Source organism: Emys orbicularis, chromosome 3 (assembly GCF_028017835.1).
Source record: "Emys orbicularis isolate rEmyOrb1 chromosome 3, rEmyOrb1.hap1, whole genome shotgun sequence".
Lineage (NCBI taxonomy): Eukaryota > Metazoa > Chordata > Testudines > Emydidae > Emys > Emys orbicularis.
The window spans coordinates 166,517,535-166,589,623 of record NC_088685.1 but is presented as its reverse complement, the minus strand read 5'-3'; the positions used below and the strand labels follow the sequence as shown (position 1 = coordinate 166,589,623).

The 72,089-nt window shown below is 41.3% G+C and overlaps 1 protein-coding gene across 1 annotated transcript; it reads left to right on the top strand.

The window, feature by feature from the left end:
- The first annotated feature begins 21,300 nt into the window (after positions 1-21,300).
- Positions 21,301-62,899, top strand: LYPLAL1 (lysophospholipase like 1). Its single transcript, XM_065401336.1, has 5 exons — positions 21,301-21,385; positions 26,389-26,488; positions 44,964-45,133; positions 60,730-60,845; positions 61,435-62,899. Exons 1-5 carry the CDS (start codon positions 21,301-21,303, stop codon positions 61,672-61,674), a joined length of 711 nt encoding a protein of 236 aa, XP_065257408.1. The 3' UTR covers positions 61,675-62,899.
- The last annotated feature ends 9,190 nt before the right edge of the window (positions 62,900-72,089 follow it).

The window sequence follows — 72,089 nt, the reverse complement described above, 5'->3', positions numbered from 1 at the left end:
GCCACCTTTTCAAATTTTCCCAACTTCAGTCTCTCAAGTCTGGTGCAACTTAGAGCAGCCTCAAAGTTGATGTAAATTGTAATTGGTTTCAATGATCCTGAAGGGACTGGCAGCCAGGAATCACTGAGGTGCAGCTGTTCTCTGGCCACATGCCCCATGTGGCCCCACGATGCGGGCTGAGAGTGAGGGTGGTATTAAGCCATTATGACAGCTCTATACCACTTGGGGATTCCCATTACAGTAGTGGAATCCCAAGGTAGCCCACTGGTAGTGACATCAGCTTCCTAGCGGGTTCGCTTACCTTATGCATTATGCCAATAAATGGAAAAGAGAATTACAAAAGAAATATAGAATAATATGTTATATTGCTAAGTTAAAGTATTGTTGTCTACTGATCAAGAAATGGATTTGTTAATTATAATATTATTGATAACACTTTATTTGGTTTGTGATAGTGTGCACAATACACTAGACTCTTTCTGAACATATTATAAGATCCAGGCGCTGTCCTAAAGAGCTCAGACACCAGGAGGACAAGCAACATACAAATGGATGCAGTAGTGTAGAGAAAACACAATGGGAGAGCACAAAGTATATGCACATATGGAAGACCAACATTCTTTGGGGGGATCCATTGTGCTAATCTTTGAAAATCTGGGCCTAAAAGTCCATGCTTTCAGAATATATGTTAATCTTATTTTCAATGGAGATGAGAAAATGTTAAGATGACTGAACAGACAGCTTCAAAATAACAAAGAAGCTGATAATAAAGCACAAGATAAACCATCCTCTAAGCTGTGAGGCTCAACAACCATGAAACATAGGCCAACAATTATAAACGTAAGAATAAACAGAGAATCCAGTAACAACTTTTTTCTCTAAAAGCAGTCAACACATAGGATACGTTGCCAAATTAGGCCATACAAGCACATTTGCATGAATGATTTAAGCAGTTTTATGGAGAAGGTCAAGAAACATAAAAAAACTAGAAGATGGAAGTGAGATAAATGTAATGGGGGCAAAAGGAGGCTACTTGATCAACATGCAGGCTGCACGTGGACTACAAAGATTACTATAAACAGACAATGAAATTAACTATTATTATTTGTTTTATTACTTAGTATTTATTTGTTTGAATAGAGCCAAATGAGTGCTAGATGCTTACAATGGAATTATCAGTAAGGGTTTGTTTACAAGGTCTACAAGAATGAGCCCAATTTCCTTTTTTAACCATTACGATAAAGGCCTTATTATTAGAAATATTAGACCTGATCAATGGAAGCGAAGGGTGCTTATCACCTTCCAGGAGTAGGTCCATTATTATTAACTTTAGCTTTTAATTAGCAGAACCTTCTTGTTTCTATAGAACCATTTAGCTCTATTTAAAGTTAAGCCTGAACCCAAATCTAAACCCCAAATTTTGGAGCAGTTCGGATCTGTCCCTGAACTTAGTTGCTCAGCTCTGCTTCCTGGACCAGTCCCCAGTTGGTGTAAATCAGTGTAACTTCATTGACTTCGGTGGCACTATACCAGTTTACACCAGCTGAGGATCTAGCTCTATATTTTTAATTCCAAAAATTTAAGGTGGAGAAGGCATGTGGAGCCAAAAGGCCTTTTCTGGATGGAGTAATCTTTTGATCCAACTGTGTCTCTACACTAGTCCTTTAAAACAGTGTTAGACAATTATCTAAAAGTCATGCTCAAAAAGTAAATGGCAGTGGAATATGATTACTGCTATTACTTAACATGACATTTGTCATTCCGTTTCCTCACAACAGCACCACTAGCCTCCTCCTTCTCAATCAGTTTTGCCCTAAGGCATGATGTTAATACTTCAGCATTTTTGTTTCCAGTAAATTTAATGCACATGAACGTTGCTGAATTGACAGCACTGGAGACTCTAGTCCCACACTGTTGATACATACAACAGGTATCAGTGCAAGCTTCTTCTTTGCTACCCTGACAACAAAGCTCAGTGTTGTTCTTGAGAGCCTGCCTCTAGGCATGAGAAGGACCCATCTCTGCTCTCTAGCCTGTCCTTTGCCTCTTTGCTGAGGGTACTAATTATTGACCATCGTGACTGTGCGTTTTTTGCAACACGATCATTTGTCCATTGAAATTGGACTGAAGCCACCAACTAATTTCTTATAGTTAAACAGCCACACGACGGTGAAGAGTATTAATCACTACTACCATCGGCTGGTTTGAAGGCAGTCACCTACAAGCTGTATCCCATTACCAATCGCTCTCTAGTGTCGAATCATGTTAGCACAGAAAATGACTAGTTCAGTGGATTTGGCATGGGAGGAAAGAAACGTAGCAAAATTGCATTATTCCAGTGAAAACACCTGGATGCCCTTAGGAAATAAATATAATAACTCTATTATTGTATTGAGAAAAATAATCACTTAAGAATTTTTAAAGGGAGAAATAATTTGAAGTCATCTTATTGCTTTTATGTGTCAGAAACAGCTTGGTAAAACAGCTCCTTCTTTACTATTATCAAATGTTCTGACACATGGGTGGCATGAGCAAAGTGCAGGTTTCCTGTCCAGCTAAAATATCAGGATACAACATTGTTCATTGTGCTGACTGGTTCTGCTTTAAAATTAAAAGGCTTGATAAATGTTTCTTCCTATGCTGTGACAAAAAAAAAAAAAAAAAAAAAAAAAAAAAAAAAAAAATCCCACTTACAGAAGTTATGGATGTTCCTTTATGCTTCCTAAAAATGCTACTGAATTAGGACCTAAATCTGCAACTCTTCCACAAAACAAAGTAGCACATACTGACATGAATAACAACTGCTGCTTGATATAAATAAGAGTTGAAGAATTTGGCCCTAAAATTGGAGGAACTTTCACTCAGCTTTCTTGCTTCTCCCTTAATGAAGTGTGACAATTTTGGATGGTTTAGTATGTGAATTGATAGGAGAAGAAGACACTTAGCACTCACAGGACCAGGCCTATAGACCTTTTACCAAGACTCTAATGCTAGAACTCTCCAGCATACAGAAAAGCCTCCCATCTGATCTTATAGGGCATGTTGCCTGGACTGTCCATTCTTGGAGGCCTTCTTAAACTGCAGTTCAGAATTAAAAGTGAATTTCATCACTGTGCACAAGGCCCATGAATCACTTAAGTCCCACTTAAGACTTCAAAATAGGGTTTAAGTGGGATTTAGCAGTACATAGGCCTTGTCCTAGACCTCTGCACAGGGACGAATTTCACCCCCCCAAAGCTCTATACAAATGGATGAAATGTGTCATTTTTATTAAATAGAAATCTACTCTGCATTTCTAAGTCTTGGACTCTGAGACAAAGGATCTTCCTGTGAATGGGGTGCCTTTAAGACTCCAACTACATATCACTCAGGCCAAGTCTACACTTAAAAGGCTGCAGCAGCACAGCTGTGCCTCTGTAGTGCTTCAGTGTAGACATGACCAACACTGATGGGCAGGCTTCTCCCGTCACTGTATGTACTCTACCTCCCCGAGAGGCAGTAGCTGTGTCAATGGGAGAAGTCCTTCTGTTGACAGTGTTGTCCACACTGGGGTTTAGGTCAGTATATAACTGCATCACTCAGGGGTGTGAATTTTTTACACCCCGGAGCGACATAGTTATAGCGACCTAATTTCCTAGTGTGGACCTTGCCTCGGGTACATCTGGGGAGGATACAATGTACATGCACTGACCAGAATTAATTGAAACCCTACATTTATTTTAAAATATGTATTAGAGAAACTCCATGATCCATTCTGTTCAGAAAAATGTGAATTTCTTTTCAACGCTGAAGTTTCTGTGGGCAGTTAATGGAGCTAAGCTCACATCCCATACCCTGGAACAAGAGAGAGGCAATGTCATAGGTCTCCATGCAAAGTTATCTTAAACTTACTTTTTTCCTGCTATGAAACTCCATATTTTCCTTTTTTTCCTTTCCAATAACTGTGATTTACACAAACGAATAGCACATCCTCCATATTGCCATGGATAGCAAAATCCCTCCCCCACTAGCCATTCTTTATTTGGCTTCCTGCACTATACGAAATTATTGTTCAATTCAGGGACAAGACAAGAGGGAGTATCTAACAACTCAGAGAGTCATTCTGCTGCAACCCTTAAGAGAATATTCCCAGTGATTTCAACTGGGGCTACTCATGTGGGTAAGGGCTACAGGATCTGTCTTTTTCCCTTCAATATAGCACCTATTTTTTGGCATCTTAAATTTCTTCTCTCTCCAATTACCATGATTTTTGTTTTAATTTACGTATCTCCAAACTCCTTTTACTGCACTTCGTCTCAAAGATTCTAAGGCTCTTTTTAAACAAAGAGAGGGAAATTGACATTAACCACACAGTAGTACATAATATGTCAGTGAAGGGCAAATTCTCAAAACCTGAGACCTCACTTCTCTTCACAAAAATGTGGGAGCAATTGTGTATCTACACCGATAGATACAATTACCATAACTGAGTATGCAAATTCAATATTTGTATACACAAATGGCTAGTTAAGATTCTGACTAACCGTTTATACCAAATTAGCCTACACCAATCATGGCAACTATACACAAACATGTAATATGCAAATACATGCACAACATTATGCTTGGACCTCAGGTCTCTTTTTGAAAAAGAACCCTTATATTTCTTTCCCTGTATCTCAAAAGCATATCATCCAATTCTGATGCCAAAATATGCTTAATCTGAGGAGTCCAATCCTCATACCTAGATACTGAAATTGGCATCTGCATATCTAAATGATGTGGTTTCCTAAATTCTGATTTCACAGACCAAACTGGAGCCTTTAATATAAAACAGGTTTCAGAGTGGTAGCCGTGTTAGTCTGTATCAGCAAAAACAACGAGGAGTCCTTGTGGCACCTTAGAGACTAACAAATTTATTTGGGCATAAGCTTTTGTGGGCTAGAATCCACTTCCTCTGATGAAGTGGGTTCTAGCCCACGAAAGCTTATGCCCAAATAAATTTGTTAGTCTCTAAGGTGCCACAAGGACTCCTCGTTGTTTTTGCTAATATAAAACAGTTGAACATTGGGGAACACCTGATAAAAGGAAAACTGGAACCCTGTTTTTTCAAGACCAAATCCTAGTTTTGTCCATTTTAGAGATGGTTCACAACAGAAATCTATTATCAGAACCACCTTGAACTTTGGTTCAAATTAAACAGAACTTGCATATTAGCCACCTCTAGTTTCAGCTCATCTCTACTTAATAAATAAGCTGATGTGAAAAAACTCCACCCAGAAAGAACCCTTCTTTCGTCTCTTAAAACAAAACAAAACACATTTTTCATCTCTTCCTCTGTGCTAGCAAAGACAGATTATGTGTAGCTTGTCTGACTAGATTTATCAAGCTAATTGGGGGATAATTTTCTCAGCAATTCCCGTCATCATTTTTAAAGGCAGGGATGATTATGTTCCTCTGTCACCCATCTGGAAAAATACAGTGTGCTCATGTAATTTGAACATTTCAGCAAGAATGTGAGCCCATCGGTTTGGACTCTGGCTAATCACTCTGCCATTAGGCCATCCTCTTAATAATTGTTAACAGTATCTTTCTTTCAGAAATGACCAGCCACACCTTCAGTTTCTCTCCTCTCTCCTTGCCACATCTCCAATCACTTTCAAATCCAAATTTCCTTGCGGCTTATGATTATAAATGATTAAAAATTAATTGATGTCTCATGAAAAACATTGGAGACAATTCTATGTTTGTAATACATATTCTATATTTCTTTTATATTACTAGGAATATTTGCATGAAAACAGGATCTTATTTCCTTAATCTACACCAAAATTAAGCTCCATGTCCCTTCCTACAAGGCTCCATATAACTTTGTCTTTGAGTGCAGGTGGATTCTCTTCTCATTTACACCAGTTTTCTATCCATGTAACTTCATTGTTTTAAATGGAATTACTCTTGATTTGCACCTGGTGTGAGCAGAGAATCAGACCCAGTTACTCTACTTTGTCCACTTTTCGCACCTCCCCAGATCTCATTTTCTCTACCGAATTTTGATAACTCTGGTATCTATTACCATAATAAGCCTCCTTATTTTGAAATAGAATCACTCAGCTGCAATGCTATGTGTCTTCAAGACCCATCATGTTGACCACCTATGTTGATGAGGTCATTGGTATTTTGATCTACTTTAACTACGGGGAATGGGTTTATATCCAGAAATTTGAATCTACTACTGTTGGTCATTTGAAAGGATTTATATTTGAGGTCTCAGTTTTTGACTATCTTTAGTATTAATGTAAAACAAGAAAAATTGGACATATTAATAATATAGTAATTTGTCCCATTAGTAGTTTGAATCCTGATTTCTATATCTCTCCTTGGTTGACAAGGATAAAACATGTCCATTAAACATCAAATTAGCAGTTTCCAAACATGGATTTGCAACAAAAGCTTATGCAAGGGTTTCAGGAACAAAGAAGTCCTCACTAGACCTTCTTTGCAATGTATATACAATATTGTTCATGCACCTTATATGCTACATCCAGACATTTTATAAGTGGAACCCAGTATAGCTGCTTGCGCTGCCCTTTGCTCATGTCCTGTGCTGTTTTAAATTTCAACAAACTTCATCTCTCCTGGCCCCTACTAACAAAATAAACCTTCCCAGGTAAGCTGATTAAAAAAAAAAATCACCGTGAGTAAAATTAAAATCTAAGTCAACAATCAGAAACTTTGAAAAACAGGACCATAATGTTGACTTCTAGTTAGCTAAGCAAGAATTTTGTAGGAGGGTTAAGAAGATCTTTTAAAATGAAATGTAAATTATTCACTATCTGGAACATTCAAAGTACTTCAGCATTCTACCCATGAGTTTGTCTGACCTGATTGGCAGCAAAATAAATATGATGGGTGGTCTGTTTAAGGCACCTGTCCAAGTCCAATCACATTACATTTTCATAGTATCAACATTTGAAAACACTATAACTGTTGCATCAACAAAAGTGCACGGGAATATCTCCAAAGCAGATGGCAACTAGCACATCACAAAAACATGCAGATCCCTGAGCCAATTTCTATAGTTAAACAGCATCTACCATAGAGCAAAGGAAAGAGTAATTAGCATATTCAGACTTTCAGAACTTCCCAACATCAGATGCACACTGGGGACAGTAAAAGAGTAATTGCTCTCATGTACTATTTGCTTTCATTAGCACCACGTGCAGTTTGTGCCAAGTGATGCCCTTTGAATCTGAGACACTATGCAAGTCGTTTTGAAAATATAGGCTAACTGTAATGTGATAAAAAGCATAAAAATCCAAGCAAAGATCTTCATATCACAAACATGTGAGTGCTTGGAGCAGTCAATTCTTCACAGGGATATTGATCTTCACATATTCATTTTTATTATAATATCTGTACATATCTAATAAAGTCCACATTTCCAGACATTGGTGCACCTAAAAATACTCACATATTTCATGCAGAATTTGTTCACACAACACGTGACATATGCACACACTGTTTGTAAATATTTCTTAGACACCAAAGGGCCTAATTATGCTCTCAATTGCACCAGCGCAAACCTAGGCTTCAGTGGACTCAGTATGAATTTGCACTGATTTAACCAGGGCCTGATGAAATGCATCCTAGAATACTCAAGGAGCTAATAGAGGAGGTATCTGAGCCTCTAGCTATTATCTTTGGAAAATCATGGGAGACGGGAGAGATTCCAGAAGACTGGAAAAGGGCAAATATAGTGCCCATCTATAAAAAGGGAAATAAAAACAACCCAGGAAACTACAGACCAGTTAGTTTAACTTCTGTGCCAGGGAAGATAATGGAGCAAGTAATTAAAGAAATCATCTGCAAACACTTGGAAGGTGGTAAGGTGTTAGGGAACAGCCAGCATGGGTTTGTAAAGAACAAATCATGTCAAACCAATCTGATAGCTTTCTTCGATAGGATAACGAGTCTTGTGGATAAGGGAGAAGCTGTGGATGTGGTATACCTAGACTTTAGTAAGGCATTTGATATGGTCTCGCATGATATTCTTATCGATAAACTAGGCAAATACAATTTAGATGGGGCTACTATAAGGTGGGTGCATAACTGGCTGGATAACCGTACTCAGAGAGTTGTTATTAATGGTTCCCAATCCTGCTGGAAAGGCATAACGAGTGGGGTTTCGCAGGGGTCTGTTTTGGGACCGGCTCTGTTCAATATCTTCATTAACGACTTAGATATTGGCATAAAAAGTACGCTTATGAAGTTTGCGGATGATACCAAACTGGGAGGGATTGCAACTGCTTTGGAGGACAGGGTCATAATTCAAAATGATCTGGACAAATTGGAGAAATGGTCTGAGTTAAACAGGATGAAGTTTAACAAAGACAAATGCAAAGTGCTCCACTTAGGAAGAAAAAATCAGTTTCACACATACAGAATGGGAACAGACTGTCTAGGAAGGAGTACGGCAGAAAGGGATCTAGGGGTTATAGTGGACCACAAGCTAAATATGAGTCAACAGTGTGATGCTGTTGCAAAAAAAGCAAACATGATTCTGGGATGTATTAACAGGTGTGTTGTGAGCAAGACACGAGAAGTCATTCTTCCGCTCTACTCTGCTCTGGTTAGGCCTCAGCTGGAGTATTGTGTCCAGTTCTGGGCACCGCATTTCAAGAAAGATGTGGAGAAATTGGAAAGGGTCCAGAGAAGAGCAACAAGAATGATTAAAGGTCTTGAGAACATGACCTATGAAGGAAGGCTGAAAGAATTGGGTTTGTTTAGTTTGGAAAAGAGAAGACTGAGAGGGGACATGATAGCAGTTTTCAGGTATCTAAAAAGGTGTCATAAGGAGGAGGGAGAAAACTTGTTCACCTTAGCCTCTAAGGATAGAACAAGAAGCAATGGGCTTAAACTGCAGCAAGGGAGGTCTAGGTTGGACATTAGGAAAAAGTTCCTAACTGTCAGGGTGGTTAAACACTGGAATAAATTGCCTAGGGAGGTTGTGGAATCTCCATCTCTGGAGATATTTAAGAGTAGGTTAGATAAATGTCTATCAGGGATGGTCTAGACAGTATTTGGTCCTGCCATGAGGGCAGGGGACTGGACTCGATGACCTCTCGAGGTCCCTTCCAGTCCTAGAATCTATGAATCTATGAACTGAGATTTTGCACATTGTCTGAAAACCTAGCTCTATATGTTCAGTAGTGCTGGGTGAGTTATCCTGATTCATTGTTGCCCAATTGTTTTTTTTTTAGAATACTTTAAAGTGAACTAGGTTCTAGTGAAAAGTGCCAGACTGACACGGAATGATGTGCATCCCTTACTCACATGGTTGAGTGCTTACGTGAGTACAGGAATAATGGTGGCACATCTAGGTTCAGAAAAGTTACAACGTTAACAGTGGGCAATCTAGCTTCCCTACACTGACCTGCTAATGTTCCTCAGTTTTCTTTAGCTTCTCTGCTGAGGATGACAAGAAGAGTTTTTGTTATTGCTAACTGTGGTAGTAGTTTGTATGATGTGAATAAATGTCCAGTAGTAACAGAGCTAAGGACACTGGTTTGTTTCACATTCCCATCACAAAGCAATGAGACAATAATTATAAGTCACTAGCTATCTGAAGCGGGTTTGAATCAGTCCTCTGAGACATCCAGCCCTCAGATTTCTCAAGAAACTAATAGCTCAAATGCTAATGCTATGGCCATGACTTGAAGTCCAACAACAGAAGGTTAAAAGTAGAAACATAAAGTCCAAGTAAATAAAATCATTAGAGAACAACTATCTTACTAAGCTTTATTACATTTGGCATTTATTACTGCTTGTACCTTGCACAGTACATCCAGACCTTATCTTATTATAAGATATCAAACCTGCAGTTTTGGGATACAGTATAAGCTATTGAGAAAAATGATAAAAGATGGCTTAATGAGTTTATATATTATGCTAACTCTCAACATTAAATGAAAATATTATTTTTATTTAAAAATGCATTAGGCACCTCTTTTGTGTATTACGTTTTACATGAAAAAGATAAGCCACAGTGTAGTTTCCTTATCTTGAATGTTTAGACTGCAATCAGCCAACACAGTGCAATGTTTCACAACCAGAAATATATACAAACACTTTCTCTGATGAAGCAATGTGCTACTCTTTGTGTTACAAGAAACACATAATATTTAAGTGGATAGTTCATATTCTTTTCTAATAACTATGTGTTTCTTTTTGCCTACTGCACTCTGTATCAATTTTCTTATAATGCCCTGTATTTTTCAGTATTAAAAAGGTTATGAGTCGATCTTGTCAAATAATCACAAAATTGCACTGGAAATGTGAACAAGATACTCATTTTCCCAAATGAAATGCTATAAATTTCGGCCAATATAAACTTGTCAGAATTATGCCTCTAAGTTTCACACCAGGGTGTGGTGCTGCACAGCTGGGGAGCTGAGCTAATAAGTGTTGAAAAATGAAAAATGCTGTTTTATGGCATCACATAAATTGGCAAAAATATACTTACACCTACGCCCCATTTTCGAAAAATAAATGTCAAAATGTGGAAGCCATAAGAATCAGGTCCCAGTAGTATAAAAGTGGGAGGAGGGCAATAAGAAGGGTCTATCAGGGAGTTCTTTATTTAACATATGTTTCTTAAACTGATACAAATTTGCAGAACATTTTACCTGTTGGATCCCAGAATGGACAAATTTAACAAAATACTGTTAAAAATAGGGTTGCCAATTTTCTAATCACACAAAACCAAACATCCCTGCCCTGACCCTTCTCCAAGGCCCTGCCCCCGCTCATTCCATCCTCTTCCCTCCATTGCTTGCTCTCCCCGACCCTCACTCACTTTCACCAGGCTGGGGCAGGGGGTTGGGGTGTGGGAGGGGGATGAAGGCTCCGGCTGGGGGTGCAGGCTCTGGGGTGGGGCTGGGGATGAGGGGTTTGGGGTGTGGGACAGGGGTTTGGGGTGCAGGTGAGTGTGGGCTGTGGGTGCGGGCTCTGGGTGAGGCCAGAAATGAGGGGTTCAGGAGAGGGCTCCAGGCTGGGGCAGGAGATTAGAGTGTGGGGGGAGGGAGGGGGAGGACTCCGGCTGGGGGTGCAGCCTCTGGGGTGGTGCTGGGGATGAGGAGTTTGGGGTGCAGGAGGGGGCTCCAGGCTGGGACCGAGGGGTTTGGAGTGTGGGAGGGGGTTCAGGCTCCAGCTCGGGGTCTGGACTTTGGGGTGGGGCTGGGGATGAGGGGTTTGGGGTGCAGGACGGGGCTGGGGCAGGGTGTTGGGGTGTTGGGAGGGTGCAGGCTCCAGGAGGGAGTTTGGGTGTAGGAGTGGACTCTGGGCTGGGGCAGGGGGTTGGGGTGTGGGAGAGGGTTTGGAGTGCAGGGTCCTGGCAGCGCTTACCCTGGGAAGCGGGAAGCTCCCGGGAAGCGGCTGCCAGGTCCCTGCAGCCCCTAGAAGCATGGGCGGCCAGGGAGGCTCTGCGCGCTGCCCTTGCCCTGAGGGCCGGCTCCGCAGCTCCCACTGACTGGGAATCACGATCAATGGGAGCTGAGGGGGTGGCCAGAGAGGCGCCACGTATTGCCCTCATGCCTGCAGACACCGACCCCGCAGCTCCCATTGGTCGCGGTTCCCGGCCAATGGGAGCTGTGGAGCCAGTCCTTGGGGCAGGGGCAATGCACGGAGCCTCCCTGGCCGCCCATGCGTCTAGGGGCTGTGCAGGGACCTGGCGGCTGCTTCCAGGAGCTGCACGGAGCTAGGGCAGTCAGGGAGCCTGCCTTAGCCCCAGGTCCCCGCTGAGCCGCCAACTGGACTTTTAACCACCCAGTTGGCGGTGCCGACAGGAGCCGCCAGAGTCCCTTTTTGACTGGGTGTTCTGGTCGAAAACCGGACGCCTGGCAAACCCAGATAAAAAACAATTTTAAACGTGGGCATTACTATAACAGTTTCACCCTATGTAATAAAAATGTGCTTTCTGTAGGTACAGTGCCATGGATATTGTAATGATATTAGAGAGCACTGAATCAAGAAGACATGCACCAGATTACCATCTCTGTTATAATCTGACATCTCTGTTGTCAGCCTGAGTTATTCCACATTGACAGTGGGGTAAGTGAGATCAGAATCTAGTACTAACACAGAAAAGCAAACTTAGTAATAATTTAAGAACTGCTGCATCACATAGTACTATGGTCTCTTTGGATCAGTACTAGGGTGACCAGACAGCAAGTGTGAAAAATATGGACAGGGGGTGGGGGATAATAGGCACCTATATAAGATAAAACCCCAAATATTGGGACTGTCCCTATAAAAGCAGGACATCTGGTCACCCTAATCAGTACTGTCAACCCTCAGCATTCAAATACGAGTCAGGCCTCAAAAAATTATGAGATTGACACAGAAACAATGAGCTTTTAAAAAGAAAAAAAATCTGAACTCTTTTTATTTGCTTTCTGGGTTTAGAGCCTTTATGGTTCATATTTTCAAACTTTTCTCTGCAACCAAGAGTGCTAGAAATTTCCTTTCTTTTAAAACCAAAGACAAAAGTCCTCATCTAATAATGTGATTCTGGACCAGGGTCTTTAAGAAAAATACAACATATTGTGAGAGTCACAATAAAATCACAAGAGTTGGCAACACTGAGTCCAAGATCAAGAATCCTTGTGCCCAAAAGCATGACTTATGACTAAATGGATAGATTTAAATAATCAATATTGTGGGCCCTATGCTGAAATGCTTGCTCAGGCAAACCTCTCAGTGAAGTAAAACTCTCAAATGGAGTTTTACAAAGTAAGGACTTTAATTTTAGGCCCACTGAGTTTGCTTTGTACTGCACTTAAAATTGGCCTGAGATGGTGAGTTAAATAAGATATCCTGACCCTGAACTATCCCCCTCAGAGATCCTGGTATAGGGGATGTCAGAGGGAAGGGAGCATGACCAGTGTGCTGCTGCATTCCAGTGATCTCCAGATGCTGCAATGCAATTCCCTCTTATGCATGGCTGCAGCACTAGGATTGGGGAAGCACAAATCACCTCAGCCCCAATTGTACTATGTTACTAGATTAAGTTGCACCAGTATAAAACCTGCTTTGAATTGGAGAAGAGTCCCTGCATTAGGCATTTGCACCACTATACAACTACCTTTATCTAGTGACGCCAGTTTGAATTTCTTTAATGTAGACAAGAGTAGAGAAAAAGAGAGTGAGAGAACTTGCCTGTGTTCAATAATGTTAGAGAGACAAGGTGAGTCTTTTATTGGACCAACTTCTGTTGGTGAGAGAGACAAGTTTTTGAGCTTACACAGAGCTCTTCTTCAGATCTGGGAAAGGAACTCCCAGCACCACAGCAAAGTGCAAGGTGGAACAGATGGTTTATCACAACTAGTTAGCACATATAAGGGACCATTCAAGGTACAGTGTGGCAGTGGACCATTAAATCAAAAGCTTGTCTCTCTCACCAATAGAAGCTGGTCCAATAAAATATATCACCTCATCCACCTTGTCTCTCATATATCCTGGGACGGACATGGCTACAACTATACTTCAATAATGTTGGCATTTAAATGGTACCAATTAGGTGTTGATGTTCACACCTCATTGAGGGGAAAGGGGCAAAGGAGAGGTGAGTTCCCTCATTTGCTGCTGTTTCTTTAGCTGAAGTTAGTTTTCCGCTAGGCTGAGCTAACAAGGAGAAGAACATTGATTTACACCATGACAGCTGTTAAATTTGCAATGGGAAAAAAATAGAAGCTTAATTTTTTCATAATAAAAGATCAGAATTTGCAGAGTATTTCAGAGTGCAGCCAAAAAATGGGGAAAGAAATTAAAATCACCAATCTCTGATTTTTGTGCATCAGTGATTTTTTCCTATCCCTGATATTAAGGCAGTTTTAAGGGATTTTGCTATGTGTGCTTCAGTGAGAAATTTACAATCTCACTCATTCAAATTATCCCCCCAAGTGTCTGACAGCAGTAGCCTCTTGGCCAGTCAGTCTGGGAAGAGAAAATGTACAATAATGTCACAAGGGAAAGGAGGAGCTTTCATTGAGCTCTGCTAAAATTTCAGGTCACATCCATCGAGCATTCTCAGAAGTGATTTTTCAATTACTTATACTTTTTGCCTTCCTGACACAAAACTTAGGGAAGCACACGCGTCCTTGAGGACATTTCCAAGGTTCGTGCTTCAGCCATTTTTGTTTAACCCTGTACAAAATAAGCATGGTTAGAATTATTTTACTGTGGGTAAAGTATTTTTTTCCCCACTTTCCCATAACTCAACAATTGCTGAAGGAATTCTATCCAAACATTAAAAAATAAATCACCTTCTGGAAGAAAGAAATCATAGAACATTTCAACCCTAAAGGAGAATGTTTCAGCAAACCCAGGGGGCTTTATTAATAAATTCTTACTGGTGTATTAATTTGTACTGCAGTAGTGCCTAGGAGCTCTAGTCAGGACCAGAACCCCATTGTGCCAGGAACTGTACAAACAGAACAAAAAGAGATTCCCTGCCCCAAAGAGCTTATAGAAACTGCTAGTGCTGGCAAGTGATGTAGTAATAGAGGGCTGGAGAGAAAGAAGGTTGACTGATGATTAGAAAGGGCTTGGGTAATGGGATTTTTTCTGCATTTACCTGTATAAACCCTTTGATAAGCCTGTGAGTGATACCAACTACTCTGTTTGAACTACAACTCCAATGAGGTACTGTGGTGCATTTCAGAATTGAAATATTTTGGTTTTTTACTGAAAAGTCAAACTTTTCCATGGAAAACTTTGAGGAAAACTATTTTTTATTTTTCTTTTAGCTGGAACAATGAGTGCTCAGAAGTGCAGACTGTAATAGAGTGCTACTGAAGCCAGTGTAGAAATATGACATACCAAAGAAGGTATTCTTGACCATAGACTATCAGGGCAAGGTCTACACTGAAGAATTTTAGTAGACAATTGCTACCAGAAGTGCAGCAGCTCTGGTGGGAATTGTTTGCTAAAACTCCCTCTTGCAGGTAAGGCCATGATACTTACTGAAAAGAGAAGACTAATAAAGAAGACACCCCATGTGAATTGTGGTTCAAAGCAATGCCACAGCTTTCCTTTTCTTTGAATCTGTTTTGGGAATGCAAAGTTCAGGAGGCAGTTTATTTGTGTCTAATCATTGTAACCAGCATGGTGGCCTTCACAAGAAGAATGAACAGGCAAAAATTGAGGCAAGGATGTGAGAAGAAAGGAAGGATAGGAAAGAATCAGAGAGATTTGGCATTCATTTCTGATGCCTTCTGTTCTGGAAAAAAGCAATAAAATGATATCTACTATTACTCAACTTACCTGGATAAACACCAAATGCTAAACGTGGGACCTATAAGTGGTGGTAGTGGCAGGGACAACGTCCCAACATATACTTCGTGCTTAATTTCCATACCAGAATCCCTGCTTATATCAACTCCATCTGCATGCAAACATAAACCCGTTAGAAATAAAAATCTATATAGCACCTGTGGGCCAACTGACTCATAAAAAAGAAAATGTTGAATGAATACAAGCTGACCACAAACTGTATTTTTCAATAAATAGAGCCTTTAGATTTTCATTTAGATTTCTATAGGTGGGAGCAAAGAGGAGAGAGAGAGAGAGACTCAGATTCCTGTATGTAATTATAGCAGGCTAGATGTTACATACCCCGGACATAAAAAGTACTCTGCAGCATATTGTTTTCAGCTAAAATTAACTTTGAAGTGCAAAACCACTTTAAATGAGAAAAAAAAACATCAAAAAAGCTACAGATGGGTCAAACTCTTGTGGATTCCTCTGACTAGGTTGAAGATTAGTACATATATATCAGAGAGCACGATGGGTGGCATTCGATACTGAGAAGCAGAATAATGAAAGTGAATATTAATTTTGAGCTATGATCAAAGCCAAATATGCCCCTATGTTTTCATTTAAATGTTTATTTAGAGTTTGTTTTAAGACAAAAATGTAATACCTGTACTGTGTATATTCAGTGAAAGGAAAAAATAGGCGTGATCTCAACAGAAAATGTGTTGGGTTTTTAGTGGTGTAGGGAGGAATTATTTTTGTTAATATTGTGGAATACAATAAACCCTTTGAAGACATATTACACATCTGTATGAGTGACTTAATTTTTTTTTTTACATCAGAACATGCAATATAAATTGCTCAGTCCTACACAATTTGCAAACTACTACCACAGTGGCTATATTTGTTGAGGATTATTATTATATTGTTAAAATAATCTGTTCAAATTTAACCTTCTCATGATTAGTAAAGCTGTATGCTTGCAATGGCCATAATTGCCATGATAAAACCATGGGCTAGAATTCTTCCATCGACCTTGTGCTGTCAATGCTAGGTCACCTTAGGTCTGCTTGCATGCAGTTGAGTGGTGGGGGTGGAGGAGAGAGGGAAAGTTAATGACAGCCTTTAATTGGTTTTTAATAAAAATAAACAATTAAATCATGTGCCAAGACTGTGCCTCCCCCTCTCTAACTTTAAAAAAAAATAATTTAAAACATGCCAAATCAATATATTGCCAAACAAACCCAAGATTATTTTTTTCCAGTTTGGCTCTTGCATCTAGTCTTACTCATTGACATAGAGTAACTCTCTACCTTTAAAGATAACTGGACTTGCCTCTATTATTTGAAATTCAGACAAAACCAAAACAAGAGGCAGAGACATAGACAATTTTTTTTCTACATAGCTAAGTCAGAGAGCAATATCCTACCTTTGCCCAGGGTAACCGCTCACTTTTATAAGCACTAGAATTTACCCACGAACAGAATCATGAAATGTGAAGTAAAGTTATTAATAAATAAGGATAATTTAAAAATATGAATATGTCTTATGATAATGATTGAAGTTTCCTGGTTAACCCATTTAAAAAGTCAACATTAATCAACAATATCGGAGATATCACAGTTATTTCTCTGTTCTTTGAATAGAAAATAATTAGTATCTCAGATAATAACTGTTGGCAAATGTTCACTTTTTATGCTGATCACTGCATTTGCCTCTTTTCTTGGTGACCACTACTTTACTAGAATTTTGAATTCTTGTGTTGTGCAACTGTCATCTTATAAAGTTTGACAAATGGCTGAATTCGGTCCTCTGCCCATTAAAGTAAATTCATTCAATTTCCATTAAATTCAGAAAGGTTTTTTTTTTTTCTATTTACTTATTGAACTGGGGAAACATGTGACCAGAGCTAAGCCTGATTTTCTTGAAGCATAAAATTAAGAGGAACAATACCTCTTAGAACAGCATAATCCTTCTGGATACACAGTGAAGATATTTGCATATATTTTAGATATGCAGCATGCCATATACATGTGCCACTGCAAGTGACAGTGATGCCCACAGATTTGATGGCCTAGGTATGCTAGGAAATGGTACTCCAGGGTGGTAAAAGAAAGAGTAATTCAAACAGAAATATGAGCACAACATGTTCTTCATATTACACATACACTGATGTTTCACCTACATAACCCACAGCCATTGTTAAGGTAATAACACACTACCTCAAGGGGTTAAGGTTTCATTACATTTTTAAGGACTAACAGGTGTGCCCCTATGGCTTGCCAAATACTTCATGATGAACTGCAAAACTAAACTGTAAACTCATTATTCACCCCCTGGATCATACTGCACCTGGCCAGTGAAATGGCAGTATTGGGATTTGTTTGGTTGTCCTTACTTGAATGCTATGGACCTCAAATCACCATGGTGGTGGCTAATCTACACAGCACCAAAATATTCTTGTGGCCTCAATGAAAGCATACATGCTATATAAAAGTGGGCAAGGGACACGGTGTAATACATGAGAATTCCTGTGCTTTCTCACAAGGTATTCAGACCCACAGAACAGTAAGAGCTATCACAAGCATCAAAGTAGTTCTGTACAGGGATGGCTTTTTAAGGATGGGCAAAATTGTCAGTGTCTATTGGGTCTTTCACAATGTTGGGTCTATCTAGGTCCCTCACTTTGTGATATGCCTTGAAGAATCAGTAAGCAAAGTCTCTACCACCTGGTCTCCCTCAGTTCATTTGCCAACTGGGCCTTTATCTGTAAAACTACACCTGGTCACACTGAAACTTAATTACATTTCCAGACACGTATAGCGACATGAAAGGAACAAACCTCCTTTACTGTTTGCTCCATAGTTTGCCTACCATATGGCATTTCTAAATATAGAAACCACAAACCTAAAATGTATTCTATAACTAGATTAAAACAGAGGAAAGGGAACAACAATGAAAACTTCTGAGCCAATCTCAAATAGAAGGAAGTGACAAGGGTTTGATTTGTTCTGGTAGCAAGGGTGGGTTCATATCAACTGTCATGGTTTGGCACTAGCTGCATCTTTGACCCCCTCTGGTCTCTCTAAGTGCACCCTCTCAGGTGACAGCCCTCTCACCTTCACCTTTCTCAGGAGTGGAATCCTGGCATTCTCCCACTCGCAGACCAGGTCTCGGGCTTAGCCCCCTGTGTACCAACCACAATTGCTCAGCTAGCCAGACTGGGTTTGGCACCTCCAATTCTTCCCATTGGAACTGTGACCAGTAGTGAATACAGTAACCCAAAACAGGCTTCTTAAAACCAAGTATTGTTTAATTGTAACAACAGGAACACAGCATAATGGGAGAAGAGAATTTTAAAACAACAAAATGTTTATTTTACTTAAAATCTGACCATCCTGAAATGAAGATCTAGGCAGGTGAAGCTTCCTCAAGGCATCCCAGGGCCATCTACCCCCATCAATAGAGTGCAGTATTTTTAAATCCCCCTCTGTCTTTTGATCTCCCCTCCTTCATGGAAGTGTATGTGTGTGACTGAGTTCTAGGAAAGCCAGTCTGGCAAGCCCTCCAACGGGCAGAAATAGAACATTACAGTTAATAATCCTGGGTGTTGCTGCAGAGCTCCTATGTGGGGTATTGTCCATCTTCTTGGGCCCATTTCCTGACCACCCAGATATTGAATTAACCCAATATATGCATGCAATAAACATCTTGACAATACTCAGACCAACATATCAAGCACATAGTTGTGAAGGAAGTGGGTGATGCCTGAATTATTTTATATTGTATGTCCTTCTGTTAGATTGTTATTGTGTGGTTTCCTGTACAACTACAAGGGATTAATCCCAACAGGAGTGGACAGCATGTAAGCTAGAAAGCAGACAATACTTGCACGTAGACCCATTTGCTGATATCTAGAAGATTAATGCAGAACATCAATTGCTTTGAAGTATACACCTGCTCCTCCCCCTGAACCCCTGTGGACCACATAAAACAGTGTAACCAGGTTCAAGAGACACAGGGCATCGACAAAGACTTTAGGAGTAGATAAAAGGGCAACCCCTGAAGAAAAGGGAGAGAGACAGAGTTTGCATGGATGCTGACTGTCCTCTCCAGACCAAAGAGGTGGGGCACCTGGGATAAACCAGCCTTACCTAAAACATTAGGTAAGACAGATATGGGTTTAAACTGTTTATTGTGTTAAAAAATCTTTTTGTGTTATGCTTTGTTCCTGTTTAGATTAAGCAATACAGAGGCTGTTGTTTGGGTCACTGTATTCACCAGCTCCTGAAGGGAAGAATTGCAGGGACTGAACCCAGTCAGGCCTACTGAGTAGTCCTGGTTGGTCCATAGGAGGCTGTAGTCCAAGAACCAGTATGAGGCCAGGTCTATACTAAAAAGTTAGGTGGTCCCAGCTATGTTGTACACGGGTGTGAAAAATCCACCCCTCTCAGCGACACTGTTAAACTGACCCAGCGCTAGGTCAATGGAAGAATTCTTCCATCAATCTGCCTACCACCTCTGAGGGAGATGGATTAACTACAGCAATGGGAGAAACCCTCCCATCATTGTAGAGTGTCTACACTGAAGCAAATGTCTATGCTGAAGTGCTACAGCAGCACTGCTGCAGCGTTCCTAGTGAAGACATAGCCTATGAGTGGGAGAATCATGGGATTCCACCCCAGAGGGAAGTGAAGACACAAGGCCTGTCACTTGAGGGGGTGCACTTAGAGAGAACAGAGAGAGGGGTCAAATATGCCCTGAACTGTGACAATAGTGTTGATAGATTATTAAAGGCAACCCTGAATCCATCATATAAAATTCTGAATGTAACACACAATGCGGCTTCAGGGGTTAATAATAATAATAGTTAGCACTTTAAGCATCCCAGTTTGGAGCATTTTCCTGCTCATCCCTGTTCTAACTATATAGTGGTGTCTGTGCTGATCTTTGGGACCTGTTTTGCAACATGAAACTTTATTTCGTAGGGGGCTTGGGAAATATCCAAAATATCCAAAGTGAAGGTAGCAAAGTTCAGTGTGGTTCTGTTTTCCTGTTTTGTTTGTGTTTGTTTTTTCAAAGTAGAGAGAAAAAAAAAATTCACTGGTCAGCCAGGGACTCAGGATCAGTTCTCTCTTTCTGTGCCTGTTAGCGAGAAAATGAGAATCTTTAGCTTTTAATCTTCTAGGACTTGTGGTGATAGCACTGCTACTTCTCACAGTCCCTTTGCCATTTCTTCACCTCCTACCACTTGTACTTTTCCCCACAACCCCATTTTTTAAAATCATACAGTGGCAGCTACACATGATTGGGGAAAAAATGACATTTCCATGAAAAATCTGTCCCTTTTCTTGCAATTCCCCCCCAGTTTGGAATTTTCCAACCAACTCCAGCAGCTCACTGCAGCGGATGCCTGCCCTGATCTCTGCTCCCTTGGGAAATTCGGTTAATAACAAAACCCATTATTGCAAGTGAGTCACAAGGGCATGCAGGGATCCAAAGGATCGGATTATATGCCCACCCTAGGCTAGGATTGCCACTTTATTGGAAGTAGCTATCCTGGCTGGGATAGCAGTAAGGATGCTCAGTACCCACTGTCAGCTCTCCAGTTTTATGGGTTAGGCTCATCCCAGATGGCCGGTGGTTTTTTCTGTACCACGGAGATGGTTCCCCTGGAGGGTCCCACGGGCACTGGTGCCTATGCAGCTGTAACTCAGATCAAAGCTGGCACAGCCCTGCCTGGGCCACACTCGCCTTGGGGGGAGGGCTCTTTAGGGGAGCTCCTGGGATGCGCTATGAAGGGCAGAGCGGGCTCAGGCCTTCCACAACTCACCCCCCTCCTGGCTCGCGCCTCACGTACCACCGGCAGCCTGGCGCGCGGCCGCCCCACCTCCACGCTAAGCCTCCAGCGAGCGACCTAAGCCAGCGGGGCGGAGACAGACAGCGAGCGAGCCGCGCCGGCGCGGGAAGCGGTGCCCGCCCTGCGCTTGGCGCAGGGGAGCTGCGGCCATGGCGGCCCGTGCCGCGCTGCAGCGGAGCGTTGTGTCCCCGGCTGGCGGGCACCGCGCCTCGGTGATCCTGCTGCACGGCTCAGGTGCAGGCCTCCAGGCTTCGTGTCCCCAGGCACTTGCAGGGGGCCGCTAGGCTGGGGCCAGCCCGGGGACCCTGCCCCACTCTGCAGGGATGGGGGCCGCTGGGCTGGGGCGAGCCACGGGGGCCCTGCCCCACTTTGCAGGGAGGTGGCTGAGCTCGGGCCTTAGGGGTGTGTTGTCCAGTAGTGGTTAGTGCACAGGTATGGACCATCCTGAATTTAGGCTGGAGGCTCAGGGCTTTACAAGGCTGCCCAGAGGATTCAGGGGGCCTGGGGCAAAGGAATTTCGGGGGCCCCTTCCATAAAAAAAAGTTGCAATACTATAGAATACTATATTCTCGTGGGGGCCCCTGCGGGGCTGGGGCAAATTGCCCCACTTGCCCCCCCACCCCCCGCAGCCCTGAGGCTTTACTCATGTGAGTGGCACCCCTACCTTTAATGAGATGACTCCTGTGAGTAAGGGCGCAAAATCACACCCTTGACCTCACTATGCCTCATTATTCTCCACCTGTAAAATGGCAATAGGGGCAGTAGAGGGACTCTGTCAGTTTGAAATCTAGACAATTTTTAAAACTGAGTTAAAATGAGTTTGAGGTTCTGTATCTGCTCCCAAATTCCCATGCTAGTTTTTGTGGTTTTACACCCACAATTTCCTCCCCTTTCAAAAATGGTTTTTTCTCTCCCCTGCTGCAGTCTGCACACAAATAACAGGGAAACGAAGGGTACAAATCTTGCAAATACTTAGGCCATGTCTAGACTAGGATAAAAGATGTGGTAGCTAACATCCTAACTGATGCATCTTAAAAGTCTAGTGTAGACAAGGTGGGATGTATTTTAATATATATACATAAAGCTGAGGCTTCTCCTCAGCTTTAACTTGACCAGTTCAACATGTGTTAAAGGCATGTGTTAGCAAATATAATATTTATCCTAGTCTAGACAAGGCCTTAGGTATATGGATAACTGAATTCATGCAGGGGATTACCTTCATAAGTAAAAAATTACTTATGTGCACAAAAAATTTACAGGATCGGAGTGACATTTTCAAAAGTGCCTAAATCAATGGGACTGGTGCTCCTGTATCATGTACAGGTCTGTCACATCTTACGCGCATTTAACATGCGCAATTTCAGCTTTACGCGGTCAGCAAAAACAAAAAAGAGAAAAATAACAATTTTAATACTGTACCTGTAGTGCGGGCAATTCTGCCCGCCATTACACTCAATGTAATTTTGACTATACGCGATTTTCGCTTTACGCTCTGACTGCGGAACGTAACCCCAGCGTAAGATGCGACAGACCTGTAAATGCTTTTGAGATCCCCAACCCAATTCTTACCTGACCACACAGGTGAAACGTTTAAACTAACTATATGAAAAAATGCTTTTTAATTGCACAGAGTGAACAAACTGAAAAAATATTTCCTCCATTATAAGTTATAGTCATTTTAGGTGTTGCTTGTAACAACATTAGGTTAAAAAAAATAACATCAGGTGGAAGTGTAATCTTGAAATTGACTGTCTCTCTTTAATTAATTAAGTGTATGCGTGTTTGCTGGATTGAGGTTTTAGGAATTCATTCTGTTGTGTCTACAGGCATCTGTCAGTGCTTGAATTAGATCTCTTAAAGTTATTTTACTGATATATATGTATAAGCATGATGTTTATATTTGATTTGACAAAGTATTCATATGTTTGTTTATTTTTATAATCCAGTTTGAATTTAGTTTATTAAACCAGGACTGTCAAAACTGTTTTGATTTCACAAAGCAGACAAATGAAGGGGAGTTAATACAATATGCTCAGCTTCTCCTGTTAACTCTAATACTTTAATGCTGAAGGAAATACTTTCCTCTTATTTTGTAGAAGTGGGGGAAGATTATGGTTAGAAGTTGATTCCACAAGTGGTTTAAGTACTGTACAATTTTTCATTTTTGTTATAACTCTACTCATAATATTTACAATGGAGCTGTAAGGAAAAGTAAGAGTGCTCTTTTATCTGGTTTTATTTAACAGTTCTGCAGGGTGGGTTCCAAAGCAGGGGTAGCCAGTTATCTTAGTATGGGCTGGTATGTTACATTGATGCCCTCCGGACAGAGCAACAGCTGAGTGGCAATCCCATGCCACCAGTTAATTGTAATAAGAAGACGAGTTGACCCCAGATTGAATGGGAAGGTAGCGGAGAACTCCCCATGCAGTAAATCCAGTGTTAGCATCAAGCAATATAGTAGTTGAGCAAGAAAAGCAGTGGTCTGGAGTCAGGCCTTAAATCTGTAGTCATTTTGTAGGCAGCTACTCACCTCTGTGTATGTGTCTGAGAGAGACATGGAGGGTTGGAGAAGTTTGGCCACTCATGGTTGAAAGGGAAATTAAAACTTGTATTTTTATTTTAAAAGGAAAAGGTAGCAGTCGGAACCACAGCTAGCTGATTTTAGCCGCAGGCTTTGAAATAGGTCCCTGAAACTGAATTGGTTGTGCATTATTCATTCTTCTTAGTACCGTTCAGAAGACAAGATAGTGTTAAAATAGTATGTAAAAATGTCTGAAGTCCAGCACTTTTTGATGTGTGCTTTTTACATAACAGAAATTAGTTGCATCCAAATGGGAGCCCTGGTAATTATGACATTGTTAGGGCGATGGAAGTTGGTATGTGAGGGTCAAAGTCTCTTAACTAATGGGCCTTCTGCTAGCTCTTCAAACAGACTAAGGGGTAGTCAACACTAGAAGCGCTACAGCCGCTGGTCTACACTAGAAGACGCTCTATGCCGAGCTCTCCCGTCAGCATAATAAAACCATGTTCGTGAGAGGCAGTAGCTATGTTGGCGGGAGCTTCTCCCGCCAACATAGCGCTGTCCACACCGGAGCTTAGGTCGGTGTAACTTAAGAGGAGTAACTTAAGAGGAGTTTATTCATACCCCTGACCAAAATAAGTTATACTGACATAAGTGGTAGTGTGTACAAGCCCTGGCTCCCAGCTTTATGCATGTTCCTGTTGACACTCAAAACTCATGAAATGTCAGTAAAGAAAGGGGAGATGTGATGATATCTCCTGTATCACAAAGAAAACATATAAAGATCTATGGCCCCAATCCTGCAAATGCTTATAAGCATGCACGCTTAATTTTGATTTGCAGAATCAAGGCTTATGTTCTCTAATGAAGGAAAGATATTTGTAGGGAAAGGAATTTTATTTTCAAGCTTTTAAAAGTATTTTGTTAATAGTGTATCTTAGAAAACCCATCTGTTCCAAATTTGACAGTTGAAAACTAGATTTGCTTCGATTCCAGCCTAACCTAGTCACATGATTAAAGTTACTCATGAGCATGTTTGCAGGAATAAATCCACAATGGGTTCCTAGTTATGTCTTTAATTTGTATATAGATTTTTTTTTTAAATGGCAAAGTCAAAATAAACACTGTACAATTTTTGGGCCCAATCCTGGAAAGACTTACTATTGAGGCTAGCACTTACTACTATGAGTTATTTGTGATTTGACATAAATAGGGCTATTCATAGTACATTTTGTGCTTGGCAGTAAGCAGTGGCAAGACAGGGTCCTTTTGCCTTCCATTCATTAACTGAAGCATAATCCCAGTAGTATTTATTTACATTTTATTTTGTAAATAATGTCTCGGGGGCTTTCTTTGTTGAAACCTAAAGCAATAAAAAGCCTTTTCCACGTAAGGGCTTGTCTTCACTGCAACAGTTACCTTGAGTGAATACACTGGATATCTCACTCAGGTTAGCCTGGCTCCATTGAGAATGACTAGGGTGACCAGATGTCCCGATTTTATAGGGACAGTCCCGATTTTGGTGTTTTTTTTTTTCTCCTGTTACCTCCCCACCCCCTGTCCTGATTTTTCACACTTGCTGTCTGGTTACCTAAGAATGACTATCCTGTGAAACAATACTTCAAGTACACAGTGATTTGGATTAGTAGCACAGAGTGATTGGATTAGCCACTGATCAGTTTCTGTAATTCAAGATGCTGCTTCCCCATTGCTTTATTTGCTGGAGTGTCAGTACCACTAGAGCTTCAACCCACTTCTCTGACTGGTCAGCTAGCTCCAATTTAAAGAAACACTTAACTCAGGTTAGACATTTTTGTGTGTTTGGATGAGAGTTGGATAGGTTTGGAGCAAAACTCGAGTTATTCACTGAGAACACTGCGGAACATTTTAAAGGAGGAGAAAATGAATGTTTGTTTGATGTTTGTAAGGCACTTTGAAAACATTGAATCTGCAAGGATCCACACATGTGGACCTGCTTGTAGGATCACAGATTAAACTGTTGTTGGGTGTTGGCTGGAGCCACAAAATTCAGACCCTGATCTCAGCCAACTCTAAGAAAGGGACTGGTTTGGATTTAGGATTTTGATCAGCCTGTCATAATTCTAGGAGCCAGATGTTTGGATCTAGGTTCATATTTTGAACTCCTTTTTACCAAGAGTTCAGGGGAATTTGGATCTTAGATTTTAGGTGAAGTCTATTTCTAATAAAAACATCACATTTAATTATTATTTTCAACTACATTTTGAGGACTGTTCATTTAAACCTTTGTAATTTAAAAAAAAATGAAAATAATAAAATGCATTTTTTTAAATGAGGACACCAACTGACAAGCTTTTGGGTTTGTTTTTTTACTTTGTATTTTCTTGCATTCCCCTGTGGGTTTTTTATCACTTTACTGTTAGTGGATAATTATCTAGGTTATAAGAAGGACACAGGATTTTTGTGGCCAATTGGGAAATCAATGGCAGTAGTGCTGTAGCAAAATGTTTATAAAAGCAATAGTATGTAGCCCCTTTAAGAGTGTGATCAGAGAGGCGTTGAGTACGTCCTGTTTTCAAAGAGGGTTGAGGGTTCTTAGTACTTTTAGAAGTTGCTGAGCAGCTTGCAGGATCGAGTTTGTAAATGAAGTGAATTTCAGGTATAAATATTTTTGGCATTGTATGGTACTACCTATAAATACGTGGAATATCATTTCCTGTGTGTTTGTATTATGCAGGTGACACTGGCCCAGGAGTAAGAGCGTGGATCAAACAAGTTCTGAATCAGGATTTGGTTTTCCAGCATATAAAAGTAATTTATCCAACAGCTCCTGCCAGGTATTGTGCAATGCCTTTTACTATTAAGACTAAATTCCTCTAATCTTCTGACAAAATCATTGTTGTGAAAATATTCTTATACCTTTGGGTACAGGTAATGCTATGTTTTTGCAAATCTTTCTGTACTTTTTTTTTGGTGATGCTTGGAGCTCAATAATGCTTTGCAACCAGAGGACCCTATTTTTAAATGCATGAGATTTTATGTAGGACACGCTCTTCTAATTCACATTAAAGCCCTGTCTGCATTACAATTGAATTATTCACAAGAATAATATAGATAGGGATTTTTCTCTGATAGGCTGTAACCATGTTTTATTAAATCATACTCTAGACTACCTCCATACCTATAATTGTTCCCATAAATCTATTACCAAAATTAACCAAACACTTCGCTCTACATAATATCACACTTTGGTTCTGACGAACAATAGTCCTGTGTGACTGGTAGGAGAATTTGCCTTGTAGTAAATATATAGTTAGGAGCAATGAAAGGATCATCTTCAGCTATTGGTGACAGCACTGGAAATTAAAACATTTGAATCACAAGGTTGCTTTGGTTTTTAATTTAGAATAATTGGGCACAGAATCAATAAAAATTGAGTCCAGCTTCCTCATCACAGGTGACCGCATTTGCAAGACCCATTATTATTTGTTTAGTCATAGTAAAGTGCCACAATGTGCTTAGTGGTGTATATATACAGGAAATAGAGGGAGCTAATGATATTTGCCCTGAGGAGCTTACAAGCCAGGACCAGCATTTTCAGACTTGACTGCCTAAAGCTAGGTACTTAAATCCATATTTAACTATCCAAATAAATGGCTTGATTTTCAGAGATAAGCCAAACGCCTCTGAAAAATCAGGCCACTTATTTGAGTGTCTGATTCAGGAAAGCACTTCCATTGAAGTCAGTGAGACTGAAGCATATGTGTAAGTGTTTTTTTTGAGTCTGGGCCTAAATATGGATTCAGGTATGAATTTTAGGTACCAACGTTTGAAAGCTTTTGTCCTAAATATGTATATGGGGTGGGGTTTGTGACATCTCATGTAGGCTTTCAAGGACCAGAAGTTTGAGAGAGTTTTCATTGAATTGGTTCAGGTGGTACAAAAACAAGTAATAATAATAATAATAATTTGTATTATGGTAGCACCTCCTAAGAACGCTAATCATGGGCCAGTATCCCATTGTGCTAGGTTCTGTACAAACACAGGACAAAAAGACAGTCAAGATTTTGTTTGGCTCATCACATATCTATATAGAAACAGTCCTTGACCCAAGGAGTTTACAGTCTAGTTGTTATGCATGCAACATAACTGACTCATTGTACATGGATGAGAGCAACTCAGGGTTGTGGAGAAAACTTGCACAGGCCATTGCTGAAAATCTTTGTGGAAGAAGTGTGTTTTGTGGGGGGATTTAAGGGAGGTAGTTCAATAGGTCAGCTCCACTATGGGCATGATTTTATTCAAACAACATACTGCTCCCTTGACAGCTAGGCTAAGTGTGCAGCTAGTGTTATCCGTGGGGCCCAAAAGGCTCCATCCTCTGCATGAATATTGGCAGTAGATGCAGGTTTGCTAGAATTAACTTCTGTAATGTTCCTCCTTCAGCCTTCCTGTGTGCGTCCTATGTGGGCAAAATGCCTCAGGCCACATCTATTTGGCCACTAAAGTTCCACTTTCCCATTCCAGCATGTCCAAAGCCACAATCTTGACCTATTATTTTATTTTTGTAGATAACTACAGCTATAGGCAACATTATACATGATTAAATCAGTACATGTTATGATTTACCAAGGAGCTATTTTTTACTTGCACATAGATTGTAAGGTATCAATAAAGATGACATGTAAAGAAAGATTCTAGATTGTAATGTAAAAGGTCTGAATAAATAGTTGCCCTGTTTCAGTCAAGTTTACTCTCATTATTCTTTTCCAAAGCAAACTGAGGTCAAGCATGATTTGATTCAACTTTGCAGCTTTTAGCATGATTTTTCCATCTTGTTCTCCTTGTGTGAAAGGGATATATCCAAAGAAAAATACCTGTAGTGCGTTTGTCTTTGATTGGTAACTGAGAAGTACATTATAGAATATTGCTTTACAGCCCCCTTGTTCCTGTTAAGCACCATTAACTGACACAGTGAAATAAAACAGATGCACTTAAGTACAGTAATGCTTGCCACTGTTTGGAGCTATATACAAACAAAGGAAGTTTGTAAAAGTATGCTTTACTGGTTGCAATGTAAATAACAAAAACCTATATTGGCCAAGCAAAAGTTATTTTGGTGTTTAAATCTAATGCATCTTATACACTTTGTAAAGTCTGTAATGGCTTTTCTTCCCTCTTTCCATAGAAAAGAAAAATCAAGGCCAAAAATATCAAATTGGAGTGACAAATGTTAGGCTCCTCCATCCATATTTAGGAACCTAAATATATGGCCTGATTTTTTTTTCCCGTGGTACTGAGCATCAGTTAAGGTTTTCAGTACCTCTGAAAATCAGGCCTTACATTACCCAATAGTACGTGTCCAAGTATACTAAGGCCCTGATGCTGTGGTTGATAACCTATGAGGGGATGGTTGTGTCTGAGTGGAGCTCTGTTGACATCCATGTAGTTCTGTGCAGGTTAGCAATCCACAGTTGTGCATCAGAGCATAACGCTTATCGGCAGTTTTGACCCTAACGATTAAAAGCAAAAAGAAGCTTCGGAAGTTAGGCATGCCTATAAATGTTGCCTGAATTTTTTTAAGGGACCTGACAAGGAGTAGAACTTGTGTAATTATATCATGCTGTCATGGAATTTTTTTTTAATTTGTTTTATTCCAGCACTGAAATAATTGTTTTTTCCCCTCTTATTTTCTATAGGAGATACTGGGGCTTAACTTACCCCTATCACCCTTAACTCTAACTATCATAGACCGAGCTCCTTTGGAGCAACCAAAGAACATACTCCAGAATAAAATCCTAAAAACATATTCATCCTGCATGATTAGCTTTTAAAATATAAAATGATTTAGTGTTGATTGAGGAATGATACAAGGCAAACTCAACTCCTGAGGGAATTCTGCACCAAAAAATTAAAAATTACGTGCAAAACATTTTAAAATTCTGAAAAATCTGTGTATTTTATTTGTTAAAATAACACAATATAATCACACCATTTTCAATTGTTTGTTGACAAGTATTTTGAAATAAATTACCAAAATAATTGAAGATGGTGTGATTACATTGTTATTGTGTTACTGTGTTATTTTGCAGAACTTTAAAATTTTTAATTTTTTGGCACAGAATTCTCTCAAGAATACCAGGGTTCTGTGTGGCACAGTCTGGGTGCGGGCAGCTTGTGGGGGGGTCTGGGTACGGGGAGGAATCTGGATGCACAGGGGCTCGATGCGGAGTACTAGGTGCAGGAGGAATGGGACTTTGCAGGAGAGTCCAAGTAAAGGTGGTTAGGGCTCGGGGGGGGAAGGCTGGGGGAGTGGGACTTGGTGGGGGGGGGTCAGGTGCAGCTGGTTGGGGTTCAGCGGGGTGGGGGTCTGGGTATGGGGGCTCCTGATGCAGGGGATGAGGCTCAGCAGAGTGGGGGCTTGGGGGGGGGGTTCTGGGTGCGGTGGGCTCCTGATGCGGGGGGTGAGGCTCAGCGGGGTGGGAGTTCGGTGGGCTTGGTGGGGGGGTTCTGGGTGCGGGGGGGCTCTGGATGCACAGATGGGCGGGGGAGGAATCACTGTACAGGGAGCTGCTTCCCCTGTCCGCCCAACCCCTGTGCATCCAGCCCCCCACTGAGCGCACACACACACACACACACACACACACACACACACACACACACACACACACACACACACACACACACACTGCAGCGCTCCTGCAGCCAGGGGAAGTTTCTGGGTCTTGATCTAACCCAGCACCTGCAGCTCTGTGCAAGGAAGGGGAGGGGGACGCATCCCCAGACCTCCCTGCCCCCAGTGATTTACCTCTCTCACGGCTGCCCAAACAGACATGTCTGAGCTGCCGGGGAGGGGTGAATGAGCACTGATGCAGCTTCTCTTTGCTTCCCCACACAAACCATTTTCTGCGGAAAGTAAAGAGAATCTGCGGGGGGGAGGCAATTTTCTGCTGCGCAGCAGTGGCGTAGAATTCCCCCAAGAGTAAAACTCTTCAGGGAAAAGCCTTATATAATAGGGATGAAAGCAATAAGATGCTAAATAAATTATATCCGTTTTTATAATTGTTTTTAGCCAGTCTGTAGAAGGGGTATAATTCTGTTATTCTATAGAAGGTTTAAAAATCCCAGAGAAAGATTATCATTTTTTTTTTATTACACTCTTCTGTAATGGAAGCTGACTGCCTTCAAATATCTGAGTTGCCTGCTTTAAAAAAAAAAAAAAAAAAAAAAAAAAAGTCTGTATAATATGGCTGGCTCTCAGTTGCTAAAAACAAAGTATAATTTTAAAATTTGTTTTACTTTAAAATATATATACATATATGGAAATAATTCTGGTATAAGGAATTAGATTAACCGCCCTGGAGACTGAAGGCCTTCTATCCCCAGAACAGGTATAACATGGACAGCAACTTCCTTGTACATCCTTACCAATGTGTCTTCTGGGGTATTTCATTTGAGGTGCTGAGGGCCTCAACTGCTTTCTGGCTTCAGGTGTCGATAGACATGTTGATATCAGAAGACGATTAAATATAGAAGTAATTTGAATGAAGAAGTTGACTGAAGACACCAGTTGAGGGCACTGAGCACCTTGCAGGATTTGGCCCTCATTCCTTGATGTATCTGTTGTGACTACCAACATGGCTGCCAATTAGTGCCATGTTGGATTTTTTAATTGGTCACTTGTCCTTTAAAAAGTGGGAATGTACTACCAAACAGTCATCCAATGATAGCTTCAGTCATTACTGATGTGGCGCTGGATTTTTTTGTTTGTCATCAGTCTTCGGAGCCATGCAGTGCCTCATTTTAATGTTCTTTTAAAAAACAAAACAAACCCTTCCAATGACAAGTACTTCAGCCACGTTCCTGTTTAGCTTTTGTTCTTGACATTAAATTGCACCAAATTTTATAAAGGCAGTACAATAGCTGCCAGGTCCCAGAGTAAGCTACTTAGTCCATGGTTAGTCTAAGACTTCAGTCTGTTCTTGCATTATTCTTTTTCAAAAGATGAATATATTTTTATATATGTAGATCTAAAACTACTTTCTAACATACTAACAAATGCTCTGATATAGAGAGAATGTGGGCCCCTGTTTATTAATGTGAAAGAAATACATGCATTTATAAAACCCTAATTTAATAAAATAAGAAGTGGATAATTTTGTAATGGCTGTGAAGAAGTGTGGGATGGGAGGGGATGGATTCTAAAAGGTACAAACATGTAGCTGAGGCCAAATCATTTTACAAGTTTCTGTTTTTAGTTTTCCCTTTTCCTGGAAGCATTTTGTTTTATCTCTGTATAAGCTTAAAATATGGAAAAAGATGATCGTTTTATTTTAATGGATCATTCAATTAACTTCTTTTTTAGCGTTCTTCCAACATTGATGTCTCTGTAGCCAGATTTAAATTGTTAAACACAGTTGAATTAGGATCCCCCCCCCCAATAATGTTGATGACATGCTTTAATTAAAAACCAAGGGTTTAAATTGTAGCCCTAGTAGCTGATGCAATACTTAAAGCCACGTCTGCACTCACAGTTTTAAAGGAAAAGGGTTTCCTTTTTTTCCTTCGTTATTTGGGTCAGCATGGCTGCAGCTTTAAATACTGTTTCAGCTGCTACTACTGTGACTTAAACATTCAGTTTCTATTGAATATCTAAATCAGGGGAACTGAATACCACCCAGTTTAGGCTTTTTTTTTTTTTTTTTAAATAGAAAGTGATAGTTTAAATTGGCATTGCAGCAGCTAACGTGGTAAAGTTAAAACTATTGAGGCTTCACTTGTTTTAATAAATATACTTTACCTTTATAATTCTCTTGAAAAATCTAGGTCAAAGATTCTTTGCGCTGTCTCGCATTCCCTTCTGACAGTCTTTCCCGTTGTAAGTCAGAAAGTAAACTATAAATACACAATTTGGACTATTTTGTGGATCTTTTTGACATCCACTAGCATATCTTCCCATGGCCAACAGATCGCTCTGCATAGTTTGAGTGTTACACATTTTGCAAAATATCCTGTCCTTCCTCTGTTGGAAGTATATGGCTGCTAAAGGCTGTTCAATGCTGCGGGCTAGCCTTCCAGCCTTTCACCTGGGTTCAAATCTTCACTTTGCTTATGAGTGGAGGTGAGTTTCATTTCATACTAGTCCCCATTTGGCCACATCACAAAACCCCCAGACAGTTTGGCACCATTCAGCTACATTGGCAGCAGTCTCTGCTCGTGAGAAGCCTAGGATTGGAAAAGCAGCAGGAGTATTGTAGGTCAAGATTGAGATGGATTGGCAGAGCTGTATGGGGTAGCATGCACCGTGCCTATCCGTACTATGTTTGGCTCAAGCAAATGTTATGAATCCCTCAGTTTCATGAGCCCTAACCTCATTCATAAATTTAAAACAAAGGAGCCTTGTAGAAGTGGGATTTGATGGACGCATAGATGGATTTCAGATATTGTCAAGCTGTTTCTCTTTATTCTGACCACATAGATATCAAGACCTATCTTGGAATTTACATTATACCACTATTCTGCAGCATGGAGAAAGCATATTTTTGCAAATTGAATGTCTTTTCATTTCATTTCTCATGTATCCTTTGCTGTTTATGTGCTGCAAGTACGTGAACAGTTTAACATTCAGGATAACATACCCATATGAAATACATGCATACAGTGAATGCATCTTTGCCCAGCAGGTACCTTGAGGGAGGAAAAGCAGCGTATAATAATGGTTCTGTCTCAGGTTCCTTGTTCCTTCATCTATACTCTAGTGGCATTCTTCCTCCCATTTCTCTTCATTTCAACTTTTTCCTAGTGCAGGGGGAAACCTGTTATCTCCACCTTGGGAATGGGTAAGAATTCTGCTGTTGCAGCATTATTCATGTTGTTTCCCAGCAGTTATGCGGGTTTGAGATGTATGTTACATTATTTATTTTAAAGCATTCATTATGTTTTTCTCATTGTAAATATTAGGTTCTTTCATTGTGATTAGCCTGTTGAGCCCCTATGTCATCTGCCGATCCCTTCTACCTTGTTTGCCACCAGTTCTGGAAAGCTGCCATTCTGAACTTCAGAGCATGGCTTAGAAGTGCCTTCCAGTGCTCCAAATAGAGTTTCTGGTATGTCCCTGGCCATATTCATTCAGCAAACTGGCAGTAGCTCTACAGTCACCAATAGCAGGACACTTGGGAAGAGGTGGTCTCTGAGAAGGCCATTTGAACTCAAATAGTAAATACTACAGTTGTGTAGAAATTTTTAAAATTGATGTGCTTTGCAGATCAAAACATCCAAAACAATAAAATAATACTATGGTATAAAACTCGCTGGGCAGAATAGTGCTCTGTTGCAGTGATATAAATCCCGAGTAACTCCAGTGTAGCATCCTATAGACTTAATCTGTTTTTCCACTACCTCTAAAAGATGCTACAATGGAGTTATTTGGGATTTAAACTGCTGCAGATATTTAAAAGCAGATATTGGCCCACTAATTCCGTCCAAACCACATAACTGTTGCCATTAGGAATTTTTGGCCTCGCTCCACTTACCAGTAAATATTTAAAGGTTAATTCACCACTTTGCAGAGGGTCTGTACGAGGTCTGTGCAGCACCACTTAAAGTCCCACTTACGTTTTATTTTAAGATATGAATGAGACTTAAGTGGTACATAGGTCTGTGTTTATAGAATCATAGCAATGTAGGGCTGGAAGGGTCCTTGAGAGGTCATCTGGTCCATCCCCTTGGAAAGACTAAGTATACCTAGACCATCCCTGACAGGTGTTTGTCAGACCTGTTCTTAAAAACTTCCACTGACGAGGATTCCACAACCTCCGTTGGAAGCCTATCCAAGTGTTTATCCTTATAAGCAAAAAGTTTTTCCTCATATTTAACCTAAATCTCCCTTGCTGCCAATTAAGCTGATTACTTCTTGTTCTACTTCCAGGGGATGTGGAGAACAGTCTCTGTCCTCTTTATAACGGCCCTTTACATAGTTGAAGACTGTTCTAAGTCTTCTTTTCTCAATACTAAACAAGCCCATTTTTTTAACCTGTCCTCATAGGTCAGGTTTTCTAAACCTTTTATTGTCTTTGTTGCCCTCCTCTGGACACTCTCCAGTTTCTCCTCATCTTTCCTAGAGTGTGGCACCCAGAATTGGAGACAGGCTGAGGCCTCACTAGTGCTGGGTAGTGCAGGGCAATTACATATGACACTCATGTTCATACACCCCAGAATGATATTAGCCTTTTCTGCAACTGCATCTCATTGTTGATTCATTCAGTTTGTGATCCACCATAACCCCCAATCCTTTTCAGCAGGATTACCAGTTATTGCCCCTTTTGTAGTTGTGCCTTTGATTTTTTCCTGCCTAAGTATATTCTGTTCTGACTTCAAAGGGAATGTTGCTTATGGAAAGGTGCACCTTGTTTCCATAGCGTCCCAGTGAAGCCTCAAATTATTAAAATGTCAATACTTTTACAGACTGTACTGTCAAACATTTCCTGGTAGGCTAAGAAGGATTTTCTCATACAATTAAAGATAAACAATTTTTGTGTACTATCCTTGACTTAAAAAAAAATTCACTAATTCATAGTATTAATTAATGTGCAGTGGATCTTCCAGTCATTAGTAGAGATTAGCTGTGAAACAACAAGGGTTTGCAAAAATGAGAATAAAGGCTTTTTCCTCCTTTTTCAATATTGTGTGATGTCTAGTCTAAAATAAGAGTGATTTTTAAAAAAATATAAAACCAGTGTCTATGTGTCCCTTTGCTCTCAGGCAAAAATTACACCCAGTGGAAAAAAGATCCAATAGCCAGAATTGTCAGGAGTTGTGTATAAGGTAATAGGATTCTCCCCTCCCCCAACAAAAATACCCATAGCCTTCTAAAGTCTTGCTACATAGAATGTCAGGGTTGGAAGGGACCTCAGGAGGTCATGTAGTCCAACCCCCTGCTCAAAGCAGGACCAATCCCCAGACAGATTTTTGCCCCAGATCCTTAAATGGCCCCCTTAAGGATTGAATTTACAACCCTGGGTTTAGCAGGCCAATGCTCAAACCACTGAGCTATCCCTCCCCCCTCCAATTGATCCATTCTACTCTCATTTACACTGGTGTAAATCCAGAGCAATTCCAGTATAGATTGCACTAATGTAACCAATCGGAATCTGGCCCACTGAGTTCTGTGGAACAGCATGAATGAGTCATGGCTAATGGTGAGGGGTCCTAGTTTAGAAGTGTTTGAAAATTGGATATGTATATAGGCAATCTTTTCTTGCCCCCTTTTGTTTAAGTACACTTTCAAGTCTAATTTTCTTGAACTTCTCTTGACACACATCTAATGCAGTAACTATTGGTGCAGCATGACACCATAAGGCTGCCCTGTTAACAATAGCAATGTGTTTGTGTCCATGTTTCTAAAATAAATCCCGTTTTTGAGGGACTTATACATTTGGCGTGAAATGTACCCTGGGCTTTAGGATTTTGATACAGGAATAATGTGTAGTTTTTTTTGACCAAGTTTATTAAACAGAGAACCTGATCCTGCAAGCCCTTATATGCATTAAGTGCCTTTATTCCTGAGTGTAAGGGTTTGCACAACTCATCCTAAAGAGTTTTAAAAGTTAAAGTAGGGGGAAAAGGGCAATAAAGAGTTTTTTTTTTCTTTTCTCATAAAGTTATTCATCTTAAGGTTCAAGTAGATTGTTTATTTTTACTTATTTAAATTCAGATAAAACTACAGTATGTGCCAAATTCTCTGCTGCTGGAAATTACTGCAGTGGGTCAAAAAATTTGGCACTGAGGTCAAATCTGGCTTCGTTGAAATCAATGGGAAAACATCCATTGACTTCAACACTACCCGGATTTCACCCTAGAGCGTTAAACACTTTCATCTGGCACCCTGCTCTGTTGCCTGACATGCGTGATCTTTCTTGAATATAAATGTAAACCAACAAAAATCCAGCATTAGAATGTCTTGTACAGAGCCCCAATCAGAATAAAGGAGGCGGCGGGAGAATGAGCATATTACTAACTTTAAGTTTACCTTTCTCTTTCTTTGTACAGGGTTCTTAGCTCCACAACAAATTCCCAGCTCCCATGCCATGTGGCACATCAGCAAGCTCTCAGTGTAACATTTTAAAAACTTCTGAAAAAGGTATAGCTAGTACTTGCCCTTTCCAGGCCAGCTCCAGTTTTCTAGCTGGGTTTGTAGCATGTGTGATTTCATCAGCAGAGTGCTTGTCACACAGAGGCTTTGTCTTCACTACCCGCCGATCCGGCGGGTAGCAATCGGTTTATCGGGGATCGACTTACCGCGTCTAGTGAAGACGCGGTAAAATCGATCCCTGATCGCTCTGCCGTCGACTCCGGAAATCCACCTCGGCAGGAGGCGGCAGCGGAGTCGGCGGCAGCGCGGCAGCGGTCGACTTTCCCGCGTCCTCACCGCTAGGTAAGCCGACCTAAAATACGCAACTTCAGCTACGGTATTCACGTAGCTGAAGTTGCGTATCTTAGGTCGGACCCCCGCTGCAGTGTAGACCTAGCCAGAGAGTGGAGCCGGCAATCCATGATTGGACTGCACTTCTGTACCAGCAGAAAGGAAAGTAGGAACATTTAAAATTAGTGATATGCCGTACCCTGCTTACCTGAGGCATCCACCTTCTTGCTATAACTAGGCTTTTGCTGATTGATGTTTTCACATCATCTTAAGTTTTATGCTGTACAAGTACAATTATTTATTAACTAATCAATACAGTACCAATAGTATGGAGTTCTTTTTATGTTAAAAATATTTTCCAAATGACATTTTGCAGGACCAATTTAAAGGTGATACCTAAAATGGCATAAATTAGAGTCTAAATTGGTGTAATCTACTCTCCAGAGAGCTGGAAAAGGTGTAAATTACCTCCCTGCTTTCACTTATGTTTTCTACATTGGTGTATAAGTTAGATTTACACATTACTAAAGTATTTCTAAATTACTTAAAGGATGTCTAATTTACACTTCTTCATGCATTACCTTCGAATTTGGCCTTTAATCTGCATAACAACTACCTTTGTATTTAAATAAAAATGTAAATGATTAAAATGAGTCACTATGGTACAGTCAGTCAGTCACAGGTTTTTGTAATGCATTTCTTTTTTATACCTATGTTCAGATTCCTGGATCCCTGTGTGCTATTTTGAATTCTTATCTTGAAATTATGGATTAGCATAGATTCAGTCCCTAATATATTCCCCTGAACAAGCAATTATAATAAAAAATGCACATTTAAAACAATTCCTTAATAATCCATTCAGACAAAACAATGCAGGCGAGATGTGAAGACATTTGGAAGCATTTTAAAGATTCCATTTACGGGGTGCCTGGTGTTCCTTAGCACTGTTTATCTCTCTCCCATTTTTTTAGTGTTTAGAGTTAGTTCAGCTTGTATAATGTTGCATTTCTAATGCTTGTTTGGGGGGAGGAGGAAGGAGAGAGGTAGGCTATGTTCTTTAAACAAGCCAGAGTTTTGAGGTTGAATTGAACAGGAGGAAGCTTTTTTTCTTTTAAAGGGTTGAGTCTTTCATGTGCTCCAAAGTACTTCATATAACTTCTGTTTTAAAAAAATCAGTACAGAAAGTAAATCCACATTTTAAAACACATTTTGCTAGTGGACCATAAATTTGTATTCAGAGAGTTTCAAAAACAGATTATAGGGACATGGGGCCTTTACTTTTAAAGCCATTTAAAAAAAAAAAAAAAAACATGAACCACAAAAATCTGTTGGGAGTAATGGTAAGGGTTTGATTTAAACTCTCAAAGGCAAGAAAATCTAAAGTTAAGACAGACAATGTGGTCCGACGCTGTCCTGAACTGATCACACAGCTTGCAGGCATAGAGCTGCTTTGCTTCAGAGCCTTGTTGCAATGATGTCAGGTGAGGATCAGCGTTGAACTGAATTTTCAGTGCACTCTAAATTTCCTTACTTTCTTTGTACGTTTCAGGGCAACCTCCTCATGTTACTGTAACATAGGGGTCTTTTTTTCAGACAATTAAACCACAAAGAAAAAATTTTATGCTCTATTCTTGGAGCTGTGCAGGTAGTTCCGTGCCAAACATATTTGTTTACGGTGGTAATGTCTGAGTTGTATTATACTAGTTAATAAAGGGATTTATTTAAGGAACAAGGTGAATGACTAAAACAGATGTGCCAGTAGGATGTAATGTTAAAGCTGAAAAGTAAGATTCTTTTATGTGAGTTATTTTTTATTGTATTTCTTAGAAATTCAATTTAGTTGTGAGGACATCTTTGTGACAACTGAAAGTATTCTGGCAATCCGTTTGAGGGTCTGCTCCCATGCTCTTTAAATGGATCAATCTCCCATCTCCTTCATTGGCGATTTATAAAGATTGCATGTTAAAGCCCTTAATCCCAGGTTTGATCAACTGTACAGTTATATTACATTATGGATTTTACCATGATTCTAAATCTTTACTTTTAAATCCATCTTCAGTTGTAGCAAACATATATAATATATTTAAAATATTCCATAGTTTCTTTGTAGTCCCCCATCAGTCTGCCTATATCCATCTGTTGTCCCTAGTCCTATACTTAGATTATGAGCTCTCTTTGTTCTTTGTATGCACAGCACCTAGCTCAGCGGGGTGCTGGATTGTGACCCCGAGGCACTATGATAAGCGAATTAATAATAATGTAGTATATGTTTTTGCCATTCTGGTTTAATGACACAAAAATCTGCCCATGTCTTCAGCCTATGGTTTTGTCATGTCAGTTACTTACACAACAACACAGTCATTGTGAAAAGAGAGTTAAAAGTGGAGTGGCTTGCAAATATGTGACTGGTTTCTCACAGTTATTCATATTTCTGTTAATGGCATCATCAAAATGAGGGATTTTTGAGGCTGCATGGGGAAATAATGAATGCCTTGCAGCTATAGCACCTTCCATTTCAGGATCTCAATGCACATTTCTTCAAAGATCAGTTAATTTAGCCTGCCAACACCCCTGTCATATAGGTAAGTGGCATTATCTCAACTCCAGAGATTGGGTGATAAAGGCATAGAAAGGTTCAGTGAGTTGCCCATGGTCTCCCAGATAGTCTGTGGCAGAATCTAGAATGGAATCCAGTTCTCCTGATTCATAACCACCATTCTTCAGCTACAAGGTTGTAATTCCTGATTGTGAGTTTAGTGAGGCAGAGTGGCCTCCCTCCAGACTTGAGAACGAGGAACCATTACACTCCGCCTGGTGGGAGGAGCCAAATCCTCCCCACCCCTCACCCTTCAACAGAAGTACCAGGGTGGGGCAGGAAGGATAAAGTTGAGTGGGACCCACGGAAGGAGGCAGATATCTCCAGCCTGCTGCGGCACTCTGGAATTGAAACTGCGCTGTGCAGCACCCTGCCCCCGGAGGAGACCTATCCTGGGCATGAGTTGTCAGGACTGCCATCAGCCCTGTACCTTGAGGAGATGAAGCACCCTTGGATTATGGAGCCCTGCACCTGGAATGGGGTAGGAAGGAGCTAGGGAAACCAGACTTTGCTCCACTTTTGTCACTGTTAGGGCCCTTGGCTGGGACCTGGTGGAGTAGGGTTGGCCCAGATCCCCTTATCCTTCTGCTGCCAACCCCACCTTTGGTCTTGTGGTCTAGTCACCCCTAAGCCACTTTGTTTGTGGCTTGCCCCAGAAAAGAGACTGGAGGCCTAGACTCTGTGTTTGTTGGCTGCCTTAGCCAAGAATCATAGAAGAGACCTCAGGAGGTCATCTAGTCCAACCCCCTGCTCAAAGCAGGACCAACCTCAACTAAATCATCCCAGCCAGGGCTTTGTCAAGCTGGGCCTTTAAAACCTCTAAGGATGGAGATTCCACCACCTCCCTAGGTAACCCATTCCAGTGCTTCACCACCCTCCTAGTGAAATAGTGTTTCCTAATATCCAACCTAGACCTCCCCCACTGCAACTTGAGACCATTGCTCCTTGTTCTGTCATCTGCCACCACCGAGAACAGCCTAGCTCCATCCTCTTTGGAATCCCCCTTCATGTAGTTGAAGGCTGCTATCAAATCCCCCCTCACTCTCCTCTTCTGCAGATTAAATAAGCCCAGTTCTCTCAGCCTCTCCTCATAAGTCATGTGCCCCAGCCCCCTAATAATTTCCGTTGCCCGCCGCTGAACTCTCTCCAATTTGTCCACATCCTTTCTGTAGTGGGGGGCCCCTAAAAACTGGATGCAATACTCCAGATGTGGCCTCACCAGTGCTGAATAGATGGGAATAATCACGTCCTTTGATCTGCTGCCAATGCTCCTACTAATGCAGCCCAATATGCTGTTAGCCTTCTTGGCAACAAGGGCACACTGTTGACTCCTATCCAGCTTCTCGTCTACTGTAATCCCCAGGTCCTTTTCTGCAGAACTGCCGCTTATCCAGTCGGTCCCCAGTCTGTAGCAGTGCTTGGGATTCTTCCTTCCTAAGCGCAGGACTCTGCACTTGTCCTTGTTGAACCTCATCAGATTTCTTTTGGCACAATCCTCTAATTTGTCTAGGTCCCTCTGGACCCTATCCCTACCCTCCAGCATATCTACCTTTCCCCCCAGTTTAGTGTCATCCGCAAACTTGCTGAGGGTGCAATCCATCCCATCATCCAGATCATTAATGAAGATGGTATACAAAACCGGCCCCAGGACTGACCCCTGGGGCACTCCGCTTAGGCAAAAGCCTGCTCCGCCCCGCCCAGAAGGCCAGAGCTTCCCTTATAGACTGTTCATTGCTGTCTGCTCCAGCTAGGAGGCTGTGGGCTAGAGATTGCTTGTACTCCACCCTGCCTAGAAGACCAGAGCCCTAGACTCTTGTTTGGTGTCAGCCTTAGCCGGGAGACTCTGAGTTAAAGACTGCTTACTGCCCTGCCGAAGGGGGCTAGAGCTCCAGACAGTTAATGGTTGTTTGTCCCTGCTAGGAGACTACAAGCTGCTTGGCCCTGCCTGCTGCTGCCTGCCGCAGTGAGGCGGAGTGGTCTCCCTCCGCGCTTGAGAGCAAGGGACCACTACACTGACAAATTAAAGCATTTGCCAAATAAGGGAGACCAAAGGGGGTGAGGACATATTTCCAACTTTGAATGGTTTGTTATGCCAACGAACAGTATAGGGGAAAGTCAAATAAAAGGAGCTGTGTTGGGTGGTTTTGTTTGTTTATTTTGTGTTTTTAAGTATCTGTTAGTTTCTCTTGCAAAGCTGGATACCACTAAATTTGTTGTGGATATTTCAGCAATATCCACGCATACTTTTTCCATGTAAATGCCGGGGCAATCCTGCTACTGTAGGACAAAGCTCTTTTTTTAAACTTTTAAATGTTTTTTTTTTTCTAACAACCTATTGTAATTACTTGTATGTATTAATCCATTGGTTCTAGGAGTTGAAGTCTCTTGGCATTTGCTCCACTGTCAATAGCAGTGCTTACCATGAGCACTGATGCCAAGGTTTTTGAGAAAGGGCCTATAACCAGTATTTGGATAATATCTATCCCTAATTGTTTTATAATGCTACTCCTCATAGTATCTGAGTGCCTTCCATGTAAAATCAATAGCAATGGTGAAGTCCCTAGTGGAAGAAGCAAAGAATAAAATTTCTTGAACAGATTTCAGTGGAGCTTCTTCTGTGTATTGAATACTGTCTTCTGACCTTCCTTTAGTTTAATAAACAATCACTATTTATCCTTTGGAATCCAAACTAAGGCCTGATAAGTGATGTGTTTAATAGCACTTCCCCTTTCCCCTCCAGCCTCCTGAACACCGCGAAACAGCTGATTGCAGCGAGCGAGAGGCATGGGGAGGGAGAAGGGAGAGGCTGATTAGTGGGGCCTGCTGGGGGGCAGGAGGCACTGGAGGGGAGGGGGAAGTGCTGATAGGCGGGCTGCCGGTGGATGCTCAGCACCCACCATATTTTTCCCGTGGCTGCTCCAGCCCCGGGGCACTCACTGAGTCAGCGCCTATGGTGTCTAGCAGAGTTATGAATTTAAGCTCTTAGGCTTGTCTTTTGAAAGTGTTGTGCAGATTTCCTTTGAGGATCAGGACTGAGAGGTCAGGTATGGAGTGATCACTTTGTGATGGGGTGCTTTGTCTTTTATCATTTTCCTGTGGGAGTTCATTCAAGAATGTAGTCTCTTCTCTTATAGAATCATAGAAATATAAGGGCTGGAAGGGACCTTGAGAAGTCATCTAGTCCAGCCCCCTGCACTGAGGAAGGACCAAGTAAACCTAGACCATCCGTGACAGGTGTTTGTCTAACCTGTTCTTTAAAACCTTCACGGGCAAGGATTCCACAACCTCCATTGGAAGTCTGTTTCAGTGCTTAGCTATCCTTATAATCAAAGTTTTTCCTAATATCTAACCTAAATCTCCCTGGCTGCAAATTGAGCCCATTACTTGTCCTACCTTAAGTGGAAGTGGACAACAATTGATCACAATCCTCTTTAGAACAGCCCTTAACATATTTGAAGACTGTTATCAGCCTCACTCCCCCGCCCCGCCCCAGTCTTCTTTTCTCTAGACCAGCAGTTCTCAAACTGTAGGTCGGGACCCCAAAGTGGTTCACAACCCCATTTTAATGGGGTTGCCAGAGCCAGCGTTATACTTGCTGGGACCCAGGGTTGAAGCTGAAGCTCAAGCTCCACCTCCACCCGACGACAGTGTCAAAAGCTCTACTAAAATAAAGATAAATCGTGTCTACTGCTTCCCCCCATGCACTATGCCAGTAACCTTGTCAAAGAAAGAAAGTAGGTTGGTTTGGCATGATTTGTTCTTGACAAATCGATGTTGGCTATTACTTATCACCCTGTTATCCTCTAAGTGCCTATACTTAGACTGTAAGCTGTTTGAGTCAGGGACTGTCTTTTTGTTCTGTGTTTATATAGTGGCTAGCACAATGGGGTCCTGGTCCATAACTGGGGTTCTGGGGTGCCATAGTAATACAAATATATAAAATACTGCCTATTATATGTTCTGAGATGCAGCGGTCTCGTTGGTTTAGAAATAGACCCTTCTACTGCACACATGTGCAAACCCCATGGTATAAATAAGGGCAGAATTTGCTGCTTCATTAAGCATTTTTGGGATTGTTAGTGGTATTTTGTTTAAACCTTAGTAGTGAGAAAATCCAGATAGAAGACTGAAGGCTTCATTTTCATTTTCAGTGGGTTCCCAGCCAGACAAATTTATCAAAGGCTGTCTGTTTGTAGGCAACTATTGTAATCTGATCTGAGCTTTTCTGAGTTTAAGTTTAGAGTGAAAAATGTGCCCCTTGATTAAACATAGCAATTAAGGATTTTGGGGATCTTGGTTTTGACCCCCTTGACATGAAACACTGACCTCAGTGCAGTAGGTTTGGTATTGAATTGTTACCATTGTAAGACAATTAGATCATCTTTCTGGGGATTTTAGGGGCCAATTCTTCATCATCATCATCATAAAAAAAAGTGTCTCCTTTGAATTGTAACTTCCTTGATTATTTGAGTTTTGGACAGTGTATGTAAGGTATTTGTGATACTAATCTGACACTAACTACAGTATTGCAAAGAATGGTATAATTACATCTCTAATTTCAATCTGCACGCTGGCAAGGTAAGCAAAGTTGTGTTTTTCAACCTTATTTATAAAGTTATCTGGATTATTAAGATAAACTATCTCTCACCACTCACTCATTCTCTCTCTCCTACACACACTCACACAGACTGAAATTTCCATAGGTGCCTAGAAGATTAATAAAAAAACAAAAAACCCTCCCATCACTTTCAATAGGAATTGTGCCTCTGAATCCCCACGGTGGTTTTGAAAAAATCTCAGCCTTATTCCTGATATAAAATCAGACCCCCCCCACCCCACCCCCAAGACACACACATAGTATGTGACCTGAGGATCTTGCAACCCATAGAAAATAGGTCAGCATGTATTGACTCCCTACTCCCATTTATTTCAACAGGAAGTATGCTCAGGAATAGGAGTCACACCTGCAGATCTGCTGGCAAGGTTGTGCTCTAAAAGACTTAGTATATGAAACTAGGCAGCCATGACCTTGTGCTGATTGAAACTTGCATTTGTATTTTAAACAGTTTTCTAAATGTCCTCACCCTTTAAGGATAGTCCTTGATGAACAAAGAGACTTTGTATAACTAATAGTAAATAACGTTTAAATTAGACACATTTAGAATTGAGAGACAATTAATTGATTCCTTCTCTTCTTTTTCAGTCAGTCACCAAATTCTCTGTTATTTACCATGGTTATACTGAATGCCTTTGTTCTCATATATTTTTAATCAACCTTTCTTTTCTTTTCCTCCAGACCGTATACACCTATGAGAGGGGCCCTCTCCACTGTGTGGTTTGACAGATGGAAGATCTCTAATGAGTGTCCAGAACACATTGAAACCATTGACTCAATGTGTCAGGTGCTTACAAACGTGATTGATGATGAGGTTAAAAATGGCATCAGCAAGAATAGGATAATTTTAGGTAAGAGTTTTTTTATGTTTATACCTTATAAGAGAGCTGGCCCACCGGCCCACATCCTTCGGCCCACCTATTTGCCGCTCCAGGCCAATGGGGGCAGCGGGAAGCGGCGTGGGCCGAGGGATGTGGGAGCCGCGATCGGCCGATCCTGTGGACGCGGCAGGTAAACAAACCGGCCTGGCCAACCAAGGGCTTTCCCTGAACAAGCAGCGGACTGACTTTGAGAACCACTGATCTAGACAACACAAATGGTTGCACATTGTATCTTCTCTACTGCTGTGGTTGCTTCGGAAGAGTTTAGTTATGAAAAAACAAAAGTCCTGTGAAATGTTCGGTAATGGTCGAACTTGGTAACAAATGCATTTACTCATCATATTTAGCACTTATCTAGCTCATTACATCTTCAGAACATTGTACAAATATCTACTAATCTTCAAGCACTCTCAAGGGATATGCTGTATCAGGCCTATTTTACGGTTGAGGAAATTGAAGCAGAGAGGTTGAGGCCACAGGAGTAGCATAAGTCAGAGATGGAATTGGAACTCAGGAGTGCCTGACTCCTTGTTCTATTCTTACATGACTAAATATTTCAGATTGGAATAAACTTTTAATGTGGGAACTTCTGACGTCCTGGGCAACTGACTCTTGCCATTGAGCTCCTAAGCAGTGGAGCCAGGACCATTCAGTCTGCATATTTTCTTGGCCCAGCCCTGTGTTGTTCTTTGAAGGTCACTGTTTATTTTTCCTTGGTGGCTCATTGCCCTGGCAGTAGAATGCATTATTTTGAATGGCTGTCAGCACAGTCTCTTTGATCTGGCTTTCTTGTGTTATACCTGCAGGCCTCGAGACAGCTGAAGAAGAGCAGGTGTGTTTTTTTCTGGGAGTGGGGTGGAGATGTTCCACATACAGACTCATTCTGCTGCTAGATTTTCCCTTTGACCTCGGGAAAATAAAAGTAGTGAGATTGCAGGGTCTGAGACACACTTTAAATCTGGGAAATCATCTAAGGGAGTAATTGAGGTTAGTTGTCTCCATCCCTTAGTCTCTTTTGAAAGTTCCAGCCTCTGTCTTTAAATTCTCTATCTTTAAATTGATGAAAATTGTCTTTTCTCCCACCTTTTGTCTGTCTTGTCTATGTAGATTGCAAGGTTTTTGAGAGACGTTCTCTTGCTATGTGCATGTACTGTGCCTAGCACAATAGGACCCTGATCTCAGTTGGGCTTCTAGACACTACGATGACAAAGAAAGACTGAGTCAGTAATCCAGCATCAGACCAAATAAGTGCAAATGTGTACATAGGGGTGATGAGAATGTGGGTGTGGAAAAACTGGTGCACAAGATCTTATTCACATGGCCATGTAGGTACCTTCCCCACTGCTAAATCAAAGTGGTAGGGCTGTATACTCCCTCTGCACAGATGTGAAGAATTCCCCAGGTGATAAAGGGTGATGGGAGAAGAAGGAAGTGGGAAGTCACATCAGACCCGGTCAGTCATCTCTTTGTAAATGCCATGAACATTCTACCTGGATGCGGGAGAGCATTTTAAGAGGGGATCTGGTGGTGAACAGGCAGCTGATTCGTGGATATGCCATGTGGGGAGGTAGAGTGCTGTTTGACAAGGAAGTCAAAGAGAACAAGCTTATAGTGGAGGAAGCCATTGTTACTCAGGAGACTTTCTCCAGAGGTGTTCAGTGGTGCAGATGCTGAGAAATTGAATGGTGGTGGTGGTGAGCCATGTGGCAAATTAGTAGGACATTTTTCTGTGGAAAGAAGGAGTGGAGGGATTAGACAACTGAGTCAATGAAGAAGAGAGTGAGACTTGGCAGATAAGCTGTCGATGGCAATGGGCTGAAAGCAGCACAGGCTGGATGGATGGACAAGTGGGTGCTGAAGGAGATGAGGTGATAGTCAAGGTGTGGGAACACTGATGTTGAAGGAACAGAGGAGCAGTGTTTTCTGAAGACAAAGTTGAGGGAGTAGACATTTTAGTGAGTGGGATTTAATTCAGTGGTGAAGGTCAAAGGAGGATGAGGGGTCAGATGGCATGCCATTGTGGAAGTTGTAGGTTGAGAATGAGGGTCGGAGATTATGAGGGGAGGGAGAGCCAGGTGTAAAAATTAGGGCACAAAGTGGGTGGTAGCTGACTGCTGCGTAGAGTGGGACAGGAGAACAGTCTGAAAGAAAGGAGGATAAACGAGACAGGAACTCCAGGAATGGAAAGGGAGAACCTAACATTTTCATCATGGTCCTCTGGAGGGTAACTGTCCTTCCTACTCTGAGTCAAGTTTTACACAGGGTTGGGGTTTGTTGATACAATAGGAGCATTAGTTCCGAAAAGAATTGTGGTCTAAACCCTTCATCTCAATAACACAGTTAATTCTGATGACACCTAATGATGACAGCTTAATGATCAACACTGTTAACCATTTCGCTACATCATTTTAAAGGAAGCATCCAGCTGCTCCTGGCTTGAAGGTGGGACCTGAGTAGTATACAGCCACTCCTCCCTCTTCACCTCAATCTAATTCCTAAACATCAGAAGAACCGCTTCCTTAATATTAATCACATCCTTGTTTTCAAATATACAGTCTAAGTTTAACAGTTTTAAATACATATGACTTTTGATACTTGATGTAAAGTGTGTTGCAAGTTCTGTGGGAGTTCCATGCACCAATTAAAGGCCGTATACAGCCCATACTACTTATACCTTAAGAAAAAGTTTTCAGAAGTTGGTCTCAAGTCATCACAGCGAGTCTTACAAAGGTAGCAAGATTTCCAACTTAAAGAGCACCATCAAGGAATTTTTTCATAAGTTTAAAAAAAAGCGAGGATTTATTCGATTGTTGTGTAGTAATAACCCAATCCAGAACTCGAAAATGAAAGCCGTTTTCTTGCCAAATGCCCCCCTCCACCTTCAGTTGTGTGCATACATTGATTTCTTATTGTTGGGTCTTGCTGTTACTGGTTAAAAATAACCTTAGAAGTAGAATTATATGGATATTAAAGATACAAAGGAATGTTAAAACTGGTCAAATTTGACTATTGTTATGTTATAAATTTCTGTGTTTAATTCCAAATTAGACAGATCCTAAAATATGCAAATCACGATGAAATTTTAGAACACTTGAGAATAATTTTTATTCTGTTCATATCTAGGTTTTTATACTACACCCACCGCTAGTATAAGCACCCTGGTTCTGTGTGAATTTCAAAAAGATCCTTGGATTTAAAAATGAGGTGTCAATTAATGTTGAAGCCTGCTCTAAAGTTCAGTTATGATGTTTGGATACCTAAGCAAAAGCTGACTTCCCCCCCCCCCTTTGATTTACTACTACTTTCCTAGTTTTACAGGTCACTTTTTGTATAATGAAATGCTGATCCAAGCACGTTGGTCTTTGCCACCTGTAGTCACTTGTATAAGCAGCCAGTGAAAATAAACTTTCAATAACAGTCCTGTAGACTTGATCATGTGCCAGAAAACACATGCATGATTCCTGACCCCTTGTACTATAACAATAACATGAGAGACACAACCACTTTTTTGTTTATTGCTAGACTTCTTACATAGCTACTGGACCATGGTGGAAGTAACATGAAAGGGCTGCATCTCTTGTAAATATTGGCATAGTCATCCCTCTCAGTATGTGTGAAAATGGGATGGGGGAAGAAATATCTTGGCACTAGACATCCCAGAGAAAGAAGGCATTGTAAGTACTGAGAGATGAAAAATCAACAATAAATCATTAAAACATGCTGGGCAAACATCTTCACCTACAGCCATGGCTTTTTATGTCTCCAGCCTCCAAGTTCTCCCATCTTGCATCTTTTGTAATATTGGAAGATGAAGTATGTTGTCTTTCATGTAAGGACGCTTACTACAGAGCTCTCCAGAGGTAAATTTAGAGTTGTGTGCTGTTGCCCATTCCTGTAGTATCTGAATGCAAAGAAGATGAAGTAGAATTTTGTGTGCATGTGTGTGCGCATATAGCATCTAGTATGTGGCTGTGTGGGTTATCTAAATCAGTGGTCTCCAAAGGGGGTTGCGCGGCAGGAGGAGCGCCTTTTTTTTTTTTTTTTTTTTTTTGCTTTGGTGCGGCAGGGGGTGCGTGCTCAAAAATTTTTTACTGATAGGGGTGCGCAATCAAAAAAGTTTGGAGACCACTGATCTAAATTATACCTAAGAAATGAGTGACTCAAACCAGTACTATCAGTCCTCCTTCCCCATACTCAATTTGCTATAATGTAAATGCTTTTTTGTCAAGTTTGGTAAGTACTGATTTAAATGATCCTTTCACTTACATTTTGGGGTGAAGGTTTTTGTGGCTAATAATGTCTGCCACAAGATCATATACTTCAATTTCTTTGCCTTTGCTGATTGTTTTATTTTACAGCACCCGAAACTCTGCTCGTTGTTTTACAGTACAGACAGAAAGACATAGGTTTTGAAAGATTTGCATTCTAAGTTTAGGGTTGCCAACTTTCTACTCGCACAAAACCAAACTCCCTTGCCCTGTCCATGCCTAACCCCCACTCACTCCATCTCCCCCTCCCTCTGTCGCTCGCTCTCCCCACCCTCACTCACGCATTCATTTTCACCGGGCTGGCTCAGGGGGCTGGGGTGCGGGAGGGGATGAGGGCTCCGACCTGGGGATACGGCCAGGGATGAGGGGTTTGGAGTGCAGGAGGGGACTACGGGCTGAGGCAGGGGGTTGGGGTGTGGGAAGGGGTATGGGCTCTGGGCTGGGGGGTGTGGGTTCCTGGGTGGGGCCAGAAATGAGGGGTTCAGGGTGCAGGAGGGGGCTCTGGGCTGGGGTAGGGGGTTGGGGTGCTGGCTCTGATGTGGGGCTCCAGGGGGGGGCCAGAAATGAGTTCAGAGTGCGGGAAGGGGCTCCAGGCTGAGGCAGTGGGTTGGGATGTGAGAGGGGGTGAGGGCTCCGGCTGGGGGTGCGGCCAGGGATGAGGGGTTTGGAGTGCAGGAGGGGGCTCCGGGCTGGGGGGGTGGAGTCGAGGGGTTTGGAGTATGGGATGGGGCTCCGGGCTGAGGCAAGGGGTTGGGGTGTGGGAAGGGGTATGGGCTCTGAGCTGGGGGTGTGGGTTCCTGGGTGGGGCCAGAAATGAGGGGTTCAGGGTGCGGGAGGGGGCTCCAGGCTGGGGCAGGGGGTTGGGATGCAGGCTCTGATGTGGGGCCGGGGATGAGGGATTTGGGGTGGAGGAGGGCGCTCTGGGCTGGGGCTGAGGGCTTCGGAGTGCGGGAGTGGGCTCTGGGCTGGGGCAGAGGGTTTGGGCATGGGGTGTGTGTGAGTGCTCTGGCTGGGGGTGCAGACTTGGGGGTGGGGCTGGGGATGATGGCGTTGGGGTGCAGGAGGGCGCTCCAGGCTGGAACTGAGGGGTTCAGCGAGCGGGAGGGGGAGGCTGGGACAGAGGGTTGAGGCCAGGGAGGGGGTCAGGGGTGCAGGCTCTGGGCGGCGCTTACCTCAAGCAGCTCCCGGAAGCAACGGCATGTCCCCCCTCTGGCTCCTATGCGGAGGCGTAGCCAGGCAGCTCTGTGCACTGCCCCATCCACAAGCGCCGCCCCTGCAGTTCCCATTGGCTGCGGTTCCCTGCGCAGCGCCGCCAACCAGACAGTCAATGGTCCGGTCAGTGGTGCTGACCAGAGCCGCCAGGATCGAAAACTGGACACTTGGTCACCCTTTCTAAGTTAGATATGCATGGTACAGGGATCAGGCTTAGCAAACAGTAGGGAAGGGTTGGAGTAAGGAAGGTCAAGGGTTGCAGCAATAAAATCAGCAGTTACTCAGTTCAGCCATGTTCATGTCTTTATAGCGCAACTAATTTTTTAAAATATGTATTTATTATTGATCACATATAATGGGCATCATAGACTATCCTTGACAGGTGTTTGTCCAAATTATTCTTTAAAACTTTTAATTATGGGGATTCCGCTACTTCCCTTGGAAGTCTATTCCAGAGCTTAATTACTCTTATAGTTAGACAGTTTTTTTTCTAGTATCTAACCTAAATCTCCCTTGCTACAGATTAAGTCCATTACTTGTTGTCCTGTTTTCAGTGGACATGGGAAACAAGTGATGACAGTCCTTAATGTATTTGAAGACTGAGACCAGATTCCCCCTCAGTATTTTTTTCTCAGGATTAAACATGCCCAGTTTTTTGTTTTTTTTTAACGTTTTCCCATAGGTCAGGTTTTCTAAACCTCTGATAATTTTTGTTGCTCTCCTCTGGACTCTCTGCAGTTTGTCCATGTCTTTCCTGAAGTGCGGTGCCTGCAGTTGGACATGGTTCTCCAACTGAGGCCTCACCAGTGCTGAGTAGAGCAGAATAATTACTTCCCATGTCTTTCATACAACACTCCAGTTAATACATCCCAGGATGATATTAGACTTTTTCATGACTCATCACATTGTTGATTCATATTCAAATTTGTGATCCACTGTGACCCTCAGATCCTTTTCACCAGTTATTTCCCATTTTGTAGTTGTGCATTTGATTTTTTCCCCCTCCCTAAATGTAGTACTTTGCACTTACCATTATGGAATTTCATCATGTTGAATTCGGACCAATTCTCAAATTTGTCAGTGTTGCTTTGAGCAAGTAGAATATGGATTTCGTAATACTTGGGCACCACCAACCAGATGGTGATAAGCAATCCTGAATCTGTTCTAGCATTTGGATCACCAGCTTGCCATGTACCTATCAGTGTCCCATTGTTGGAGCATTTCCATAAACTCATGCAATCATTGATGCTAGGATTGGAAAAAACCTTCTGGGTCATTTTGTAGTTGGCATGCAACATTATTCTGTATACTAATGTTTTATTATTTGTGCTGGCTTAAAAAAAACTGGGGAGGGTGTGAAATTACACACGTCAATTTTTTTTATATATTTTCAATTTTCACAATATTTCAACCAGCTCTTACTATCGTTTGTTTTAACTGTATTTTAGTGCCAACTGGGTGCTCAGGTTCGTAGAGATCCCAATCCTGCTGGAAAGGCATAACGAGTGGGGTTCCACAGGGGTCTGTTTTGGGACCGGCTCTGTTCAATATCTTCATTAACGACTTAGATATTGGCATAGAAAGTACGCTTATTAAGTTTGCGGATGATACCAAACTGGGAGGGATTGCAACTGCTTTGGAGGACAGGGTCATAATTCAAAATGATCTGGACAAATTGGAGAAATGGTCTGAGTTAAACAGGATGAAGTTTAACAAAGACAAATGCAAAGTGCTCCACTTAGGAAGAAAAAATCAGTTTCACACATACAGAATGGGAAGAGACTGTCTAGGAAGGAGTACGGCAGAAAGGGATCTAGGGGTTCTAGTGGACCACAAGCTAAATATGAGTCAACAGTGTGATGCTGTTGCAAAAAAAGCAAACATGATTCTGGGATGTATTAACAGGTGTGTTGTGAGCAAGACACGAGAAGTCATTCTTCCGCTCTACTCTGCTCTGGTTAGGCCTCAGCTGGAGTATTGTGTCCAGTTCTGGGCACCGCATTTCAAGAAAGATGTGGAGAAATTGGCAAGGGTCCAGAGAAGAGCAACAAGAATGATTAAAGGTCTTGAGAACATGACCTATGAAGGAAGGCTGAAAGAATTGGGTTTGTTTAGTTTGGAAAAGAGAAGACTGAGAGGGGACATGATAGCAGTTTTCAGGTATCTAAAAGGGTGTCATAAGGAGGAGGGAGAAAACTTGTTCACCTTAGCCTCTAAGGATAGAACAAGAAGCAATGGGCTTAAACTGCAGCAAGGGAGGTCTAGGTTGGACATTAGGAAAAAGTTCCTAACTGTTAGGGTGGTTAAACACTGGAATAAATTGCCTAGGGAGGTTGTGGAATCTCCATCTCTGGAGATATTTAAGGGTAGGTTAGATAAATGTCTATCAGGGATGGTCTAGACAGTATTTGGTCCTGCCATGAGGGCAGGGGACTGGACTCGATGACCTCTCGAGGTCCCTTCCAGTCCTAGAATCTATGAATCTATGAGATTTACATGAAGATAGTCTCTGCTGAGTGTAAATCCTGATCTTTCAAATGTAGCCCAGTTGGAACTATTCATGCTCATAAGTATCTTTGAGATTAGGGCCAAAATGAGAGACACAATATGGTACAGACATACTAGATGACAGTTCAAGGTTATGTTAGTTACCTTTGGTGGATCATCTCTGAAAGGCAACCCAGAATAAGAGGTACCATTTTTCAGGAGGGATCTGAAAAAAGCAAAGGTGGTTTGGTGCTTACGAGGAGGGAGACAACCTCACAAGTGATGAAGCTGCATGGAAGAAGGTACAAGATGTGAATGAGATACAGATTTTAAAAGGTGGGGTTGTGAGGGAGGCTTGGAGACTCATAGGGCGCAAAGTTGGTGCAGGGGGCTGGAAAGGTGGAAATGAATGGAGGTTTTAAGCTAATCTGTTAAGTAAGGCCGCAAAAACCTCCCTTGGCAATATTGTTCCACTGTTTAAAATTCCTGTTAGCAGAAGAATTTCTTCTTTTATAGTTTCAGGCCATTGCCATGTGCTAGGCCAGGTCTACACTAGAATCTTTTGCTGATATAACAATGTGCGATGTGGGCAGGTGGTGGTGGTGGGATTATTTTTAACAACACTTTTATACCAGTAAAAGTTCAAGTGTAAATGCAGTTATACTGGGGGGGGGGAAGTTCTTTTTCCAGTATAGCTTATTTCGTCTGGGGAGCTGGTGTAAGCTATACCAGCAAAAGCACATTTAATTAACTGTTACAAGACTGACCCTCAATCCTCCCAGCTGATCAGTGAGAGCAGATCCCTACACCCATGCACAGCCCCATTGAAGTAAATGGTTGCAGAGGTCCGTCTGTGTGGACTGGTCACCAGCAGTAAGAGATTAATCTTGTTATGTTTGACAGATATCTTCCCAGTACCACATCTATGGTCTCATCTTCATAAAGGCATACAGAAATAGGGGTTAAACCATAGTTGTAATAAGATGATCAGATAAAAAACGAATGGACATTTTCTTGCTAGTCTTTACTTTTCTGCCAATGAACTTTAAAAATTGTAGTCATGAAAATGTGTTTTTCATATCAAGTGAAAATGTGGCAAAATTTCTTTGAGTTCCAACATGAAACAATACATACAGCAAAAAAGTATCACTTTTACAATAAAAATGTAGAACTTGTACCACTTAGTTGTTCGCTGAAAATATGTCATGTTGCTTGAGTGTTTTGTCAGGAGAGAAACCTGGACAACAAATGTATTCATGCTCCCAATTTGTAAAAAGAGAAAGTGTCTGGCTACTAAAAGGAAGCTGCCTTTATTCTTGTAAAGGCATTAAGAAATTACTGAACAGTAAACAGAGGACAGAACTACGGTGGATTCTAAACTGTACATTTCAGTATTGCTAGGGGATAGGTGTGTGAGTTATGTAGCAGTGCTTTACAGATAAACAAGGAGACAAAGTCCTTGCCCTGAAGAACTGACAAAAGACAGTTATGTTCATGAAGTTCTTCGTATGGAATAGATAAAGAAAATTTGCTATCCCGTTAACATTCATCCACTGTTGTAATATTCAGTCGTGTGCCCTATTAGTTCTGGGGCACAGTAACTGTTCGTATGTACAATAATAGGCTATCGTTATGTTGTCTTGTCAAGGCATTTTCTCTCCTGCCGCACCCACTCTTGCAGTTCAGCTAGTGGCCATATGCTCATTATATGCTTTTGTACTTAGTGCTTACTTGATATTTGCTGCTCAGCTCAAGGCAAACCATAACAGGTTGGGGGAAGTGTCTAGGTGGGATACTGTAGTGTGTTTATGCTTATGGAAATATTGATTTGATAGAAGGAAGTAACGAGCACATGAGTCTCTTTGCAGGTCACTTGTTCAGATATTTTGTTGCATTCACCAACGGGGAAAGAGAAGTTACCCAAATCGTCCCTAGAGAGGGAAGAAAGATGGGCAGAAAATAACAAAATGAGAGTCAGTTTGGAAAAATACAAGCTAATACTTCTGAGTAATAATGATCCTAAACTCAGATATTCAGTGGAAAGGATAAATCCGGGAATCAGTAATGCTGAAAGAGTGGACAGAAAATTAGACCTGAATATACTCTCGGCAGTAAAATGGGCAAGAAGGTAATTGTCTCTCCTCATACCATGCTGGTGGACTACATATGGAATATTATGTTCATTTCTGGCCACTTCATTGTCAGAGAGATATTGATAAACTTGAAGAAATTCAGGGAAGAGCAGGAAAAATTATCGAAGAAGGGCCCGACTAATGAGGAAAGATTCTAAAAGGCTGAATATGTATCATTTGGCTAGTGATGATTAAGGGCCTGGTTCTCCTCTCACTTAGATCAAAGGGAGTTACACCAGTGTGATTATGACTCAGGGAAGCAATTCGTGATTTACACCAGTAAGAGAGAGAAGAATCTAGGCTTTAGCGCTACAGAGCACTGAAACATCAAGGAGGAAGGGCGGAATTATTTACGGTGCTAAATTTGGAGTAACTTGGTGAAATAAAGGGAATGTTTAAGTTGAATATTAGGGAACGCTTGATGATTACCTGTTCTGTTCATTCCCTCTGAAGCCCTTGGCATTGGCCACTGTTGGAAGACAGGATACTGTAGGTCTAGATGGGCCATTGGTCTGACCCAGTATGGGTCTATTGGTCTGTAGAATAGTTTCCAGGCAAGTGGCTTTGAACACATTAAAGCTAGATGGAAAAACCTAACTGGCCACCCGGTCCATTCTACTGTAAATCTAAGATTATTTTCTACAATAAGTTTTAGTACATTTTCCAGTCTCTGATTTCAGAAAACCATTAGTGAGACAGAAGCCCTAGAGCCCATTATGGGGTGCAGTCTTCATGACTGATTAAAAAGATATTCTTCCACTTTCTAAGACACAAAGAACTGAACATTTTGAAGTCAGGGATAGGAAATCAAACACAATGTAACAAGGGAAATCAGAAGATAAATTGTTAACAGGCTGGCTGGTATACAGAGCACTTGTAAGAGAGACCTTAGATAAGGCATCCTTCATTCTGGGTCATGAAATTAAGCATTCATTTACAGATTTGAGACCCAAACCATTGTTTGATGAGTGAATAGTGGGTTGTGAGTAATGCAAAGAAATGAGTATAACTGAAGTATTATAGTAAGCAAACTGGTCAATTCCTGGGTTTAAGCATAGTGGTTGAAGCAACAGATTTTGCTTCACATATGGTTCTGGTTCTCATCTCACAGGTGTCGATTTGGAGTAGCCTCACTGAAATTTAAAGGTTTAAGGGGAGTTGAGTCTGAAGATCTTATATTTAGACAGAAGATCTCATTATGAAAAATCCTAAAGCCCTTTTATAAACTGTATATGGAAGAATTTATTTACTTGCCACTGAAACATGGCAGCAGTTGTTGGGATTTAATCTTCCTTGAGAGGGAATAAAATATTTATGGGAAGCACAGTCTCTGCCTGCTCCTCCCATGTTATGTCACCATGCACTTGAATGATTGAGTTACTCTATACTGCACCTGAGGTTCTAGAGAACAGCCTGCTTTAAATCTCTTGCTTTTAACTTGGGTATCACACATGCAGAGCTCAACCTTGATTCAGGTTCTTTATTTGTAAAGTGAGGATGTGAAGGGTTCTGATTTCAGCTGAAAGCTCACAAGTAGCTATTTCAAGGACAAGCAGTTTCCTCCACATGGGCAGTGTGTCCTAAAAGTTCACTTTATCCATATCCTTCTCTGTTAATAGTGGTTGACTTCCAGAGAGGACACATATGGGTGGCAGACCTATTACAAAAGCAGACTTCAGCCCCATCAGAGCAGGTTTTGGTGTATTATCTCAGGTGCTCGTTTTGGAGAAGCCTTGTTGAATTGGGGCCTAATAGGTGTTTGCCTAATTTTAAGCATGTGCATCATAGGGATGTAAATGGCATTTTTAAAAAGTAAATGTTTAAACTATTAAAATTGTATTGGTTAAACGTTTAACCGTTAGGCTCCACTGCCGGCCCCGCGCGCCCGGGGTCCCAGCTGCTGGCCCCACGCAGAGCCGTGGGCATGGGGGGCCGGCAGTAGAGTCCCGCAGCAGAGTTTAAATGTTAATCGGAATACCTTACCAATAAGACTCATGCTTATCGGTTAACCGATTAACATTTTACATCCCTAGTGAGTCACCCCTTTGATGTCAATAGGATTACTTGTATGCTTAAAGTTAGGGCACACAGTTAAGTACTTTGCTGAATCAGGGCCACAGGAGAGTATATTGCTTTTTGATCACTGTTCTTGACATGCAGCAGAATCCATGATAAAGCCAACATTTACTAACTGTTACAAAGCACTAACCACAGATCTCTCAAATTGTAATTATAAGGGAAAATCTGTGATACTTGCAGATGTTTTTATGGGGAACCTATTGGCAAATTCTAATATTTTAATGGCACTCCGTGTACTCCTTGGGAGTGGAGTGGTCTGCACGTCTAAAATTAAAACATCTGAACTTGCATCATTGATCTTGATAGATACTCGCAACAGAATCTGGTTAGTAATGTTGTAAGTCTTGCATGTTCCATGCTATCTTTCCTTATACTAAGGCTAGGTCTACACTACAGCGGGGGTCCGACCTAAGATACGCAACTTCAGCTACGTGAATACCGTAGCTGAAGTTGCGTATTTTAGGTCGGCTTACCTAGCGGTGAGGACGCGGGAAAGTCGACCGCTGCCGCGCTGCCGCCGACTCCGCTGCCGCCTCCTGCCGAGGTGGATTTCCGGAGTCGACGGCAGAGCGATCAGGGATCGATTTTACCGCGTCTTCACTAGACGCGGTAAGCCGATCCCCGATAAACCGATTGCTACCCGCCGGATCGGCGGGTAGTGAAGACAAAGCCTGAGATAATTGGTACTTAAACTTGCATGTAGTTATCGTCTATGTTTGCTTGTATCTTGTAAGTTGTGTCAGTTATGAGATCTTATTTTCTGTAACAACTGTGTATATTTTATTTTTTGTTTCATTTTAATATTTCAAGTCTTTTAAAAAATAACTCCTTGAGTGAACATGTGTTTTATGTATTATGTCAAACTTAGACGTACATTGAAATATTATCCTTTTGGAATCATAATATTTTGCCTTCATGTATAAATACTCGTTGAAATCACTGTCTGCAAAGCATTTACTATATAGTATTTACCCAGACGCTACTGTGGTATTGAGTGATAAAGTGCAGATTTTCCCATGGAAAACTGAATTCAAAGAACTAGCCCTTTGTATTAAATTTTCTCATAGTAGTACGAGCCACATGAAAGCACCATTACCTAATATTCTTCTACACAGAAGGTGATTGCATTGTCAAAGACTGCTGGTGAGTAATTGCAGATAGTCTTGCCAGAGTGTGACTAACCGGGTGCAAAATTTTAGATTAAATCATTTACAAACTAGTAATGGCTTTTCAATGCACACATTTGTCTAGATTCTAAAACATAAAAATGTGCTTACATTTACATATGGACAATGTGTATCTGTGTGTATAGTGTGTGCATTTATATGTATATATGTATGGATATAAACACATAAAATAACCTTTTGGAGTGTAATACACTATATTTTTGTGAGTTTGGAAGATGGCATGCCTGAGTGGCATGAGGAAGTGGGTGAGAAGCAATTGGATCTCACTAGAGAGAACAAAGCACACTTCAGCCAAGACAGATTGCTGTTTTACAGAAGTGAGTTTTGGGTAGTTGTAACATTTTATCTAGATGTTCAGAGTGTGTGTGTGTCTCTCTCCCTCCCTGTATTCATGAACCTGCATTAATAGTTGAGGTTTTTTCTGTGGTGGTCTTTTGAGTTCTCTGTTTTGCCTTTGAACTTTAGCCTTTTGTGTGATAAACAGATGCGGGAGATGCTGTGCCCAAAAGGAAATTTCCTGCTGGAGAAGACCAAGGAGAATTTGCACAGGTTCTCTCCTGGGGGTTTCAGCAGGGGTGGTACAAGGTGCAGTTTTAAGTTGCGTTCTGGTCTCCTCCACCCCTGCCCGCGCCTATCTGTGCATCCCCTGGCATGTTGGCTGTTTCCTTTCCCCCTGCTAGGGCCTCACACTTTTGATGTAGCACTGGTCCCCTGTAGTCATCATTGCTGCTCTTACCCTCAGACAGATTTTTCTGCCCTGTGCCTTGGGATACACTGTCATAACACGTGGTCAAGTCAAGCCCACAGTACCTAAATTATACAGTGCAGAGTGAGGTTGATGCTCAGTGCAGTGTCTTTACAGAAATTCCACACTAGCAGCATTGTGTAAATGCTGTTCAGGGCAGAAGTAGAGTGGAGCTGGGTCAACCCAGTGGATGGACTATGACATCAACCTGCCATTCTGCCTTTAAAAGCCCCAGTCAAAATCATACTGCATTTCATTTGTATTTCTTTTTCCTCTAATCTATATTCAGCAGCTTTTGTGTTTAAAAAGTTCAGAACTCAGAACTTCACATCTATTTTTAGCACCAGTCAAACTACTTGGTGAAACCCAAATGCACCACCAAATAAGCGAACTGTGTAAAAGTACTGTTCTAATTAAGCACAAGTCATAACCATTCTCTGTCAGCTTATGTCTGTGCACTGAGAGAGATTTCAACAGGACAGTCATTCCAGCTAAGTGCTTCTCTTCTAATGTCCTCTATTAGCTGGATACAATAATAAAATACCATCTACATTGTGTACATGGAAAGTAATGTGATGGTCATAGAGTCCATTTCCTAACAGGCAAGTATCTGTCATCTTTAAAAAAAAAAAAGAAAAAATGCTGGTGGCAGCCTAGTTATTGTTCTCAAAAGGTAGACAAGGGTTGAATGAGTAGAGAGAGTAATCAATTCTCTTACCCTTCAAAGTGATCCATTAGAATAGGGGTAGGGCACATTGTAGGGAAGTGTTTCAGCTTGTCCAGCTGCACCGCCCATGCCATATCTCTTCTGTGAAAAAAGAGAGGATCTCAGTCTGCCTCGCATGGTGGTCCAGTGGTGTGAATAATTGATTATGTACAGTGATGGCAGGAGCGCCGCCAGCTTTTTTGCCGCCCTAGGCGGCGGAAGGTCCCGCCCCCGAAATACCGCCTCCGACAGAGGCAGCGGAAGGTCCCGCCCCCGAAATACCGCCGATGACCTGGGCGGCCGAAGATCCGGCCGCCGCGGTCGCCGCCCCCCAAATGTTAGCGCCCTAGGCGACCGTCTAGGTCGCCTAATGGGTTGCGCCGGCCCTGAGTGATGGTGATATGCTGTCATCTTTCATCAGTGCTAGACTGACAAAGTATGAAAAGTCACCTGAAGAACTGGAGTTGACAGCCCTACCCACAGCATGAAATTCTGCTTTGCATTGTCTATAAAACACACACCTACAATGTCCAAACAGCTGGTGGAGACCATTAAATGAGAGGATTATGAAATAGAACCATTCTGGTTCATTAATTTTTCCTCCTCTTTTTAGCTCTACAGCTTTCTAACTGAATCTTAGTTTGTTTTTTTTTATATATATATTTTTCTAAAATCTAAAATATTCTGAAAATAATCAAGTCAGATGTTAGATTAGCAAGACATAACTAAATCCCAGTGTCTTTGTTTTAGGAGGTTTTTCCATGGGAGGTGGCATGGCAATGCATTTAGCGTACAGGTATCATCAAGATGTGGCTGGAGTCTTTGCTCTTTCTAGCTTTCTCAATAAGACATCTGCTGTTTACCAGGTGAGTAAATGCCAGTCTTTTTTACAAATACCTTTTGGAGCGCATACAAATTCCACCTAAAAAGATAAACTGATAATTAGGCAAAAACAATTGAAGCACAGCATTTCCTGGGGAGTGGAATTGATTAACTCCAGGTGGTCATTAACCCCAGGGAATGTCCTGCACTGAGAACATGGGTAAGCAAAATATCAGGGACTAAAGGCTTGAAAACTACTTTTATCTTTACACATTGTTTATTTGCTTACTTTTGCAGTCTCACTGCTATTACACTGTGCAAAGTATGCCAAGTGTGCAATGGCACATTAGGCAATTAGATTAGTTACATGGCATCTTTAATTATTGTACCTATTCTTTGAGAATGTCTAGCAGATTATAAAGGTCACGGGCTCCATTCAGCGGTATTCAGGTCAACGTGAATCCTTCTATTCAGGTTACATGGAGCAGGATCAAACACTGCATGTAGATTTTTGCAGTTGTAAGTGGGACTTGTTTAGCATATTGGAATTCCGTATATAAACTTTTCATATATCTGTTCAACATTTGCATCTTCTAAAATCCATATTTGAACTCTTTTTCTTCCCCCATCTAGGCTTTACAGAAAAATGAAAGTGTCCTTCCTGAATTATTTCAGTGTCATGGAACAGCTGATGAGTTAGTTCTGCACTCGTGGGGTGAAGAGACCAACAAGATGTTAAAATCATTGGGAGTAGCAACATCTTTTCATAGTTTTCCAAATCTTAAACATGAGTTACACAAAACTGAACTGGAAAAATTGAGCTCCTGGATTGTAAAGAAATTGCCTGTAGAGACAGCAATGTCAAATGAATAAATGAAATTAACTTAACATTTCAAAATAACATGTTTATGTATGGCAAGGGCTTGCCTACAATAACAGTTAATGTACAGCAGGCTAGTGTGAGGTAAATCTACAACCCAGCTTGCCACGCACTAAGTGTCTGTGTGGATCCTGCTGCCTTACTAGTTCCCTAGTATACTTTTCCCTAGTGTCTACCCTGCTTTGAAACAGGAGTAGATCAAAGTGCACAGTGAATGGTTAGTACATGGCAGCATGGTCCACATGGACAGTTAGTGCATGGAAAACTAGTGTGTGTGTCTATTGCACGCTAGCCTGCATCACGCTAACTGTTCATATACACAAGCCCTAAGAGTGTGCATCATCTATTTCGTAAATATAAATCCAGCTTCGTATAGACACTGATGTTATATACAACTTTCTTACAACCTAGCCCGGATGATGATAAACTGCTGATACTTACTATGTTTTTACTGTCCAGTATGCAAAACATGGAAGCTACAACATTCTGTGGAAGATACGGAGAGTATTAAAACCATTTATAAATGGTCCAAACTATTTTCAAAACTTTAATATATATTGTTCCATGATTTTCCAGATCATCCTGTTTTTGTTCCAAGATGGAAAAATCTGTAATAGATTTTTTTTTTTTAAGTATAAAAATAACTTTACAGTCTACAAACGTAGCAGTGTGTAATATAAGGCAAGTTACACTTGAGGAAAAAATTATGGTGCCATTCCTGCAAAGACTTAAGCGTGTGCTTAACTTTATGCACTGAGTAGTCCCATTGGCTTCAAAAAGACTTACAGTATGTAAAGTTAAACACACACGTACAGGGTTGTACTGCACTTCACAGAAATCACTGAGGTTTGTGTTAAAATGAGAAGTCTTTAGCTTCAGCACTGATGCTTGTTATGTACTATCATTGTGGTGATATTTAGAAATCTAGTTTTGGAATAGCTGTTAAAGCCGGATTTGGGGGGTTTTTTTGGTTTTGTTTTTTTTAGGCATAGGGAATAATGGACAGAAAGATGCCATAATGGTTCTTAAATATACCCTGTTTTTGGAGGGAAAAAAAATTCTTTGGGAAGAGCGTCTGTAGAGACTTATATTTGTGTCAACTATTTTGGAGCCTGCAGGATCACGTTTTAAACTAAAAGATGAGGACACTTGAGTCCTCAGTGTGCATTTAAAAGAGCTGTAAATAACAATGATTGTGATATAAAGAAACCTCGTGTCCCCATTATTTATATTCAACCCTGTGTCAGTGTTTGATAAATCTATTCTTATTTCATTTTTTCCTTTGTATTTTCCACTTTGCCCCAATTCCCCCTCCCCAAATTCAATAACTTTATTGGCATGACAAGGTATTTGTGTTGCCAAAGTCAATACATCCAAGTCTCTTGCTTAATCTCCTCCTTCCCCCTTTGTTGAAGAGCAGATTTAGGACACTGTTGTTTGCTCTGTCACAGTAATCACTGCCAGTATTGGCTATGACTTCAGGGGGGTCAGCCAACTCCATGGGGCTGAGAGGTTTCTTTCTACCCTTGTGTGTTTAGCCCTAAGCCAGATTTTACCTATCTTGAAGAGTAAGTGAAGGAAAAAGAGTGTCAGTATTAAAGTACAAGGCATGTAATTGGCAGTAGCAAGTAACAACTTCCTGCTGCTAAAAATATTTTGCGTTATTTCATTTCATTGGCATTAGCAAGTCAGCAGTCTGTTCTGAAAAACAGGACTTTAAATGGCACACAAACTTTACTATTTGAAATAGTAACTGAAAAGCTTTTTTCTTTGCTGCCCTACGTTTCCTAATTATTGCAGATTAAGTTGAAACAGGTGTGCGCTGAAGCAGCTGAGCTAACATTGCCTTAGCAGAGCCATAATTACAACCTGTGACAAGTAGTCTCTTAAAAGTGTAATGACGATGCATCAGTTTGGTTTTTGTACCATTTTCTGCTCTTACTACAGTTGCTGTCATGGGAATTTTTAAAGCACTAACATTGGGTGGTAACTCATTCTGGTGACAGGTGCAATGAGACGAAGAGAGATGACAAGCTCTTTTCATCCTGCCATTATGGCTTTTTAATGACATCCCAGAGCAGCTCAAAGAAATTGGAACAAATATGGTGAGAATAGGAATAGTTACAAAATGAATCCTGGTTCTTGTGCCCGTCCTTTCTTTGTAATATCAATGGACTACTTTGGTTCCCTTTATTAAACACCATAGTGGATCTGGAGTTTTGTTTAGTTCCATTATACAGATTAGAGACCAACTGTGAAGGTCAGATCCAGATCTGGATTTCACTACATTTTGGAAGATGTTTGGATACAGATTTTGTGCCCATTTCTACTCTTTAACTATCATCACACCTGTGAAGTAGGTAAGTGTTATCCAACTCCTGAATAGATATGTTACGATTTACACACAACCTGGAAATGGTTTTATGTTAATCAGTCTTTATGGTACAAAAGGGTCATGAATCGTCCAATAATCTAAAAACTCTGAAAATATTAATTTTCAGAAAATCTCTATGGAACAGGTGCTCTAAGAAGTACTTTCTGAGTATTACAGATGGTTAAACTGGGGCACAGGGGGGGATACAAGTAACGTGTTCAAGGCTTGACTTGGACAGTGTGGTTAGGCCCCCCTAGCCAGTATCTAATTGAGGTTGAGGAATGAATGAAAGTAAGCAAGACTGCCGTGATGATGGTGGGTTGCGGCGAGAGGAGATGGCAGAGGTAATATCAGACCCTTTGACTGAGGGAGTATGTTGGACATTAGTTACTGGGGTTAGCAACCAAGGGGTGATTTTAGACCCCAGCTGCTGTTTGATGACCATATTATAGTAGTAACCATGTTCGCTTTTTGTCAGTTGCCCTGGTTGTGATCTTTTCTTTCAGTTGCAGACTTTGCCACTGCTATCCATACTTTTGTAACTTCCTGCTTAGACTACTGCAGTGTGCTCTCCATGCCGCTACACCTTAAAACCATTCAGAGACTGAAGCCAATGTGGCTCACTTGCTGAGAGAGTCATCTCACTGGAGCATATGAAACCACTACTCTGGGATCTCCTCTGGCTGCCTATTGGTCCCTGGGTGGAGTTTAAGGATGTGCTTCCCTGAATGACACAAGGGTGGACTGCCAAGAGTTCCTTTTTGAATAATTAATACTGTGGGGTTGGTGTTGTAATATTGTGTGTCAGGGTACCTAGAGCTTTGTACAGGTGGCTCATTTTAAACTTTAAATAAAAATAAATGAAACATAATAATTCATAGCAGGAATGGAATCCAGCAGTTCCAATTTCCAATCCTTGACTTCCAAATATCCATGTATTACTGCCTTTCATTAGAAAATGTTCAGCTGTCCATGGGCCAAGGGCACTTTGAAGGCAATGGGGATATAGAAGGGAAATATTTGGGAAACTAGATTTTTATTATTCCATGGGGGCGTGCTCACATCAGTTTTTTCAGGAGATTCCTCCGATGGAGGGGGAGAGAAAATATATTTAATGACACACTAGCATAGGTTGTAAGAAGGGATAAAAAGCAGAACCGTCAGCTACCAAGCACAGGTGTAACACCATTAGCTTGTAACAGTTGCAGATCTTATCCTCTTACGTGGATCAGTCACTGAAGAAGAACAGGACACAATTAGCCAGCATGTAACATATGTTCTGTGCAGTCCTTCCAAATATCACTTTTTTCGAAGTTAAATAGTCTGTCATTTCACTTTGGGGCTTGAAGGCCATTTGGAAAATATGAAAAATGACTGAATGGATTTAACTGTTCAGGTTCCTGATACCTGCTGGAGCTTGCTGCTATTTTGGTAAGGTTCATAATTCAGTGAGCAAAAGAAAATTAGTTTAAACTAGGCTTATTCTCCTGGGCTCGGTAAATATTTTCTGTGCTGCTTGGAAACAAAGCACAAGTGTGTGTTTTGTTTTTAATCTTCTGCCATTATAAATTTGTATTTAAAAGAGGTTTAAAATTTGTGAATAGATTGGTGCTATGAACTGCAATCCTTCCTGACTAACTGGCATGCTACTGCAGCCAGAGAACAGTCACAGAAAAACCTGAAATCAGCTGATCAACCTGGGAAGCCAAAAATGACTGGTAACCTTATTTTTAATATCAAAATTATAAGTTCTGCACTTACATTAATCTCTCCTCCTGTTAAATCATAACACTCAAATGGTTTTAAAGATGATTTACTACCAAACCTTAACAAGTCTGTGCAGATGAAGGGAGCCAAGTGGGTGAATAGAACTTCCATGCACAAAGATGAGATCCAGATGGCACAGCGTGGAAATGGGCACCTGTTGGAATTATGTTAGCTAGAAAACTGTTAAGACATGGATGGAGGCAGGTAGTAGGTATCTGTTTTCTGGTCAAAGATGATTCTCTAGGAAAGCAAAGGAGGACAGCTGGGAGAGATTTTAGAAAATGTCCTGTCTGAAAAGAAATTGAACCTTCCCTTTTCTGTGATAGTTTCCTCTGTATCTAAGATGAACTTGGGTTAACCTACATTAATGAGATGGCAAGCTACGGCTTCACATGCGGACTGGAAAGGAAACCTTACAAGTACTAGTTCATGCAGTTTCTGGGTAGTTTGTCCCCAAAATAATCTGGTGGTTCTGTTTTCAATTTGCAGATTCCCTAACATCTGCATAGATGCCCCTTGTGTATGTTACTGCCCGTCCCACTCCCTCATGTCCACCCACAGATAGCACAACTCCTGCAGGAACTATGCATCCAGTGGGCCCCCCTTACTACAAGACAGAGGGAAAAGCAGTGCCAGTTAATACACTCTGTGCCAATATGCTAAACTTTCCCTGACACATTGAGGGGATGAGCACCTGGAATAACCCAACTGACTGCACGACAATCTAGGTGTTTGAGACGGCTCGCCACAGGAGACGCACTACCATGCAGGATGCTTGCATTTATAAATGATTATAGTGTGGCTCAGGGTATATTGGTGGTTCAAAGCCAGGCTCTGATTGGGCAGTTAGGCTTTTTTTTGTCCAAGCCAGACACCAAAGCACAATGATGCAAAACAAGGACTGAGTCACTAAGTAAAACAAAAAAAAAAACCCCTCTCCCTCCATTTTCTAGGTGAAGGAAAATAGATATAACTTTTTTTTTTTTAAGCCTGGTTATTTTAGCTGTAACTCCCTTATCTTATGCCCTACTTACTCCTCAAGTGCTGCTAACGTTGGCTGGATTGGAACAGCAAGTGTCTGCTTCCCTTTTGACGCACAACTCCGAGCTTCCCCCACACAGCATTTTAAAGGGAAGGGGTAGGGTAAGGAGAGAGAAGATGAATAAAAATAAACTTGGGAAAGTGACAGCAGGGATTTTCAAAGGAGCCAAAGTGAATTATGTGCCCAAATCCCACTGAAATGGGATAGGATTTGGAAACTTAATTCCCATAGGCTCCTTTGAAATCCCAGCCTACACTGTTTGCTGGCTCTTAGTACTGATTGTGAGAAAATGAGACACTGAGAATTAAACATCCCTATTGGACCACAAATGGCATCTGTAAAGGCAACCAGGGTCCTGGGAACAGGCATGGAAGAGCAGATCCAAATAATCCAGGTAACCTGGGATTAAAAATAATAAACATTTAAAATGCAGTGACTAGAGTTAATGTAGGTGAAAGTATTTGATCTTTTCACTGCTTTGTACAGGGGCTGTATTTTGTGGTGGCAGAATATATAGCATAAGCTCCTTGAAACGACTTTTTACTTTAAATGAAATGCAAGAATAAGGAAAAGTAACAGGACAATTGATCACCTACTGGTACACTTGTTAATGTAGCTGAAGGCACTTGGCAAAGTGTAAGATGGTAGCCATGCTGCACGTTCTGTTCTATTCTATATAGTTTTTGATACCAGGCATGTCATTATAGTATCCGGGTGCCTGCCAGTAGTGCATTAAGCCACATGACTACACATCCGTCATGTGTTGTTTGTTCTCTCATCCTCTCCCCAAAGGAAGACGCACGTGCAGTGGAGTGTCTTGTTTGGGTAGTGTGTATATTTGGGGTTTTTAAAATATAAATATACGTGTTGCTATATGTTTGTTGGAGAAGGAATGGTCAAAGAAAAGTTCCTTGCACTTGCCGCAGAAGGTGGTGAGGTTTGTAATGGTCCTTAGTTCTCAGAAGAGTACATTTTACAAGGTCAGACCAGCCCCTGAGAAAGCCTTGTCTCCTAAACAGTTGAGTTTTACTCACTGAAGAGAGTTCCATTGTGCCAGAGGAGTTGCGCTATCAATCGCTGTCTTAATCCTGGCGCTTTAGACAATCAGACTGTAGTGTGAATTGATTAGTAGTGAAAAGATATAATTGTCACACACCGTTTGAGACATCTACATGAGCCCTGCACATTCCTTCTCTAGTGTAGGCCATGTCTACGCTAGAGAATTTTATAAACCGATTCCCTCTGGTTCTGCTACCTGGAACCAGAGGGAGCCCCAGCCTAGATAAGCCAGGCCAGTTTTTGCTACTTAAACCCGCTGCTCTTTTGACTGGTCATGGTCAACTGTGGAAGCTGTATCTACGCTAGGGCCCCTATTCAGCAAGATACTTAAGCACATGCCTAACATTAAGAATGTGAGTAGTCCCACTGACTTCAATCAGAGCCTACGGTACTCACTGATGATATCCGAGGCTGAAATAGTACTAGCACTAATGGGATTTTTTCTGTAAAATTCCTTATGTAGGTAGGCAAGGCCTTAGTTATGTGGATCAGTGATACCCAAAGTAATCTTGACCATATTTGTGGACAGTACTCACAGTTATATCAAAAATGCAAATGAAGTGATTTAGTACGTGCTGTATAGTTAGAACTGTAATTTTTCCACCTATTAGATTTGGTTTTTGATTGTTGTTTTTTTAAGTGTTATAAGGGGGTTTCTGCAGTTTGACAAGGGCATTGCTTCTATCTTTGGTTTTGGTTATTATTACATTTAAGTTAAATCATTCATTTGCTGGTTAATATAGTTCAAGAACAAACCTCATTTTATTAAACAACAAAAACACCAATGCCCACCTTCAGATCACTTTCTGAGACAACTTTGTCCTTTATTAACTGAATGCCAAAATGATCAATGAATGATGAATATCACTGAGTTGTGTTGTCCATAGGCTGACACTGAGGCCGCTTCCTGCTCTCTCATTGATATGACTCTGTTGACTTTGATAGAATTGTTCCTAACTAAGACTATTTTTAGTAAGTCACGGACAGGTCATGGGCTTCCGTGAATTTTATCTGTGACTTTTACTAAAAATATGCATGACAAAATGGGGAGCTGCAGGGTCCCCACACCACCGCCGGGGCACCCCGGCTACCCACGGTGGCTCCAGGCACCCAAAGCAGCCAGGAGCTACGGGGCACCCTTACCGCCCGCTGCGGCTGGGAGCTCAGGGGCCCCCACTGTTCCCAGGCGGCAGGGGGAACCCTGCAGCTCCTAAGCACCGCAGGCTCAAGTCACGGAGGTCTCTGGAAGTCACGATTCCGTGACAAAATCGTAGCCTTATTCCTAATATAGAGCTATATAAATCAAGCCCCTACTGCTCCAAATCCTGCCCCCAGCACCCAGTCTCAGTAGAGGCTTGATCCTTCATCATTAAAGTTAATAGGAGTTTTTCCATTGACTTGTATGGAAGCAGGATCAAACTCTCACTCATCTGAGTATTGGGTAACTCAGTGGGGAGTGAAGGGAGGCAGAATTGTTCTCTCCCAGGCTGTGCAGCGGGACCAGAGCATTCCACAGCCCCTACTCTACCTTGGGGGGCTGGAAGTGCCTCTCTGGCCCTCCTGGTTTCCTGCATGTTCAGGGAGAATGGAAAGGTTTGGAGGCCTCATTTAGAAGCAGATCCTCCATATGAACCAGACCCTGAAAAAAGCTACTGTGCACAGCCACACTTGGTGACAATATGTAGCCATACTCTGCAGTCTGTATAGCACAGACCACCCCTCGGCATAGGCTCCTGGCATCCATCCCTTTTCATCTGTGCTTTGGAACTGCAGTGGCTTTGCTGTGTTGTGAGACACTCTGGGTATATCTACACTGCAATAAAACACCTGTGGCTGGCCCATGTCAGCTGACCTGGGCTGCAGGGCTATACACTTGCAGCGTAGACGTTCAGGCCCAGGCTCCAGCCCAAGCCGGAATGTCGACACTGCAATTTTATAGCCCTGCAGCCTGAGCCCCGCAAGCCTCAGTTGGCTGACATGGGCCAGTCACAGGTGTTTTATTGCAGTGTAGATATACCCTAAAAGGCCAATCTGGTAAACCTATCTGTGATACATTCAGTGACAATGCAGGTAGCCACACTTCCCGCTTACTTCAAATAACTTCAGTGGGAGTTGACCTGATCGAAGGAAAAGCAAGAGGCTGTCAGTATCTTTTAATATTGTGCTGACATGCATTTCTTTGGAAATGATGAATTCCCCGATTCCATTTGTCCTTATAATTTAGTGTGACTCACAACCAGAAGTCAGAACTGTCTTGATGAAAAGAAAAGACTGATAATACCACGGTTACAAATGCCAAAACACATTTGTATGCAGAAGTCTGACCCAAAAAACAGACAATTTGCAGAGGTCTGACTAAGTGCATCATTAAGTCATCTTTGGCTCTTTCTCAAATGTGTTTTTAAAAAGATGCTTCTGTAAGGAAAAATGTACACATCTGAAACAGTGAAGGTGACTTTCTTGGAAGAACAGCACTTTCCCCACAAAGGAAATACAGTTTTTGAAGGCATCTGATTAATACCAGACCACATGGAATTAGTAAGTGAAATCCTTAAGATGTGCTATTGTTTTTATAGTACAATTCAATCAGTAATTTATTTGTATATGTGAAAGTATTTGGCAGCCTTATTGGGAAGCTAGGTTGTGGCATGTGGATTTCTGGATTATATAAATGCCCTTAACTTTCACATCTGAAATTTGGTGTGTTGATGTTCAGTCCATACAGGCAATGAGTGACTGTCTACATGATTTCTGGAGATTGTCATGATAGATGAGGCAGTTTCACATCACGGTCCAGTGCACAAGAGAACTGGACACACACGCATATTCGATTTTCTTAAAAAGCATTTTCAGACCCAGCAGGCTCCCAAGGTTATAATTGTTTGTAGACCCCCTGACTCCAAAAACTTTTCATTGTACCTAATCTCTACATTGGCAATCTACCTATATGATAAGAGATTTAGTGGCGCTTCTTACTACACTTAGTATGTGCAGCATTGGGGAGCATGCATATTGTATAAATTCCCATTTTGAAGTACTACTAGTACTTTGGTTAAGCCACTGTAAAGCTACCAGTATGCATTTGTTCATAGTTTGGAAAATATTGTTTTCATTAGAATAAACTTTTATAAACATCAGCAATATTCCTAGCAAAGAAATTAGTCCTCATATGAACACAATGTGAGTAAATTTGTGTTGCTGAATAACGGTAGCATTTAATGTAACTTGGTTTCATGCCAAACAAACATATGGATCTTTAAACGTTTTCCCCTGGTGGCTTCATTGAAATCCTCCACTAAGATGTGCTGAATTCCATTCCAGACTTTCAAGCTGGCTGCCCTTACTGCATGAGGTTTTGAAACGTGACAAGTAGAGTTGGTTGAAATTTGTTTAATCAAAACAATATTTCAATGAAAAAATAGCTTTTTGACAACATGGAAATTTTGCCAGAGAATATTTGTTTTAGTTTTTCATCAGAAAAAACACTCTGATTTTGGTTTTCAAAAACAAGGACAATTTTTTTTTTTTATTTCTCTCCCTCCCCTGTCCCTTCTCCTTTCAACTTCCTTTTTTTTCCATTTTGCCACTGTAAGCGGAGGAAGGGGGGAATTTATTTTCTTACATCAAATACACACAAAATTCACTTTTTACAAAAATGTTTACAGAAAATACTTATCTATTTTCAACCAGCTCTGACAAGTTGCTCTTTTCCCTTGGTAGGAAGGAATGAGGGGAAGATGACATTGAGCAGTCTTTAACCAAACATTTTTATAGGGTAAAGTAACCTCAGACAGCATTACGTGTGAAACACAAATAATACTAATATAGTCCCTGGTCCTGCAAATACATATACAGGCGCTTAGCCTTATTTTTGTGAGTAGTCTTATTGAAATCAATGGAACTACCCCCTAGTGGGGGGCGGGAGGGACGAAAGATGGTCAGTCGTGTTTTACAGTCCATGCTGAGTGAAATAGAAAAAGGTAAGCAGACAACATACAGTAAATGGTGTAATGCAGTTGTGACAAATATGACAATATCGTGGACAACCCTTATGAAATTAAGTTAAAATTTACTAAATTAAGTGCTTTAGGAATCCATTGTATTAGAAATGGAAATGTTTATGTACTGTTTTGGGATTGTATAGAACTTCCTTAGGAGAAAGACAC

What these genes read in the sequence shown, in the direction of transcription:
- LYPLAL1 (XM_065401336.1), top strand. Translation starts at nt 21,301, where the DNA reads ATGGCGGCCCGTGCCGCGCTGCAGCGGAGCGTTGTGTCCCCGGCTGGC. An exon ending in TATCCAACAGCTCCTGCCAG is followed by an intron (nt 26,489 to 44,963) that starts GTATTGTGCAAT and finishes CTTTTCCTCCAG; the next exon opens with ACCGTATACACCTATGAGAG. An exon ending in AGACATCTGCTGTTTACCAG is followed by an intron (nt 60,846 to 61,434) that starts GTGAGTAAATGC and finishes TCCCCCATCTAG; the next exon opens with GCTTTACAGAAAAATGAAAG.